The 72,089-nt window shown below is 42.8% G+C and overlaps 1 non-coding gene across 1 annotated transcript; it reads left to right on the plus strand.

Moving 5' to 3' along the window:
- The first annotated feature begins 21,069 nt into the window (after positions 1 to 21,069).
- Positions 21,070 to 21,161, plus strand: trnar-ucu (transfer RNA arginine (anticodon UCU)). The gene is given in 2 exon segments: positions 21,070 to 21,106; positions 21,126 to 21,161. It is a non-coding gene; the product is annotated as a tRNA-Arg (tRNA).
- Positions 21,162 to 72,089: the final 50,928 nt, after the last annotated feature.

The following is a 72,089-nucleotide window of genomic DNA, read 5'->3' on the forward strand; positions in this document are numbered from 1 at the left end:
TGATGCCAGGGATAGGGAACCTGCTCGAGAAGATACTTAGGGATAGGATCTACTCTCATTTGAATTAAAATGGTCTTATCAGTGATAGGCAACATGCTTTTTTTGCAGGGAAGGTCATGTCTTACCAACTCAATAGAATCCTTTGAGGGGGTGACAAAGTTGATTGATGAGAGCGAGACTGTAGATGCCATGGACATGGACTTCAGGAAGGCGTTTGGTATATTTCCCCATGGTCGAGATATAGCGAAAGTGAAGTCACATGGTGCACTAGATACCTGGATAAATAACTGGCTGGGCAACAGGAGGCAGAGAATAGTAGGGGGAGTGAGTTTCTCAAAATGGAGAACTGTGACCAGTGGTTTCATTCAAGATGTTTCTGGAAAGATACGTGAATGGGCAGAGAACAAAGGGACACAGATCCTTAGAAAACAGACGATAGGTTTAGATAGAGGATTTGGATTGGCGCAGGCTTGGACCACCGAATGGCCTGTTTCTGTGCTGGAATGTTCTTTGTTCTAACGTTATCAAAGACCCATTAGACCCCAGTAATGGTCTCGTCCAACCTCTACTATCAGGCTAAAAAGTACAGAAGCTTGAAAACACAGAGCAGCTGGTTCATGAACAGCTTCTTCCTGCCTGTTATTAGACTGATGAATGTACTCTCTCGTCTCAGTTTATGCTGAACTTTTTCATGTTGATCTCGCCTCGCACACACCCTGTGCAGCGTAACTTGCATGCCTCTCAGACATGTTTTACAGTCGTTCTTCTTTCGATCCTTGCTTACGATGATTTGCCTCTATATCTTGGCACAGGTGAAAATAAATCCTCACCTCCCTCCCCCAGCTCCCCCCAGTGCTCACTCCGAGCTCTCTCTGGACCTCACCTCCAGCATCACCTATTCTCCATCACCAGCTCACTGTGACCCCATCCCCAGCTCTCTGTGTGCTTTGTATCTCTGTATTTCTCTCACACTGTCTGTTTCCCTGTGTTTCCCTTTTCTCTGGCTTCTGTTCCTTTCCCTGAACTTACTATCTCCCCATCTCCCTGTCCATGTGACTGTTTCTTGTTTTGTTTCCTTTCTCTGTTTTACTGACTGTCCATCTATTTGCCTCGCTATGTTTTCTCTCTCTCTCCTTATACGTGTCTGTCTCTTTCTCCCTCGTTGTGATGGTGATGGCTTCTGTATTTTTTGAAGAATGTGATGGCACTTTGGTTGGATGTTGGCAATAAAATAAAGTCAATTGGTTAAACTTCAATTGTTGCCAAAACAGCAATCACAACTTGGATATCCATTTAACAGCCAATTGTTACATCTAAATATTTTGGAACTGCCTTCTCCCACTGCTCTGCATACTGGCAACTGAAAACATTCTATTCACGTGCATAATAGTGTGACGGTAACTGGTCTTCCCAGGACCATAAGAAACTACAGACGGTTGTGTGCACAGCCCAGACTATCATGGAAGACAACTTTCCGTCCGTTTATACTTCTCATTGTCAGCAAAAAGTTGGCAACATCAAATGTCTCTCCCAAACCGGTAATGATCTCCTACAACCTCCTCCAAAAGGGAGGGGATGCAGAGGCTTGAAAACATGGACCAGCATGCTCAGGAAGACCTTCTCCCCAACCGTAATTAAATGGCGAATTGACATCTCTAACTTTTTAAATAATCAATGTGCTTTAAACATGATCTTGGACATATACAGGTTTCCCTCGGTATCTGAAAATAGAGTGTTCCTACAAAGCCTTTCATAAGCTGATATGGCGTAAAGAGATGTAGCACTAATTTATCTGGGAAAAATTACCTTTCTTGGTAAAAGTGAAAATCTTCTTCGGATTTCTTTTGGTTCGTGAAAACAGGACTTAATGGAGGTTTTTCGGATAGGGAAGTGGCGAAAAGTGAATTTTTGAAAAGCGGGGGATACATGTACTGGCATGGGCATGATATTCAGGAAGATGGGAAAAGGTAAAAATAAATGAGGTGAATCTCACATTTTATTTCCATCCCAGTTGATCATCATTCCCTTTGTTTGCTCTTTTCCTTCTATCTCTTTATCTATCGATTTAACTCACTCCTCCTCCCCTTCAAAGCAGACTTCCCTATCACCAGCATTATTCACAATATTTTCCAACTGTTTTCAGTTCAGCACTTTCTGTTCTTTTATTTGCATTTTTAATGCATCTTTCTTTGTTTGGTTAACCTTCAAAGTTGTTATTCCATGGGAAGTCGGCATCTCTGCCAAGGGCAGCATTTGTTAATAATCACTAATTGTTTTGACTGTGAGGCCATTGTCCTAATCATGAAGTAACGTCCGAGACAAGAACAATTTTGTGATTGAAATACTTGTAACTGGAAAAGTGGCCAGAAGAGAGCTTGAAACATAAAGTCTGAATTTTACGAACGCGCAGAGCGATGGAGATTGGGGATATTATGAGCTGGTAGGGACAGGTTTGGTGACAGAGAGAACACGAGACATAAATCAGTTCAGGGCAAAAAGGGATACCGAGGTTGAGCACAGTTTTGTTCTCAGATATTTGTAAAGGGAGTGGTCTGCAATTCAGATGAATGGAAACTGAAATTAAAGATAAACGTTTATTTCATTGACAAATATAGATAACCGAAATTGCAATGAAGTTCAAAATTTTTCGTGGGATTAATGAATGGACAGAAGTAGAGAACACCAGCAATGTCGAGGATAGGTTATGATTTGGAGATGCCGGTGTTGGACTGGGGTGTACAAAGTTAAAAATCGCACAACACCAGGTTATAGTTCAACCGGCTTATTGGAGGCACACTAGCTTTGGAGCGTCGCTCCTCCACCATAGGTTAGTAACATACCATCCACACCGCCCAAAATAATAATCAGCACCACTAATATCCAATATGGTAGAAATTCCCAGTAGAGGGAAATGTTGAAGAGACCCAAGGAAAACCTCCTCTCCATTGGTGTAATTATCGAGTCCATTATTCTCAGATTCTGATGTGTCCTCTCCACATCTGTGCAGCTGCTGATCTCTGTTATTGTTGGAAATGATGCATCTGCTCCTACACTAGGATAGCGCACTGAGTGAAGCCCCTCACCAATAGGAGAGGGAAACCCTCTATTGACACAGTTACAATGCATGGAGACTGACATCAATGGCAGTCACTGAGCAAACAGTCCCAGCTTTCAATACAGCACATTCAGTTCACAATATAACTGGACTGGACTGGATGCTGACATCTCTGGCTATTGGTCACATCTCCCATCATCAATCCCTCCAGTGAAGTCAGTTGTGAGGGAGAATGATGGATGTTTTCTTGTCGCAGGCTAGATGACTCTGCTCTGTTGTACGTTTGCAATGCTGTAACCAACTCACCCCGAATCTCCGCCCCTCCACAAAAAAGAAACGATAAGGATGTTGTCACTGTGCTTATTTCTCCTTCACGGGAACAAACGCCAGCCAACAGAATGTCACTGGGCACATTTGCCCTGAACATGGATAGGAAGTGTGGACTTCTCTGAATGTTCCTCTCACTGCTCTAATATAGAAACGTTGGACCTTTCATACATAATGTGCTTCTGTAATTAATTTATACGAATTGCCAAACATCTTAATACAGTTTTATTTGCTGGTAAACATTATTTTTTACGCTTTTTCCCATCAGTCCAAATTCAAAAGTGAACTTATTCATTAAGACTTATGAATTAATGAGTCAGGTTTAGCTAGGGGATAGGCGTAATTGGGGCAGTGGCTATGAAGACTTCATGGGTAGGACAAGGATATTCCACAGTCATCATCACTCTTAACGTCAGATAGAATTAAATATAGTTCACATAAAGGAAAGGGCCAACGTTTGGGAGATGCAATGCTGAATGACAATGTGAACTGAACAGGATAATTTTAAATGTGATAAAGTGAACAATATTGTATATATACACACCATTTAATCATTGGGAATACAGATTGTGTCGAATCACCGCACCTGAAACATTAACTTTGGTTTCTCTTCACAGATACTGCCAGACCTGCTGAGCTTTCCCTCCAACGTCTGTTTTTGTTTGAGATTGATCATATTGTTCATATCTGGCAGAATGCTTACAATTAAAAGCAGTTGCTAAAAACAAAATGTGCAGGGCTACGGGGACAATGCAGGAGAATAATATTAGAAATATCGCTCATTCCAAACTGAAAGAGACAATGGGCTGAGTTGTCATGACCTTTTCTGTAATAATTCTATGTTATGCATTGAAACTTTAGGAGACTGGGAAGACAAGATTGTTCAATGAAGGACACAGAGTGTTCCATCATCACAAATCTGGCTCCTCCGAACCATAAATCCTCAACATAGTCTTTAAAAATTAACGTCGCCTTTCCAGTGCACCCTATGATTCTGGATGGCACACACTAGATTTGATTCGTTTTAATCCGAAGCTATCTATATACTCCCTGGAAAGTTTGGATGTGAAGTTTGACCCTTGATCTAATTGTATCTCTGATGGTAATCTTTCTCTAGTTTTTTTTAAAAATCATAATTCTTCCTCAATCCTTTTAGCTGTCATATTGCAAAATTGAACAGCATTTGGAAATCTCGTCAATACATCCATTTATGCTAATTAATACTTATTTCGATCTTTTATTGGATGTAGAGAACCTACGTAATGCATCAAGACAATTAAGACAAATTTCTTGAACTTTGCAATAGGAACAAAAGGTGCAGGCTTTATTATTTCCCATGGTTTTCCATTTAGTTGAAATGTATGACACGTCTGGCAAAATTCAACTATATTCATCTGCAATCCAGGCCAGTGAAAATGTCTTTGTATTTTAGTCTCCATTTTCCTCACACCTAATTCAATTTGTGGCACATGCGGCACTCGCAGCAGCACTTTTCTGCAGCCTACTGGGAATAAAAAACATTCTACTCTTTTCTCACGTGCTTTATTATATGTTGGGCATCATTTCCTCCTTAACATATCATTTGCTAAGTAATATCACACAAGGATGCATTCACTCTCCTTCCAAATATATGTCTTCTGATCCAACTGCTTTAATTTTTCATCTTTCTGCTGTAACTGAGTAGCTGAGCTGAATATACTTGCGTTTTTAACATTTGTCCCCTGCTGTGTCCCACTTATTTGACAATAAAAAATGGAATCTTGATGCATTGTGTAGGTTCCCTACATCCAATAATAGATGGGAATAAGTATTAATTAACACAAATGGATGTAATCATATTTCAGCCTCCTAATCCTTGCCTTTTGATTTGTCCTGCTTTCGATTGTGACTCTTGATTGCGTGAAGACACAATCTGGGAAAATTCCTTTATCAACGTCCTGCATTGCTACTCTTGCCTGCAGCTCGACTGGCTTTTGAACTAGAGTGTGCAGTCAGCTTACCGGTGATTGAGCTATATCATTTGCAAGCACAAATTATATTCTTGGAGCTGAGAGTTCGTGCAGAACTCCCACCATAAACTCCCCACACTTTTCTGCCCACTCTATCCTTACTGTACATAACTGAGCAATGTTTCATCCCACCATGTATTCCTGAGTACATAGGTCTTCAGGAGTACATATTTCCGCCTTCTTCTGCATCACAGACTGAGACGTTCCTGTGCCTCTTAATATTGTCACCTCTCTATCTACTACTCCTGTCCAAGGTAAATAAACTTTAACTTTGCAGGTATATTTTTCAAGCAGATCTGGCACTTCCCCCTTACCAACTTCTGATCGGTTTGTGCATTCTGATGCAGCTTCCCAGCCTCCACGGTGCATTCTATTATCATGCCAACAAAACATCCAGGCTTGTTTTGTTTTCCTGCATCCGACTTTGCAGTGCTTTCCCCAGTTCTCCAATACTGATTTCATGTGGCCGACTTTATTGCAACGGAAACCTCAGATCTTGTTCCCTTCAAGGTTTTCCTATTTACACTGTGATAAGTTATCCTCATGATCTTCACAGAGATTTAACTTTCCCTTTCAAAGTGAGGATTTCTCTGCCCAATTTCTATCCCTCAGATTAAAATGATTCTGGAAGCCCATCCTTGTTTTATGGACCAGTTCATTACAATCAGCCATTTAAGCTGCTCTCTTTGTCGTTTTAACAATATGCTCTTCCAGAGTAATCTTATCTTCAGCATTTATCTCCAGCGTTTTAATGTGAATTCCTTTAATAATTGCCGATTTCTGAAGTTCAAACTCTGTCTCCCTTTCTCCCGACTCTGCTGCTCTCTCTTCTTCGAATCGTACCTGAAACTGCTTGAAATCTGGTGTTTTTTCTTTATCTCTCGCGTCTAACTCAAGCTGCTTCATATTCAACTAACGTTTAAACATCTCTGCAGATTCTCATGAATTTTCCAGCTGGGTTAAATGCTGAGCTACTGCGGGGAATGACCTCTCCTTTCCTTCCAGAAAGAGGCAGATACAACCCCAGCAATTCTGCTTATTCCAGAAGCCTGACTTGAATTAGTTTTTTGTAAAACTGCCAACTTTACATCGTCCATAGCCAGACAACACTTTGTACCTAAATGAGACATTACTTTCCCAAGAACTGTCGACGACAATCCAAATCAACACCCCAAATAAAGACGCAAGAACATATCGGTTGCTCTTTTAATCCATCAACTATCTTGCAATTTGTTATGGGCAAGGCTAAACCATTCAAAAAGTTATTAAGCAGACAACCCAGATCGCAACATTATATTCTTTTTCGTTAAGTGTACAGTAATAATTACCCAATTAGCTAATTACAAAATATATTCACAAAATGACGGATAGATAAATAAAAAAGAAACAGAACGTAGAAAACCCACAGAACTTAGTCTATCCAAAGTCGACTGAATTATGCTGTTCTGAAAGTACATTACATTCCGAAAAAACAAGCACCTTAAACACAGTAACAATGGAACAGAAGCTTACGGGTAAAAATTAGAACGGCAGAAGCAGAAAAGTTATTAGTTAGTGCACCACTGCAGCAGGATCTAAAAACCGGAATTCAGCATTCCAGAATGACCATTCTTTTACCATTATACAGTTGATTTCAAAAGCATAAAGTCTTTGTCCTCAAGCCTCATCTGGTGATGGGGAAACGAAAGGCCTCACAGCGAATAATTACACTTTACACTGTTACACTTCATCTGATTCGGAGCCTGAACTGATTTACAATGACTTTGATAAAAAAAAAATCAAGACACATTATCCTTGAGAAAAAGTACAGCTCGTTTTTTTTAAAAAAGAGAACATCTTTGTGACAGCGCAGTCTATCCAAACCATCTTCATAACTGAAATTCTTCAAACAGACAATATCCTGGTAAATCTGGTCTGGAGAGTTTCCAGTGCTGTCACATCCCTGCTGTAATGATAATTGCAGAAAGACACTCAATACTCCATCTAGAGCCGATTGAGCAAATGAAATTAACAACTTAGAAAGACTCAGAAACTGCACTTTTCCAATAATGTGTCTTTTACAGAATACTGCACCGTGGAGAAAGTGAGAACTGCAGATGCCAGAATTCAGAGTGGACAGTGTGGCGGTGGAAAACACAATTGTTCAGACAGCATGCGAGGAGTGGGAGAATTGATGTTTCGGGCATTAACACCGCATCAGAAATGTGGTTTTTGGCCATAGGGACTGAGAGATAAATGGGCCGTTTGGGGATTTGGGGGCCTGATAGCTGAGAATGCGATGAGTAGATAAAGGTGGAAAATAAGATACGAGTTCTGACAGGAGATGCAACGTCTAGGTTGGAAAGGTGACGTGCAGGTCATGAGGGCAATGCTGAGTTGGAGTCATGAAACTAGAATAATGTGAGGGAAGGGCGAATGAGAAAACTGGTGACCCCATGTGGCATCAAAGTCCCAAGCGAAGATGAGGCCTTCTTCTTTCAGGCGTCAGGTGTTTAGGGAATGTCAACAAAGGAGGCGCAGGACCTGCATGTGCTTGGCAGTTTGGGAGGTAGAGAATGATTTACATCAGTGATGAGCTTCCAACTGCATATCCAAACTATCATTACGAACATGTTGTTACATCTCAGGAACAGTATCCGACACTACCCCGACCTAAGTAGAAGGCGAAAATTGCAGGTGCGAGAGATTGTAGTCAGGAAGGATCACGCTAGAAAGCACAGTGGTTAGGCAACATCTGAGGAACAGGAATGTCAATGTTTCGAACATACCTGGCGAAGAACTTATGCACGAAATATCGATTTCCTACTCCACGGATGCTGCCTTACCAGGTGTACTTTTCCAGATCCACGCTTTTAACTCGACATCACCTCCACTCAACTTCTTTAGAAAATTAAGATGCACCTGTCACCACTCATTTGGTTCTTCTGTCACATGCGAGACAAACTGCAACATTTTTTTTCCAATAAATATCAGGTCATTCAGATCACTAAAGAAAAGAACACTGCAGAGGCTGAAAATCTGAGGGGAAAAAATGCTACAGAATTCAGCATTCTGTCAGTGTAACTGAATGTTTGAATATAAAGTTGGTAAAGGAAAAGAGAAATCTGCAGTTTAATAACTGCTACATTCTGTTTCTCAAAGGAAAACGAGTTTCATCAACCGGAATGTTTTGATCAGGCATTGCATGCTCATTGTGTCAGGTTCTGATAGGAATGGTGGAACATATATTGGCTTCGCCACTGCTGAACAGACGAAAACTATCATTTTGACTTCCGAAACAGTTGATGTTTCTGCAGAAAAGTCAATGTGACTCATATCCCAGCACAGCCATTTAGGTGAGTATGTCATTGTCCTGTAACATAACATTTAATTTACAAGATCTTTATTGATTGTTCCTTACAAATATGGCATTCTCCATTTCATAGTGCATTGAACAATATTTTACCCACTCACTTACTCATCGGTACATCACTCAATTTTAGTACCCCTAATGTTCCATTCACTACTTATCTACCAAACTGCTTTCACTAAGAAAATGCTTCTTTTTAAAACCGAAGACTGATCTTAACCAATGCCTGTTGGTAATTAACCATCATTCTGTCACTCTCTATACGTTGTTTAGTGTGTCTCAGTGCCTGTCACCTAAAACCTGTGCCCTCTAGTTTTGAACTTCACCATCATGGGCAAACGATTTAGGCCAGTTGTCGATCCATGCCCCTCATGATTTTATAAACGGTGAGAACGTGACGCGCTGCCTGGAACATTCCAGCTAAAATGCCCCTGCTGATCCCATCTCCATGCTTATCTCAAGCCCTCGGCTCCCCGCAACATCCTTGTAAATCATCTGTGCACAATTTTAATTTTCAGAAAATGCTTTCTGTAGAAGTTGACCATAATTGTAAACAGTATTCTAAATGTGATCTCATTCATGCTCCATTTCGCCACAACATGACATTCCAACTTGGATAATCAACTTTCTGATGAATTACGAAAAGCGTGCCAAGTACTTTCTTCACCACATTGTCTCCTTGTGGCACCACTTTATCTGCTTTTATAAATTTTGCATTGACTGGTAAAGTTGTGATTGTCAATATGTTCTGCTGCCTTCACGGATATGTGGACCAACATGCAAAGTCTCTCTGTTCCTGTGGGTTTCCTCGTGTCCTGTTAATCATTGAGTAATATGTTTACGTTTTACTTCCAATGTGCACCACCTCATGTTTTTCATGGTTACTTACAACATCCCCTCTCTGAAGTTGACATTTGGTAAATCCATTTCTGTGCTCCTTCTTCCTAAAAGGATCTTCCTCACTATTAACCACTTTGCTAATATTCGTATCATTGACAACTCTGTTTATCATTTCCTCCTGACATGTTCTATATTCTTTCCACACATTCTCAAACGACATGGGACCCAGCATTCATCCTTGTGTTACACCATTGAATATCAGTTCCAGTCACACAAACAGCCTTCAAACACCATCCTGTATCTCTAACCACCACCAATTTAAGTTTGTATCCAACTGCAAGGGGACCTTAAATCCCTTTTCACTTATATCCTCTAACCAGTCTTCAGAGTGGTGTCGTGTTTAAGGCTCTGTTGGAATCCACACAAACAACATCAACTTCGCTACCATCGTAACAAAAACCTGATCACTTGCCAATAAAATGTAATTAATCCAATCTGTTAGTCATGACATCTGTCACAAAACCGTGATGACTCTCCCTGATGAAACCTTGCCTGGTGAAGTGGCAGTTACCTCTCTCCTTCAAGGTTTGCTCCAAAAGGCTCCCTTCCACTGATGTGAGACTCACTGCTGTGTGATTCTCTGGTTTATCTCTCCCAATCCTGCGTTAGTACAGTCGACCACAAACCCAAAATGAAAGTAAACCATTGCTCAGAACACCTGCAATTTCTTCCCTTGACACAGAGAGGAACATAAGATACAAGTCCGTTCTGAATTGGGAGTATGCCCACTTCAATCCGGAAGAACCACGAACACTTCCTCAGTCCCTATGTCAAACTGCTTAAGAACCTTTCCATCCCTCCTCCTGCATTCTGCCTCTATATCTCACCACAAGAGGACTGTTCACCCGGTGAACAATTAACGTGATTCAGTCAATCATTCCATTTGCTGACACGCCTGTACTGTCACTCTGGAGAAAGATCGTTCAGATATTTTAACTCGAAAACGCAGTATTAAGCATTAGTGGTTATGAAATATTCTGATTTGATAGCCACAGTCTATTGCAGGGAGAAATGGTTGAATTTTCTCCAACTGAAAAACATTTAGTTAATTCCAACTCTTCTGGAGATTCCTATCTATTCACATCTGACATGACGGAGATGTTGATCTCTGTTGCTTATCATATCCAGAACAGAGCTGTAGCACAAATCCTAAGCACATGATTTCTATTTTCATTGACCTACGAGGTCGATGCCAGTGGCTCACATTGTAATGGGATTCATCAACAAGAGAAACTTTCAGGATTAAAACCGTTCTGTCTTATGTGCAGGGGGTCATTACAGAAGCACGGTATCAAGCTTCCTCATGTGCAAGACCAAAAGATGCTGGAAAGAGAAATCAGAGTTAACATTTTCGGTCCAGTGACCCCGTCCTTGGCACTGATGGTTTCCAGGAAAACTTCAGTCTATATGCAGAAGATATGTGGAGTCGCAGTAATTAGGAGGAAACGAGATGTCGGGATAGAGCCGAAAGAGAGAGACGAGCAGCTGAACATACGAATTGATAATGATCTGTTTGGAGCATAAACAACTGTTCACAGAGACTGTTTATGACAAACCAAAGGTAGTGTGTGACGAGGCCTGGTGAGTGTGTCGGGGGCCAACACATGGGAAACTTCAGGCCTCTAAAATGACTGAAATTGATCTGGAGGGTCGTGGGGTCCTCAAGCAGAAAATGATCTGCTGCTTATTCAGCATGTGCTAAGCTATGGTGCAACACTGCAGTAAGACTGAGATAAAGACGTTCGCTAGGAAACATAGTTCTGTGCTAAAGGAGCAGTGAACTGAACGCTCAGGGACACTTTTGGCGATAGAACTTGGCATTCTGCAAAACACTTCGTTTCCCAAGGTAGTGGCGACCACAATATGAGCTGTAGACTAGATTGTGCGAAGTGTAGGGAAAGTATTGCTTCACCTGGAAGGTGTATTTGAGCACTTGTGTACTAAGTATGGAGGTCAGAAATGGACAAGTGAGGAGAAGCAAGAAGCAAGAAGGAAGGATACCGCAGAAGATATTATTATAGATGTTTTTAATCAATGTGTAAGAATGCGACCATAAAGGCACTATACCTGAATACTCGTACTTTTTGGAAGAAGGTTGGAGATATAACGGCATAAATCATCACAAATGAATACGATTTAATACACATTGCAGAGACATGGCGACAACATAGTCAAGATTGGGAGGTATATATTCACTGGTATGAGACAATTTGGAAGGACAGAAAGGATGGTAAGGAAGGTGGTGAAACTGAAACTTTGAAGGACAACCTCAGACCGATGCTGACAGATGATATAGGTTCTATGGAGAATGGGTTTGAATCCATTTGGGAGGAAATCAGAAGTTCTAAGAAGAAAATGTCACTGATTGTCGGAGTCAATCCGCCTCCAAATTTTAAGATCACATTGGGGAGGGCAGTAAACAAAGACATAAATAACAAATAAGAAAATGGTATGGCAATTATCATGCGGGAATTTAATCAACATGTCGATCGGATGAAGGAGCTCAGTCACGGTAGCCTTGAGTGTATCGGCAATAGATTCCTTAAATAATGTGTAATGGAACAGGCCAACAAGGGGAGAGGTTAAATTAGATTTAGTGCTGGGAAATGAACACGGCAAGATGTTAGATTTGGCGAAAGATGAGCACTTTGCTGATAGTTACCAACATTCAGTTATGTTTACTTTAGATTTTGAAAGTATAGGTATACACCGGACTGCAAGTGCTATTGCTGGGGGAAAGAAAATTGCAATTCGATTAGATAAGATTACCCATTCATAGGTTGGGCAAAGAAACGGCACGGAATGGGCAGAATAGAAATATGCAGCTTATTCAAGGAGCAGGTTCTGTGTGTCTTTGATAAGTATGTACCTGGCGGAGAGGGAGGAAATTGTCAAGCGCAGGAATCATGACTACTGAGGACGTTGAATCTCTTGTTGAGATGAAGAAGGCTTCTGTTCCCATGAGATGTGAATGCTCAGTTAAGGAGATTGAGAGTTACAAGTTAAACAGGAAAGACCGGAAGAGAGACTGAAGATGAGCCAGGAGGGAAATGAGAATTTGTTGACAGATAGTATAAGGGAAAATCCTAAAGCTTTCCATCGGTATGTGAGGGCTAAAAGAATGAACGGAATAAAATATGGCCAATGAAGGACGGTCGTGGTAAATAGTGCGTGGAGTCAGAAGCGATGGGGGAAGCGCGAAAGCAATGTCTTTAGTCAGGATTCGCACTGGGAAAACAAAATGTTGTCGAGGACAATACTGTGAACAGGCTACTATCCGAGATAGGGTTAAAGTTCCCAAAGACAAGGCGTTACAAGCTCTGAAAATGTGAACATATATAAATTCCCCTGGGCCGGATCGGATTTATCCTAGGATTCTCTGGGAAGCTAAGAATCCGATTTCCAAGCCCTCTACTTTGATCTTCATGTTGTCAATGTCCAAAGTGAGAGTACCAGAAACTACAGGATAATAAAAGTTGCTCTCTCATTAAAAAAAGGGAGTAGAGAAAACCCTGGAAATTATAGACAATTGACCCTTCCGTCGGTTGTGGGTAAAGTGTTGGAAAAGTTCCATGAGATAAGATTTGTAATCATCTCGATTGGAATAAATTTATGAGGGAAAGTCAAGCCGGTTTTGTGAATGGGTGGACGAGACTCAAACATTTTCGAGTTCTTTGAATAGGTCATTAAACTGGATGTCGGTTTGCTCACTGAATTGGAAAGTTCATTTCCAGGCGTTTCATCACCCTACTAGGTAACAATTTCAGTGGGTCTCCAGGCGAAGCACTGTTCATGATTCCTGCTTTCCAATGAAATGTTTGGGTTTCTTTGGGTTGGTGATGTCATTTCCGGTGGTGATGTCATTATCAGTTCTTTTTTCTCAGGGTGTAGTCGATGGCGTCGAATTCGAAATGTTTGTCGATAGAGTTCTGGTTGGAATGCCATGCTTCAATTAATTCTCCTGCATGTAGCTGTTTGGCTTGTCCTCGGATGGACGTGTTGTCTCAGGCGAATGTAGTGTTTATCTAATGCAACATTTGTTACAGTTCTTGCATGGTATTTTGTAAATTACATCAGTTTTTGCATATGGACACATAGGCAGAAAACGAGCCAGCAGGATACATGAACATCAACTAGCCACAATACAACGTGACCCTCTCTCACTGGTATCCTTACATACAGATCAGGAAAGGCACCACTTTGACTTGGACAACGCATCCAACCGATCACAAGTGAAACAGATACACACACGATAATTCCGAGAAGCATGGCATTCCAACTGGAAATCCATCAAAATCACATCGAGCTAGACTCCATTTACAGAATAGGAAATGATATCATTACAGGAAATGACATCACCAACCCAAAGAACCGCAAGCATATAAATAGAAAGCAGAAATCATGAGCAGTCGGTCACCCGAAGGCACACTGGAGATATTACCCAGGAGGGTAACGAAACGTCTGGAAATGAACCTTCCAGCTCAGTGAGGAAATCTTCATCTGGAAGCTAAAACTGAGCTATAACTCTTGTCAAAACCTGCCAGGTGACTATACAGATGTATGAGGTTAAAGCCGTTCATGTAATGCACGTTTGGATTTCAGTTATCCGTTTGAGAAATTTCGCCATGGCAGGTGACTGCGCAAAATACTGAGGCATGGGATGAGGAGGATGTCGTGCTTTGGATTAGAAATTAGCCAGCTGAAAGAAGACAGAGTGTGTTACGTGATGGCAAAACATCATCCTGGAATTCTGTTGATTGTGGTGTATTGCAACGATCTGTTTTGGGTTCACTGTTTTTTGTCATTTTTTGTAAACGACCTGGATGGGGTGGAGAAGGATGGGTTAGTAAACACGACGTTCGGTACAGTTGTGCATAGTGCTGAAGGATATTGCAGGTAACATTGGGACACAGGTATGCAGCAGAACTTTGCTCAGAGTAGGGAAATGGAATTTAATGCAGAAAAGTGTGAGAAAGAACATGTCATTAAAAATATCACAGAATATAAAGATCGATAGCAGAGGTTTCTATTAAAACATAAAATGAAAAAGAGAGGCAAAAGTAAACGTTGACCCTCTCGTGGATAAGAAGGGACATTTACTATGGGATATGCGGAAATAGCTATGGTATTGATCGGGCATTTGCATCGGTTTTCAGAGTGGCGGATATTAATAACTTTCCAGTAATTGACAAAGAGATGAAGTTTGTTGACGACCTGGCAACAGTCATTATAACAGAAGAACTAGTGTTGAAGCTAATATTGCAAAGGATGGTTACGTCTCCAGGATCTGATGGAATGCATCGCAGGGTACTAAACACAATGGTATGTTAGAAAAGAACTGTGTTTGCGGTATTTTTACAAAATTCGTTGATCTCTGGGGTAGTCCCAGCAGATTGGAAAACACAAATCTGACGTCACTCTTTTTAAAGTGAGGCAGACAAAATACGAGGAATTAGATCAGATTACTTTCAATATCAAAGCAGGCCCTTCGGCCCAACAAGTCCACACCGACCACCAAAGTGCAACCCACCCAGACCCATTCTCCAACATGATAGACCAATTTGTTTAACGTCTGTAGTGCAGAAATATCTTGAGTCTATTATCCAGGAAGAAATAGCGGGGCATCTCGGTAGAAATTTGACAGATGTCGCCTGGGTTAATGAAGAGCAGGTCATTCCAGCAAAATCTTTTCTAATTCTATGATGGCATTACGAGCATGGTGTACAACGGGACCCAATGAATTGATGTACTTAGATTTTCAAAATGGCCTCGACAAGGTGCTGTTCAAGGGCTGACAGCAAACGGATGCATGCTGTTAAGGGTAAAGTATGAGCATGAATTGAGGATTGTTTCTCAACAGGAAGCGCAGAGCATGGATAAATGAGTGCTATATTATTCAGCATCAACGATGTTCCTCAGGGATTGGTTCTGGGACCGCAATTACTTACAATTTATATGGATGATTTGGATTTTGGAGTCATGCACATCGTGTCAATGTCTGCAATTGACACAAAGGTGAGTAGCAGAGCAAAGTGTGTTGAGGACTGTGAAAATCTGTAGAGGAACATTGAAATATTGGGTTAATGGGAAATATTCTGGCAGATGGAATTCCGGATTTGAAGCTGTTCGCTGATGACAGGAGACTATGTGGAATAGGCTTCTTCCGAAAATTCAGAAGAATGAGGCCGGATCTTATGGAAACATATAAGATTATGAAGGTCATGTGTGAGATAGAAGTCGAGAGCATGCTTCTATTAGCAGATGAAACTAGGGCAAGAGGGCACAGCCTCCAGATTAGAACGAGATATAGGACTGAATTGAGAAGGAATTTCTTCAACAAGAGGTTTGTTCCTCGATGGAATGCTTGCCCAACAATGTAGTTGATGCTACATCAATCAATATTTTTTAAGCTAGGGCTGTTTTTTTTAATAATAAAGGAAGTAAAGATTACCTTCAGAGTTTTGTTAAGTGGATGTGTGTCCATGGAAAGATCAGGCATGAGCTGAATGAATGGCGAATCAGTCTTTAAGGTCTGTACAGCAAAGCCTTGCTCCTCGTTCTCATGTTCTATGAATGTATGTGTCACATATTCCGCGATTTCAGGGAAAGCTTCCATGGAGCTGTTGGGGGAGGTGTTGAGAGTGAAGCTGCAGTGCACCACGATGCCCCGGAGGGAATGGTTGCTGGGGAAGGCGGACAAGGGCGGGGAGGGGGATATATATTTGGTAATAGCATTTCGCTGGAGGTGGTGGAATGAGGAAAATATTTCGTTGATCGCTTGGAGTACCAGAGTGCTAAAGGCTCCAGACCAATTTCTGAAAAATAATGGGATGAAAATGGATCGTTACTTCATGATGGACGTTTGCAAGATGGGTCCAAAGTCCTTCATTGGTGCAGTGAAAGTCACAATGTCTTTGAGAAGCTAACTTTAGCAGCCATATATCATTGTGGCCACAAGAGCAGGTCATAGTCAGAGATTTTCTTGACTCCTAAAGCCTGTCTAACACATAGCCTGCAATTAAACGCCACCGATGATTTGTCACTGGCAGACTCCATTAACAGCTATTCACTCTCAGAGCGAGAGCGTTATTCACCTCATTGACCAAATGTTCTTCTTTCTTTTCTTCTTTCCCTACCAACTGTTTACTACTTTACAATACAGTATGAGACATGATGGGATAGTTCCTTTTCGCCTGGATGATTGCAGTGTGAAAGAAACAATGCACAGGAGAAGCACAACATATTAGACAGCATCTGAGTAGCAAGAGATATTTAAATCCCAACCTTCTTGAGGATTCCTTCCTGCAGTTGTAACAATATTGAAAAGCTTAACACTGTCCAGAACAGAGCAGCTGAATTGAGCAGCAACACGTAACTAATAAAACATCGACAAACATCCATTCACCATAACCAAATGCTCAGACATGCAATCTGCATCATACACTGGATGCACTGCAGATATTCATCAAGACTCCATCAAAAGTACATTACAAACTCACAACTGCATGCATCTAAAAGGAAAAGGGCACTAGACAGATAGGAAAGACCTACAACCCACTAACCATTATGATCTGGAAATATATTGCCATTACTCCAGAATCACTGGGTCAAAATTGTGGATTTCACTTACCTATAATTTGGATCTTCCGACAGCACACAGAAACGAGGGTTCAAGATGGAAGCGCATCATCACCTTATCCAGTCAAATCAGGAATGAACAATAAATGCTGACCTGTTCTGGAATACCCACATCCGACGAAGAATGAAAATCATATGCTTTGGTGTTCTGAGGATTCTCCCTTACTGAGATATTTCTGGATTTATTAGAGTGGATGAGGATTTGCTGTTGGGAAACTGAAACGAAGCATTACATCAGAATTTGAAGGAGCTGTTTTGTTCCATGTAGCCTGACCTTACCGGCCTTTGAAAGGGAGAGCAGAAAGCTAAATTCACAGTGGGGTGAAAGTATTCACTATCTGAATTATCGAGGCATAATTGGAGGGACGCTGGAGAGAAACTGTGAAAATGTGATGACGATTCAATTACTTGTCTGCCCTGAAGATTCATCAGAGCAACCACACCGGGGGAAAGCCATTCAACTGTTCTGAGTGTGGAAAGGGAGTTGCTCAGTTCTCTAAATTGCTGACTCGCCAGTGGGTTTACACGGACAAGAAACCATTTAATGGCCCAGCGTATGAAAAAGGCATTAAAAGGCCTCACGAACTGCTGTACGATCAACGTATGCACGCTGACGAGAAACCATTCAAGTGCTCTCTCAGAGGGAATGGGTTCTGGACGTCATTTGATCTTACTTTACATCTGCGAACTCAGTGGAGAGAGGCCGTTCGCCTGTTCTGAGAATGGGAAAGGATTCTTTCAGTCATTCAGTCTGCTGAGGCACCAGTGAGTTCACAAAGTGGAGAGACCATTCGTCTGCAGAGATTTGAAATAATTAATTGATTCTGGCAATCTGCTGAAATACAAGCGAGTTCATACTGGAAAGAGACCATTCACCTGAATGTGTACGATTTGCCTTTGAGTGGAAAAGTGAACCAGAATTGACTTTCTGGGTGTACTGGTACACTAAAGAAGGCAATTGCTAAATCCAAAGTAGACAACCATTTACTGTCCGGTGGAATTTGAGCTAATATAGTACAAGGATTAGGAACATTTGGGGCGGGCGGAACAACAGCATAATTGACTACGTGCAGGTCTTGAACAAACCTCCATTTCCCCGATTCACCTGGAATGTTTGCCTTTTTGACTGGAAAAATGGGGGCTCTCACCGGTGATTATTCACAGGGAATTATCACTTCACCCTTCAGGAGGGATTCAAAGACTGGAATAATTCCTTTTCCAACCTCAGGTTTGAACGAGTCTTATGTTCTGCAAGGACGATACTGAGACTTCGGGATTATTCTTTTGGTTTCACAGCTTCGTATGAACCTCACATCACGTTTGCCTTTTGCCTTGCACTCAGTAGGGAGCCTTCTTAATCTTGGGGGCAGGGATCTACCACAGCTCTACGCTAGGCTACCGTCTTGGCGGGGGTTTCCTGGACTGCCCTATCTGCCTCAGTTAGCCAATTTAGTTTCTCCATATATGTCCTTATATCTGCATTGAAGCAGATATGCACATCGTCCCTGAAGACACAAGCTTTCGTTTTTTTGTGCGAGTAGTACCCATGGTCCCAAATCCTGCCACCTGTCACTGGATCTGTTCGCCAATGGTATTTGAGGAAAGGAGCGTTCCACATCAAAAAGATACGGTCTACTTGCCGTCACAGATATTTTGGATAAGTTTACATTGACTGCACATCTGTGATCGTTCTAATAAAATTCGCACAATAGTAATTGACCAGGTTCAAACATTCTCCTAAACCAATCCTTCTCATATGATTTTTAAAGTCCATGAGGCGTATGCGTGCTGAGCAGTGCCTCATATCTCCAGCATGTAAATGGGTGTTTTTGGGATTAACATGGTTACTTGCTACCTGGGCGAGCGAATCGCTCACTGAACTTATGGCTCTCTGGGTAATCATCACACATAGCCATGCATCAGGGGTCGTGAGTTGGATTTTACAGCCTTCGCTGGTAAATCTTCTTTTTGTATTACCTGCAAGCCTGTCGGGGTACTGCGCTAATCCGATCCCAGCCTCACTATGAGATCGCCAGCCATCAGATTTAAAGACAGAATTCCGAGAAATGAAATGAGAATTGGAATGTTTCACCATTACTGGTTTCACACAAGAGGGGTGCAGTTAATCTCTCTCATGTCACGAATCCTGATGCATCCATTGCGTCGACTCTCTCAACTGCCTAGATTTAAGGACTGAATATGTTGCCCCTGTATCTAACAAAAAGGTAACTGGTGCACCTTCCACATATAATACATTTTCCCTTGATAATAGAATTCGCTTCTTCTTATCCACACCTCAGTGTCAGGGACCTGAAACATTCGAGTTCCTTTCCAGATACGGAGTTGTTTTTTTTCCCATTCCTTGTCTGGTGATATGGTACTTTACTGGCCTTGTAAGTCTGCTAATAGTTCGGTTTAACTTTACTTTTTTTTCTTTCTGTCTGCAATACTTGCCTCTGCAAAGTCAGGTTCTTACTTCTTTGTTTCCCTGTAGTTTTATTGGTTTCGAAATAAATGCTAATTTTCCATTACAATGGGCATCACATTATTTTTACAGGTCGCGGCTACAGCGAGGGCCAAAGTGCCTGCACTGCATTGTAACGCTCTATGTTGTAAGGTACATTTCCTGCTGGTTTCTGATATCTCTCCTCACTGTGGAAGCTTCCAGTCACATCCTCCAGAGATTTGTCTGCATTTCGTTCAATAGAGGCAACTGTATTTCCTGGTCAGAATGTGATCTCTCTGCAATGGAGAGAGGAAGACAGAGTCGGTGACAAAACAGACCACTTGCATTCTGTCCAGAATCAACAAAAACTATCCGGATCTTCCAGTCTCCTGTAACTTCACATTGCACTGTTTTCCCACCTTTCAGGCTCTTTGCCTGTATTCCTGAAGAAGGGCTGTTGCCCGAAACGTCGATTTTACTGCTCCTCGGATGGTGCCTGAATTACTGTACAATTCTAGCCCCACTCTAATCTAGACACTTTGTTCCCAGGCCACTATTCCGGTCTCTGGTTTGCTGCAATGCTCCTTCAAGGAATAACACAAGCTTGAAGACCTGCAACTCATTTTCTACAGACAGACCATGCAAATTTTAGGACCCAACATCGAGTTCAATCATTTTAGAACCCGCCGCCCTCTTCCACATTCTTCACCCACCCTTCCATCCCATCAGTTCCGAAGACAGATCATTGGACTCGAAATGTTAACTTTCCTTTCTCATGAGATATGGACACGAGCTGCTGATTTTGTTCAGACCTTTTGCCTTTACTTCAGGGAACTTTGCTTGTCCGTTGTAATCGCCAGTCTGCTGGAAGCTTCTGATTGCAGGATGAGATATTCAGAGGAGATGACAGGAATGGCAAGGGCTGGACCATTCCCATTGTGAAGGTAGACGTACTAGGTTGGAAGATGTTTATCGAAGGGCAGAGATAGCTCTTTGAGTAACCGATTAACTTTATGAAGAGGATATATATGTATGAGAGTGATCAGCCTGTATTTGGAAGGAATAGAGTGACATAAATGAAATACAGGAGACGAGATGTTTTGAGGAGAATTTGGGAGAATGCTTTCACCATTGGTTATCTGGAAATCATTATCTGAGCACGTGGTAAAGCTACGTGTCATGACAACGTTCTAGCAGTCTGTAGCCGAACCCTTTAAGAGCCAGAGCACACGTGGATAAGGAACAGATACTGGAACGTGTGACCAGGACTGACAGACGTGAGATGGGTGTCCTGAACGCAATGGGTCAAAGAGAAATTTGTGTGCTTAAAGGCACTGCCGGGCGCGGCTCTGTGGCGCAATGGATAGCGCGTTGGACTTCTATGTCACTGCTCAGGTTGCAATTCAAAGGTTGTGGGTTCGAGTCCCATCAGAGTCGAATTTTGTTCTATGGTTTGGAAGGCGGTCAGAGCAGACTCGGCTGCTCATCTGCAAAACCAACAATATTCGTGCAGAAAAACAAGTGTCTTGAAACGGAACATTTTCCTCTCACAAGTTTAAATTTTCGATGTCTATTTATGATAGAGACCAATAAACATCTGTTAGTCAGTACACAACACGATGATGTGTGTAGTCTGGAAAAAGACACAAAATTGTTGTGTCAGCCATGATGATATTGAATCATGGAGCGGGTCGAGATCAGTGTTAACAATGGGCTCCTTTGTGTCTGTGCCATTTCTGGTCCAGATTTTTAAACAACCACAATAAGGACAATATGAATTAAACGCCACGAAATATTTTGGTCTCACCTCCACATCCCTTCCCTTCCAGCTGGAATAGACAGCTCTTGTTTCAGCTTTAGATCAGACAGCGGAGGGTTCTGACACGTTCTCCTACAGGCTGAATGTTGCTTCACATGGGTTTCAAAGTGGATACATGGAGCAAGCAATTGCATGGATTCAGGGGATTCAGGGCAGATTTCCCCTTTGCTGGGCTGGAATTCTGGCCAAGGTAATGAACGTGAATTTCTGACATTTTGAATCTTACTCTGGATTCTTGTGACTTTACCAATTAAACTGAAATTCACTTGCCCTTGCATAATATTATTCAGTCTTCACTGTTAATAAAACCATGCCACGTGCTCGTGGGTGCAGTATGCTGAATATTGTTGTCGTTGTGTGCAGTGTGGGTCGATGTGTCATATGAATATGCCGATGGAAGTTGGTAAAATTTCAGTGAATCGAATTCCCTGACGAAGTGAAGCCGATCGAAGGAAAATCCCAGCCCAGTGGCGACATAACATTTCCGGTGATCAACGCAGGACACCACTGTAAACGTATGCAGCATACAATAAAGTCGATTTTCGCCACATTTTTCTATGGCACATTTTCATCACGTTTGCGGGACATTATTGTAATCTCTAAGCTCTCACATTCTACAGGAAGAACATTCAAATGGCCGACTATCCATTACTAATGTCCTGAATTCACACACACACGCGCATATATGCGCATATTTATATATCCACACAGATATAAATGTATGTGCGCATGCATGTATATGTCTGTGCATATATATTTAAAAGTTGCAAAACAACGTTGAGAAAAAAGCATTTATTCTAAAATAATATGATTTTTTGGAGTGCTCTGTCCTTGGGAAATGCCTCAGTTACTTAAGACCAGCCATAAATACTCCCTGAGTGAATATCCAACACTCAATAGAGATACAGAGGTGATTTTTGCAAAAAAAATGACGTGTTTCATACCGCTGATCCTGCGCTGTTAAATTTATCTCTTTGGACATTTTGACTGTTATGAGAAAAACTGGAATCGAAACGATAACGATGTTTATAAGTATTGCTGTGAAGATTACAGAATTGCAGCAGGAATATTTTTCGTGTCTTGTTACTGGATATTTTTGGGGGAGATGAGTGAGCAGCATATGGACTCACTCCCTTCTCTGTGATTGCAGCCAAATGTTCCAATGCAACACATGAAAGGATAAAGGTGCATTACATTGGCAGGTCAGTTCCCACTCACGATAGTATAGTTTCACTTTGATTATCGCCATCGTCCAAAGTATTAGCTGATTTGGGAGATCATGATCCTGAGGGTATGCTGAGACATTGCGAGAATTAATCCCACACTGTTGGCTTCACTTTATATCATAAACCAGTTATGCAGCGGTCTGAGCAAACCGGCTTCCCTTTCATGCTCAGTTTTTTTTTACAATTTATAGAAGTTCACGTGGACCAAGCTGCTGAACCTTTCCTCACAATCAGCACATTCTGTACTTAGTCGCAGTCAGTTGCAGGTGTTATGAAGTTTCTTTCCAATTAACTTTAACCAATTACAGAGTGTGAACGTAACGCGTACCCATCATGGCCGCCCAGACTCCCTGTCACGGTGAAATTCATTCCTTGCGTGCCTGCACGCATCTTCACAAATATATTGGGATCAGCTTCTCAATAATCTTTCCAGCGAAAAAGTAATCATTTTCGAATTCAACTGCTGTAGAAGGAAAAGGATAACTTTCCAAACTTCTCTTTATCATTCATCGCTGGTTTTGAAGTTCTAAAGTCTTGATATAGATCCATCCGAATGAAGAAATTTCCCTCCTGTTTACTCTCACCAAATTCTCATCGCCTGGAAACCTTCCATACGGACACAACTCAGTTTTACCTGGTGTCACGCCACATGATCTATTCGTTTTTTCCACCAACCCATGAAACCTCGCCTTGTCTTTTCAAATGGCATTACCCCTAACTACATCGATGGCTTCCTTTCCATTTTTTTGTTTCCAAGTAAACGCTGCCCATTCTTCCTGACGTCTTTTCATTCCAGTCATCGCCATCCATGTCTTTTATTGTCTCTTTATATCCCTGTATAGTCCATGTTGGGAAAGGATGCTGGGTCCAATGCAACACATTAAAACCCTGTCTAATGCTGTGTACTGCCATTACCAATGTAGGGAAAATAGGAGCTAGTTCAGGCAAAAGTGAATCCGTTGGTTGTCGCGTAATGGATCAATCTCTGACTGGGAAGTGACTGTTTTTCCACACTTTTCTCCAAGGTCTGAACATTTGCTAAAGCAACACACTAAGGGAACATAGAATGCCTACAGTTCAGAAACTGGCTATTCAATGCAACCAATGCACACCAATCCTCCAGGGATTAACTCTCACAGAACAATTTCTTACCCTTTTTCTCTTCATTTGCGCATGAAGTAGGCAACTTACTGACAGTCAACCCAGTTGTAGACAAATCATATCTCTGGCGCTGTGAGGCAGCAGTGATAACCAGTGAGCCACCTTATGGCGCTGTACAATATTGCAAGGCACATGCGGACGCATTTGTCATGTGATTCCAGTCAAAGATGCTCTACTTTGTTGTTGCCCTTACCAGGAACAATAAATTCTGATTCCCTGACCAAGAAATGAACCCAAACCACAGCGGTGAAAGTGCTGCATCGGAACCACTGGTCGACCAGGACAGACGGCATGTGCAATTGTGCCTTCTCTTAACAGCATAGCTTTCTTTTCCTGTGATGAGACATTTCTATCGAAAAAGAATGCTCGTGACACCGTGCTTTTACAGCACAGAATAATACATCATGTCAGTACCAGTCATCAAACATCCAACCATTCTCCTTTTCAGTTACCACTACTTGGCCCACAGTCACAGTAATGGGCGGCACGTTGGCACAGTGGTTAGCACTGTTGCCTCACAGCGCCTGAGACCCGGGTTCAATTTCTGACTCAGCCAACAGACTGCGTGGAGTTTGCACGTTCTCCCCGTGTCTGCGTGGGTTTCCTCTGGGTGCTTCGGTTTCCTCCCACAGTCCAAAGATGTGCGGGTCAGGTGAATTGACCATGCTAAATTGCCCGAAGTGTTAGGTAAAGGGATAAATGTAGGGGTATGGGTGGGTTGCACTTCGGCGGGTCGGTGTGGACTTGTTGGGCCGAAGGGCCTGTTTCCACACTGTAAGTAATCTAAACTAGCCTGACGTCTGAAGTGTTTGTCTCAATGAGACTTTCCATGCAAAGTTTTAATTTCAAATGAACCAGCGACAGAGACTGAAGTCAGATACCGTCACATTTGTTCATGACCTGAGAGAGAACTGAACCTCATTTTGACCCATAGATGGAACTAAACAGACACATCTTTTGAGAGTGACAAAGGCCTCAGGACATCCCAACTAACATAAAATGAGGAATTGAACCGTTTTCCCTCTTCTTTCTTCATTACTAGATTAAAAACCCGATTCTGTTGACATAAGCAGAGGGGTAAACTGTCAGGAGGCTGTCCTTCGAAGACTGGCCCAATCGTGAATATTTGGTATCTGCAAACCGTCGATGTCTCCACCTTTGAGGCAGACTGGCTAGCTGTGGTCTTCCAGCCTCTGACCGGTTTAATTTGGATTCCAGCGCATTCCTGTCTCTACATAAGGAACAGAAGCACACACCCCCATCCCTGTAGGTTTTCGTCCCCCACTGTTTCACCGTTAGTTTACTGCTTCTAATGAGTCACGTTTTTCTTCCTGCCAAACGAAGGCATTCTTCGCATCAGAAGCTTGTCATCCACATGGTCCTCAGAGGAAAAACACGGATGTGGACTTCCAAACTGAAACAGATGAGGCCTGGTCTGCTTAAAAAAATGACTTTCAGCTTTTCCTTCAAAAATAAGTCCTGACAATACATACAACGCACCTTCGGATGCTTGTTGCAAAGTTGTAAGGAAATTCAGCAAGGCTGCCGTGAGAATGGAGGTTAAAAACCTTGGTTTACAAAACCAGCCTCGAACCACTGAGTTATGGAAGAACTAAATTCTGAGTCGTTTTGAGTCTGACAAAAGATGATGACCTCGAGCAGAACAAATTCGTTCAAATCAGTTTGTGATACAAACTTCGTTTTATGTGACAAAATGCGCCTTGAAACCCACTTCTTTGATCGCTTGTTTGATGTCACACTTTGTCAGCTTCCCAAGTTCTCATAATGGAACAGGGATCAACATTTGTTTAACCTCCCGGCAGAGTAAAATCTTTGACGTTTCTATTATGATTTTGGTGTTAGCCAGTCACATCCTGAAAATGGCAACAGAAGTGTTTCAGATGGGAAAGAAAGCAAATGGAACTCTGGCCTTCATCGGTCACAACGTTGGGTATCGTGGTTTGCATCTGATGTTGTAATTGTATAAAACTTCTGTTTGGCGACATTTGGAGTACTGTGTGCAGTTCTCAACTCAAAATAGGAAGGATGTGGAGATTTTGGAGAGGGTACAAAAAGGGTTTATCAGCACGTTACCTGTATTGTGTTTTTAAAGGTGTGTTAGGTGTAAGAGGAAATTAAACAAAGATGGATTACTTTGTGAGAGTATCAGAGGCTGACAGGCGACCAGGTACAGGAATATAACGCTAGGACAGGATAGATAATGTGAATAGTCAGAATCTCTTTCCCATGTGTAAGTTTCAAATACTAGAGCGCAGAGGTTTAAGGTGAGAAAGAGAAAGTTTAAATGATGTGTGTGAGGCAAGACTTTTTATTCAGAGAGTGGAAGTTGCCAAGCGAGGTCTTGAAACAGAACTGTGAGTAAAGTTTTGAAGTGGCATTTCGACAGAAACATGAACAGGCAGGGAATAGAGGGATATGGACCATGTACATTCAGATGGGATGAGTTGAGAATAGCATTGTGGTGGGCCGAAGGGCCTATTGCTATGCTGCACTGTTCTATTTTCTAACTTCCCAGCATTTAACCGATCAAAGCACTTCAGAATCTTGCATGTTTCATTCAGTTTCTCTCTCATTTTTCTTAACTTTAATTGGTTCATTCTCAATCTACTCCACTTCTTATTATAAAATCCCTCCATTCCCAATATCATCCGAGTGAAAATTATCTGGCCTGCCTCTGATACAACAATACCTTTCCTTCGGGCACACATGCTGTTCATAATATTCTAAGTGAAGTATGACTTGTACCTTGCATCGTTTTAGTACGACCTCCCTATATTTAGCCTCATTCCCTCTGTAAAAATTGGCAGCATTTGATTTGCCTTCTCTATTATTTGAAGACCCTGTAAGCTAATTTTTTTTCTGATTGATAAACAAGAACTCGCACAAACCTTTATGTTTTCAGTCTAAAAACAAGTACTGTTAGCCTGACAGAAAGTCAGGAGCATGTTGCAATGAGTGAGAAACAACATATCAATAAAAAGTAACTGGACTCTTAGAAACAAATTTCATAAAAGAGAATTTGTTTCAGAGCCTGTTGGATTTTATTTGTTGGTGTGAATATAAATGGCAGAATAGATAAGGGTGTGGTGGGGGTGGGTGTTGGCACGGTGGATATGGTTTATTTCAGAAGCCCTTGTGTGAGTTTCAATAAGGGCTAGAATAGAGCCCCTTAAAGGTCAATAAGGTTACCGATGTGTGGAACTAGAGGAGATGAGTGAGATCATAAACAAAAAAAAAGTCTTGTCAGTATTTACTCTGGAGAAAGACATGGTAACTCGGGAACATTGGGAAATAAATTGCCATGTCTTGGAAAAAATCCTCAACAGAGAAGAGAAAGTGGTGGAATGTTAAAACAAGTAAAAATAGATCAATCCTCAGGAGCTCATTAGGTCGATCGGAGAATATTATGGGAAGCTCGGGAAGAGATTGCAGTGTCCCTTACAGAGATATTTATATTATCAACAGCCACAGTGAGGTGTTGGAAGACTGGAGGTTGGCGAATGCTGTTCCAGCACTTAAGGGTTGCAGGGAAAGCCAGGAAATTACAGCCCCTTGAGTCCATTGATGGGGAAGTTGTTGGAGGAGATTTTGAGGGAAAGGAGCTACGTATATTTGGAAAGGCAAGGACTGATTAGAGATGGTCAGCATGGCTTTATGAGTGGAAAACCGTGTTTCACAAACTGGATTGACTCTTCCTGGAGGTGGCCAAGAGATAGGTAAAGACAGAGCAGTCAGCGCTGTCCAAATGGACGTCAGCAAAGCATTTGACAAGGTTCCAAGGGTTATTGAACATCTAGTTAAGAGGAAAAACGACGTTTACATAAGGATCCTTAGACCTCTATAGGGTCATATGGGGGTGGCATGATGCCTCAGTGGTTAGCACGGCTGCCTTACAGCACTGGGGAACCGATTTCGATTCCAGTCCTGGGCGACAGTCTGTGTGGAGTTTACACGTTCTCCCCATGTCTGCGTGGGGTCCTCAGGTGCTCCAGTTTCCACCCACCGTGCAAAGATGTGCAAATTAGGTGAATGGTTTTTGGTGGGATGTCCTTCAGAGGGCCCGTATGGAGTTGCTGGGCCAAATGGCCTATTTCCACACTCTGGGGACTCACTGAAGGTAGCCAGGAAGGAACTGAAGAATGGAGTTAGAACAGCTAGAATGGGACATGAAAAACATTATTGGGAAGGATTATGGAAAACTATAAGGCAATCTCCACATATGTGAGGAACAAGAGGATTGTCAGCGTGAGGGTAGGGCCTGTCAGGGATAGTGGAGGGTACATGTGCGTGGAGTCACAGGAGGTAGAGGAGGTCCTCAATGAATACTATGCTTCAGTATTCACTACTGAGAAGGACCTTGTCATTTGTGAGGACAGCGTGAAAAGGACTGATATAAGTGAACAGGTTGGTGTTAAGAAGGACGATGTGCTGAGAATTGTGTAAAACATAAAGATAGATACGTCTGTTGGACCAGACGAGATATGCCCAAAGTTACTGCAGGAAGCGAGGGAAGGGATTGCTGCGCCTTTGGAAATGACCTTTGCACACTCACAGACCACCGGAGTCGCACCAGATGATTGGATGATGGCAAATGTCACTCCCTTTTTCAAGAAAGGGAATAGGGATAATCCTGGGAATTACAGACTTCACTTTCTTATGCCTGTGGTATGCAAATTATTGGAGAGGACTCTGAGAGCGCGGATTTATACCACCGTAGAAAACCATAGTTTGATTAGAGATAGTCAGCAGGACTTTATAAGGGACAGGTCAAGCCTCACAAATCTTATTGAATCCTTCGAGAATGTGACAAAACACCTTTATGGCTTATTCAGAAAAGAAACAGAGGCATGGGATACAGGAAACCTGTCTGTCTTGATATGGAATTCCTGGCTCATAGAATACAGAGGGTGATGATAGATGGGAAGCATTCAGTATGGAGACCAGTGACCAGTGGTGTTTCGCAGGGATCGATTGCAGGAACTCTGCTCTTTGTGATTTTTTTTTATAACTACTTGGATGTAGTTGTGGAAGAATGGGTTGGTAATTTTGCCAATGACATGGAGGTTGCTGGAGTGGTGGATAGTGTAGAGTTCTGTTGTTGGTTGCAGCAGGATATTGTCAGGATGCGGAGCTGGGCTGAGAAGTGGCAGATGGAGTTTAATCGGGAAAAGTGTGAAATGATTCATTTTGGAACGTCGAACTTGAATGCAGAATACATGGTTAAAGGCAGAATACTTGGTCGTGTTGTGGAACAGAGAGATCTTGGGTTCCACGTCCATCGATCCCTCAAAGTTGCCACCCAAGCTGATAGGTTTGTTTAGAAGGAATATGTTGTGTCGCCTTTCAATTGCTGGGGGATTGGGTTTTCAAGCCGTGAGGTTACGCTGCAGCTCTATAGAGCCATGGTTAGAACCCACTTGGAATATTGTGTTCAGTTCTGATCCCCTCATTACAGGGAGGCAGCTTTAGGTAGGGTAAATTGGAGATTTACTCGAATGCTGTCTGTGCTGGAGAGCATGTCTTATGATGAAAGGTTCAGGGAGGTAAGCCTTTTGTCATTGAAGTGAAGAAGGGTGATGGGCGACTTGGTAGAGGTGAACAAGATGATGTGAGACATAGATAGAGTGAATAGTGAGAGACTTCATTGTACCATGGCATAGATGGCTATTGTCAGTGGGCATAAATAATTTTAAGGTGATTGGTGGATGGGTAAGGAGAAATTTCAGAGATAGGTTCTTTACACAAAGAGTGTTGCGTCGTTGGAATGCACTGGCAGCGGTGGTAGGAGAGACAGATACATGAGGAATATTTAATGGACTTTGGATAGGCACATGGATGTCAGTAAAATTAAGGGTATGTAGGTTAATTTGATCTCACAGACAGATAAAAGGTTGGCATGGCATCATGGCCGAAGGGTCTTGTACTGCACTGTTCTGTGTTCTATGTTCCATGTGGTAAACTGGGTAATAAGCCTAGATAATTGTAAAAGGATATGGCATTCAGGAGGAGCGAGGGAACTGGATACAAAATTGGCTTGATGGTAGGAAACAGAGGGTGTTGGGAGACATGTTGTTTTTCTGTCTGGAGACATATGACCAGCGGTGTAGTGTGTCCCAATATTGGTTTCCTGGTAAGTAAGTTTTTTGGGTGACATAAAATTGGTGGTAAATTGGATAGTGAAGAAGGTTATCTATGAAACAACAGGATGGACAGTACTGCTGGGATAGTGGGCTGAAGAATGGCAGGTGGGGTTTAATTAGATAAATGTGAAGTGTTCCATTTTGGTGAAACAGACCAGGGTGGGACTTGTGCAGTTAATGTTCGGGCCCTGGGTAGTGTTGTCAGTCAGTGACCCAGTGATGCAGGTACACAATTCCTTGCGAGTGGCGACACTGGTAGACAGGCTGGTGAAGCAGCTGTTTGTGATGGTTACCTTCATAGGGCAAAGCATTGAGAGTAGGATTTGGGATGTCATGTTGTGGCTGTACAAGACATTGGTACGGCCTCCATAAAAGCATTGTTGATCAGTTGTTCACTTAGCTCCTTTAGGGAAGGACATCTGACATTCCCACCTGGTCTGGCCTACGTGTGAATCCAGATCCACAGCAATAAGGCTGACCCTGATCTGCCCTCTGGGTAATTAGCAGTGGGACAAAGAATGCTGTCACCCTCATTCCATGTATGAATAAATAAAGATGCATATGTCTCTTCCTACCTCTGCAAACCCCTCCAGCTGCAGCAATCTGTACTTGGCTTTGTAACACTGTTCAGGCCCGGATCACTCTCTGTAACACTCTCACCACCTCCAGCACCTTCACCTTTCCCTGTTCCTATTGTGTCATTAAACCCTGACAAAGATTCCTCTTCCCACTGTACTCCCCCCGCTTGCAGACGCTTTGCAATCCCTTTAACACTGACTGCTTAAACTCTCTCTCATTTCAGGATTTTAAGTACTTTGTGGTAATCGTCTAAGCCTCATAATATGATATGATCCATTTTGTCCTGAGTGAGGGATGGGTAGGAATTCCTTGTTGAGGTTTTGTCTGCTTCAATGGAATGTCCTTTTGTTGAGTGTTTTACACTGTTCATTCAAATGTTTTCCACTGTTCATTTACAAACACATGTTTAGCCTGTTACCTTGGTCCGTTCTCCTCTCAAACTCATGTAATTGACTGTTTTAGTTTCTAGATGTAGCTTATCCTTTCTGTGATTCACTTTAAAATTTTGTATTACTTTAAACTACACTTTACACATTTTCCCAGAAGATCTCCCCAGGTGACATTACTCACTAAGTTTCATGACACAACGGTGGCTCTGAGGTAGTTACGTCCCTTGCCAGTTGCACAATATGTTATTCAACAAAACACTGAAAAAAATTCTACAATCTCCTATTTGGATATCACTCTTGTCGGTGTGATTGTCAAGATTATATGAACATTGAAGTTTCACTAAATTATCACAGTCTTCATTAAAAATTTCGATGAGTTCCACTTTAATGCAATGATGAGCAATGAAATGTTATCAAGCGGCCTAAAACTGTTTTGGTGCTTGTGTCCTTGGCAAGTAGTAGCCAGAATTTACATTCAGACTGACTCGACTTCATGGTCTGAGACCAAATGCTTTCTCTGTAATGCCTTTGATACCCATTATTGTTAGCGTTACCCATTTTGCCTGAGTTTCTGCAAGTTTGTGAACCATTGAATATTTATGTCCATCTTTTGTTCACCCTGAAACCATGTCTCCCTGGTGTCTAAATCTCTTTTATGTCTGTGGCACAAATCAGCCCACCTTGCTGCAGAGAGTTTTTCCATTCCAAAAAAAAACATAATTTACTCTTTCCTACAATTTCCTGTCACAAATCGATTCGCTGATGTACAGTTTTCATTAAAATTTGTCCCTTCCTGTTCCTATCTTCTTGCCTTCAGACACATCCACATGCTGTTCACATGCGTCATCTTTTCTATTTGGATTTGGAAAGCTCCTTTCATCTGAACCCTCTGTCAGTTTCAAGCCCTGTCCATAAACCTACCGACATGATTGGCCAGGATACTGTTCCCAGCTCAGCTCCGGTGGGACCCCATCTTAATGGATTTTATTTTGAAATCAGGTATGGGATGTGGGTGTCTCTGGCTGACCAGCCTTTCTTGCCCAGCCCTAGCTGCCCTTACGCTGAGTAACTTGCTCGGCCATTTCAGAGGGTAATTGAGAGACAATCACTTTGCTGTGACTATGTCGTGCAGACCACGTGAGAATGGGCAGATGTCCTTCTCTGAATAACAAGTGATTGGATTTATTGTACATCAGTAATGGTATTTCTAGATTGTCAATTACTATTTTGAACATAATTTATTTCAAATTCCACCATTTCAGACGATGTGGTTCAAACCTGCCTCTCCAGAACATTAGCTGAGGTTTGGGATACATTCTCTAGCAACAATATCACTCGGACATTACTTTGTCTGCTCACAGGCTGTTTATCCCTGAACACTGATACCAATGTATCATGAAGCTAAACCTGTTTTTCCTTCATGATTGATACTGATTTCTTCCTGCACTCTGATGATATCACTCAGTCTCTCTCCATGTGGTATGCCTCACTGTGTGGGTCTAATTGCTGCTCCTGTCAGCGTCTCTCACTCTTGTAGCTACTCCAGATCCTGAGCCAACAGAATTCTCCATTCCAGACAGACGCACAGGCCAGGGATGGAGACTGGGATTTTCCAGATCTCTGTGGGACACGGTACTATTCTCCATGTGTGACCCTCATTTCATCAGTCTAAGTTCCCATTCTGTCTATTTCTCTGTCTCCTGTAGGAACTCAGGAATTTTCTGACTCAATAGATTTCCCAGCAGTTGGGTGTCTTATCCATCACCACATTGAAGATAGTTGGTCAGCCAGAGAGGCAAAGCGCAGAGAGATCTGGAGCCTTCAATAAATCCTGCAGTGAGGTAAGATCACTCACCATGCACAGAGCAGAGAGCAGCGAGAGGACTCCAAACATCAGCTAACAGTGCTGGAGGTGGAGCAGTGTACAAACACACCAGGTTCAATCACCACGTCTACTGTAAGTTTTGTTGTTCTGAGACAGTATCGGGAGTGTCACAGTTATCAATCCAGACCTGTGCTATCTTAGTGAGCACCAGCATAACAGAGGGGAAAGCAGACTTCCCATGAGTGAGTGGTAATGCTGCCTCGGATCTTTATGTTCTGTGTTCCCCCTCCAACACTGTACATATACCATGTCTCGTGGACCAGTGTCTTCAATAATTTGTAACTCCTATAACAGTTCCTGTCCCTGTAACCTCCATTTCCCTATGGTCCCTCCCCATATTTAAAATGTACTGTATTTCAAACTATTATCCCTACCTCTCTAACTTTCTTCAGTGTCTACATCATGCTTTATCTCTATAGTCTCCTCCTCCAATAACTAGAGACAGAGGCATGCAGCATGGAAACACTTCCTTCCATCCAACTAGTCCATGCTGATCACTGTTCATGAGCGAGTCGCATTTGCATGTGTTTGGTCCACATCCCGTCAAACCTTCTCTTCTCCATGTATCTGCCCAAATGTCTTTTCCATGTTGGAATTTTACTTTTCTCTACCCCTTCCCCAGACACTCATTCCATACGTGCACCATCCTTTGTGTGGAAATGTTCTCCACTGGTCGCTTTTATGTATTTCCCCTCTCACCTCATATTTCTGCCCTCTCGTTATGGCTTCCCCTAACCTGAAGTAGAGACCTTCACTATTCGCCCGACGTATACTCCTCATGGTTTTATAAACATTTATAAGGTCACCCCTCAGCCACCTCCGCCCAAGGGAAATACAAAGGATCGTGATACAAATATCTCTGCCACGGTCCCCGCTGTGACTTTGCCACATTGTTGTGGGATACACGTGTTCAGCACTTGGGCGTTCTCTACCTTTATGTTCTAAGATCTCCAGCACCACCTCTTCTGTAATGGGACTCTTTACAAGCCATCACTGTTTCTTTCCCTTTGTTTCCTAGTCTTTGTCCACAGTATGTTCTGACATGGAGTATTCATTTCAGGTCGTGCCCATCTCCTGTGGTTCTAAGTATGGATGACCTTCTTGATCTTTGATGGCCCCTCTTGTCTCTCTAGTTGCTTTTTTGTACTTGTATGCTGTAGAATCTCTTTGCATTCTACTTAACCTCATCTGCGAAAGCTAGCTCATCGCCCTGTTTTTCTTTCCAGTTTCTCCAACCTCTCTGTTTCTGTCAAACCCTCCAGTATCAGTAACATCTCTGTCAACCTTCGCTCCTTTTGCAGTTTTGGAAAATGCTTCCTGAAGCAGGAGGATCAGAATTCTACACAATACTCCAACTGGAGACACAGCAATGTCTTGTACAGCCGTATCATGATGTACCAACTCAGGTACTCAATGCTCTGACCCATGAGGGCAAGTGTGCCTAATCCCCGCCCTGTCCACCTGTGACGCCACTTCCACGGAACAATGTAGCTGCACCCCTTGGTCACTCTCCGTTCGACAACACTGCCTAGAGCACTGCCATTAACTGTGTTAGTCCTCCCTGGTTTATCTTAACAAAATCCAACACCTGAATTCAACTCCCATCTTTCATTTCTTGACCCACTGGCTCAGTTGATTAAGATCACCTTTGATAACTGTATTCACTGCCAACTATAACAAGTATTTTACTATCCACAAACTTGCAAACAATAATTCATATATTCTCGTTTATGTCAATAATGTACATGTGTGGGCCCTGCACCGATCCTTATGGCACACCGGTGCTCAGAGGCCCCCAGTCTGCACAACAACCCTCTCCCAAAATCCTCTGTCTCCTACTGTTAAGCCAATTTTGTGTCCGTTTGTCTCGCTTTCCCTGATCACATGTAATCTAAACTTACTAACCAGTGCACTACGATAAACTCTGTCAAAGGTCTTGCTGAAGTCAGTATAGACAACGTGCACTACTCTGCCTTCATCCATCTCCTTGGTCACCTCTTCAACAAACTCTATCAAGTTTGAGAGACAATTCTCTGTACGCACAAAGCGGTGCTGACTATCTCTAATCAATCATTGCCTTTCCAAATGCATGTAACTCCTGTACCGCGGAATCGCTTCCAACAACATTGGCACCACTGACATCAAGCTAATTGGTGTTTATGTCCGTGGCTTTCCCTCGCAGCCTTTCCTAAATACTGGCACAACATTAGCCACCCTCCCGCTCCCAGCTCACCACCCGTGGTTGTCAGTGATACAAATATCTTTGTAAGTTTCTTCCCTAACTTACACCAATGTCCTGGGATCTACTTGATTAGTTCCCAGGAAGTTGTCTAATTTTAATGCGTTTTAAAACCTTCAGCACCTCCTGTTCTCCAATGTGGACTCTTTGAATACATCACTGTTTATTTCCCTGCTTCCCCAGTGGTTTTTTTCCACAGTAAGTTCTGACTTGAAATTTTTGTTTCAGACCGCACCTATTTCCTGTGGGTTTACACATGGATGGCTTCATTGATCTTTCTGGATTCACGTCCTGTCTCGAGTTAATCTTCTGTTGTTAATATACTTGTAGAATCTCTTTGGATTTTCCTGAACCTTATTTACCAAAGCTCTGTCAGTTCCCCTTGGGCCCTCATGATTTCCCTCTGAAGAATATTACTACACCCACAATGTTCTTCAAGGGATTGACATAATCCAGCTGGCTGTATATGACATGTGCCCCTTTCTGTCTTGACCAGGACCTCAATATTCCCAGTCATCCAATTTTTCCCACTTGTGTCAGCATTGTCCTTCACACTAACAGGAATATGCTGTCCCTGAAATCTTAATTTATCTCTCTTTTGAAAGAATCCCACTTGCCCAACGTCCCTTTACTTCCAAATAGCCTCCATGAATCAACGTTTGGACGGTCTTGCCTAATACCTTCTGGACTGGGGCAAGGCCATTTTTGATCTTTAACTTGTGGACCAGGCCTGTCCTTTTCCATCGCTATTTTCAAACTAATAGAATTGTGGTGACCTTGCCAAAGTGCTCCCCACAAACACTTCATCCCCTTTCTCACCCTTGTTTCCCGAAGGGAGGTCAGGTTTCACCCCTTTCTCCAGTCGGACCAGTTACATACTGACTGAGACAGTTTTCTTGTGCACACTGAACAAATGCCTCCCATCCAAGCTGTGAATATTATGGCAGTCCCAGTCTATGTTTAGAAAGTTAAAATCACCGACCATTACAACGCTAGCTTTCTTACAGATATCTGAGATCTCCGACGTATTTGCTGCTCAATTTCCCGCTGACTACTGTGGGCCTGTAGTACAGTCATATCAAACTGATTATTAATTCTTATTTCTCAGTTTCACTAACATAGCTTCACTGGGTGATCCCCAGGAATATCCTCTCTCAGTGCTGCAGTGATGTTTTCACTGATCAAAAATCCACTCCCCCTACTCTCTTGCCTCCACTTCTATCCTTCCTGTTGAATCTGTCCTCTGGAACAATGATCTGCGACTCCTGTCCCTCCCTCAGCTTTGTTTCTGTAATTGCTGTGATTTCCCAGTCCCATGTTCCCATCCATGCCGTGTGTTCATCTGCCTTACCTGTGAGGCATTTCACATCAAAGTAAATGCAGTTTAATTGATGCGTATTACCTCATTGCCTGCTGTGCTCTTGCCTGTTTATCAATTGAAATTACTCTGTTGAAATGCTGTCCCAGCCTCAACCTTCAGATTATAGCCTGAGACCATCCCCCTCACTGTGGACAACACCCTTACCTTTCATGTCATCTGCAAACCTAATAATGATACCTTCTGCTTTCACATCAGAGTTATAAATGCCCATAATGAACAGCAATGGCTTCTGCACAGATCCCTTTGTTACACCAACTGGGCAAAGGCTTTCAATCACAAAACTAACCCTCCAACAATTTGCGATCAAATTTGCCAACTTGCCTTTGATGCCATAGTCTCTTCCCTTCTGGACTAGCCTTCCACGAGGGACCTTGTCAAATGCCTTTATGAATTCCATGTAAACCATAACATCTGTACGGCCCTCATCAATATCTTCAATCGAGATTTCACAGAAATCTCAGTTGATTTCATCAGACATTATCTTACTCTTACAAATTCATGCAGACTATCACTTATCGATCCCTGCCTTTCCAGCTATTGATCCATCCTGTCCCTCAGAATTGTTCCCAATTCCTCGCCCCCCCCCCCCCCAACTGCAGTCAGACTATCTGCTCTGCAATTACCTGTCCTATACCTACTGCCTTTCTTGAACAAAGGAACCACATTAGCTATCCTCCAGTCATTCGGAACTTCATCTGTGGCCAGCAAAGTATTAAATATATCCACCAGGGCCCCAGCAATCTCATCCCTTACCTCCCATAGCAGCCTGGGATACATTTCATTGAGCACTGGGGAGTTCTCCACCTTTATGCCTGTGAAAATATTTAATACCTCCTCCTTATTGATCTTAACATGTTCTGGAAACTTACCATCCCTACTAAAATCCCCGGCCACAATGCCTTTCTTCTGTGTGAATACCAAGGGGAAGTATTCATTTGAAGACGTCACCTACTTCCTCTGGCTCCATGCACAGATTGTCCCTTTGGTTTCTCGCAGGCCTCCCTCTTTCGCTGGGAATCCACTTACTCTCACGATGCTCATAAAATACCTGTGTTTTTTTCGGCAATCGTATCTGCCAAACATATTTCTTGACCATTGTTTGTCCCTCATTTTCGACAAACCCACTCGCACTCTCTATACTTGTGAAGGGCTTCACCTGATTTTATTGCACTGTATTTTCTTTATCAAAATCACGATATCACTTGATCAGTATTAGATGGACTTGATACCTTCACTATTCACTCTTCAAGGAGCACACTGGCTCTGCATTCTCACTGCATCACTTTATAATACTCCCCTTTCCTAATATGGACCCAACTGTAGATAGTTCTCTCAGTATATGTTTGCCAGATCCTCTCTAATGATCGCAACACTGATGGGAGACCCAGGTGTGTGGGGGACAGGCAGGAGGTTGTTTGGCTGCAGAAGCGACCCCAGGATGGTGTGCTGCCTCCTGGGTGCCAGGTCAAGGATGTCTCTGAGCGGTTACTGAACATTCTGAAGGGGAGGGTGAACAGCAAGAGGTCATTGTGCATATCAATCCACATGACAGGGGTAGACAAAGGGATGGGGTCCTGAGAAAGGAGTACAGGGGGTTAGGTGAGAAGTTAAAAAAGCCGGATATTGACATTAATGATCTCCAGATTATTCCCATTGCCACGTGCCAGTAACGATAGAAATAGAAAGAGAGGCCAGATGGATGTGTGGCTTGTGGAGCTGGTGTTGCGGGCAGGATTTTCAGTCTTGTATCATTGGAGTCTCTTCTGGGGTAGAGATGACCTGTACAAAGGGATGGTTTACACTTGAATCAGAGGGGCACCAGTATCCCAAGGAGGAGATTTCCTCGTGTTACCCAGGAGGATTTCAATTACTTTGGCAGGGAATTGTGACTCTAAGTAAGAGAGGGACCTTCGGAAAGTCAGAGGAAATTCATCAGCCATCAAGATCAAGTTACCTATTCAGGATATCCGGGGGCACAGATATTTGAGGGAAAAGAATTTTGGTTTAAAAGGCATTTATTTCAACACACGAGGCCTGACTGGTAAGGCAGACGAGCTCAGTTCATGGATTGGCTCTGGGAACTGGGATATTACAGCCATAACAGAAACATGGTTGAGAGAAGGGCAGGACTGGCAGCTCAGTGTTCCAAGATACAGAAGCTACAGGTATGACAGAAGGACAAGTAAGTGAGGAAGGGGAGTTGTCATTTTGATAATGAAGGACATAACAACAGTGCTTCGGGACAATACTGTTAAGCAGTCATCAAATGAGTCCATATATTTAAAAGTTAGAAACAAAAAGGGGGTGATCAGTCTGCTGGGATTGTGTTATAGACCCTCAAATAGCCAGCGGGTATGAGAGGGGCAAATGTGTAGTGAGATTGCAGGTACCTATAAAAATAATAAAGTAGTATTGGTTGGAGATGTTAACTTCCCTGGATTGACTGGGTCACCCAGAGTGTAAAAAGCCCGTAATGAGTGGAATTTGTCAAAAATGTCTTAGAAAGTTTCCTAAACCAAGACGTAGAGGGTTCTACTCTACTCAAGTGGATGCAACACTGGACGTCCCCTCAGGAAATGAGGTCAGGCAAGTGACTTAAGTATCATTCGGAGAGCACATTCCATCTAGTGACCACAACAGCCTTTGTTTTAACATACTAATGGAAAATATCTGACAGGTTGACAGATTTAGGTCTTAAACTGGAAGTGGGTCAAATTGGAGCCATCCAGCAGGATCGACCAGGGGTTGATTGAGTGATGGTAAAAATCATACAACACCAGGTTTTAGTTCAGATGGTTTACAGAGGAACATCGATTATCTGAACGTGATGGGCGGGCGATGTTTTGTTCGGATAATTGATTATCCGGTTAATTGATTAAATGCCTTTCCTTTTGGGGCTCAGAGTTTTCAGTCCAGTCTGCACCCTGTTCAGGTGACGAGGCAACAGCAAGCCATGAGCGAGGCCCCACGCCCTGCCAGACCCCCAAACACATCCAACACCGCCCTCACCTGCCCCTAAATGTCGCCAACCCAACTGCCCCAAACCCACCCAACAGTGACCCCTGCCCCCAAAATCTTCTGACACCACCCTCCACCCGCCGCCTGCCTCTACTTCCTAAACACCTTCGACATCATCCTCAGCCTGTCCACAAACCCGCCCAACACCGCACCCTGCCCACCACACCCACCGTCCAATCCATGTTCACGCCCGTCTCACCGGCCCCCTGCCCCCGTTCATCCCCTCCTCCTTCTGGGCAGCTGGAGTGGAAACCAGTAGTGAGATATCTACTGCCTTTGGTGGGGTACGTCTTCAAATAGCACACACACACATGCACACACACGCTCAGACAGCCACAAACAACTTTTTACTGCAACATTTCCGTCCTGTACAGGACACTGTTCTAGAGAATATATGGGAAAGGGGGGTTTAGGATTCACCCCTATATAGAACTCCAGGGGAATTGTGGCGAGAGGGAGAGAGGATGGGAGGTCATTCATTTGGAGATGGTGTCTGGGCTCGATGTCCAGGACTGTTCTCGGCACCATTTCAGTCAGCTGAGGTCGATTTTAATCAGTGTTAACAAAACAAAAAAAAATCAGGTTTGAAAGAGCTCTTTGATGTAATGTTTCTATCGGGACCTCGAAATCTCCTTTGGATAATCTGATATTAGGTTAATTGATATTTGGATAACCGAGGTCCCTCGGTATTTGAAAGTGCTAGATTTGGAAGCGATAATGGTCACTCTAAAAGATGAAAGACTTAATCTAAGCTTGTTTAATATTTCATTCCATTACACTGCCATCCTGTTGCTATAAATTCGGTGCCTTAGGATTGTGCTCCACATCCACGTGATGAAGAAGCAGTGCTTCGAAAGCTAGTGCTTGCAAATAAACCCGATGGCCTATAATCTGGTGTTGTGTGATTATTAACTTTGCCCACCCCAGTCCAACACCGGCATGTCCAAATCATAACTAAACACGATTGGGTCAGTCTGTTTGAATGGAAAGGAATGACTGGCAAATGGGAGTGTGATCTCAAGAATCCAGTATGTCCCTGTTAGGGTAAAGGGAAAAGCTGGCAGGTTTAGGAATCCCTAGCCGGTGAGAGGTGTCATCACTCTGTTCAGGAAAAAGAGGAAGGTACACATTGTCTTTAATTTTTCGGTATACATGAAGCCTCTTACAGTCCGAAAGACACAATCAATCTGGGGAGACCCAAAAGGCCTCTCAGATCCCTGCAGAACTCCCAACCTGCAGAACCAACCCGAAATCATTTGACTTTCAGTTCCTATAAGTCTCATTATCTGTGTAACATCCTCCCATCACTAGCACCCCAATATTAATGTCATCTCCTCAAGCCTCTCTATCAACTACTCATCTCCATAACCTTCTCCAGCACTTACACCTCTATCTGTGTAAACGTCACCCTCCCCAACAACCCTTCCCACTTTTACCATTCTGGAGGATGTTACTAATGCTCCCATTTCTGTGAATCTGTCTCCAACCAAAATTACTGCCCTCTGGAAAATCTGTCAGACTCCACACCCTCCGTATCTAACGAATCTGCAGAACCTAAACCTTCCTGTGTCCATAAACATCATCCATGACTACCATCTATATCTCTGTTTGGTCCTCCAGTCGACACAACCCACTTTCTCTCTAAACGTCTCCATTAACCTAAAACACTCCTGTCTGTGTAAACCACTCCATCCTACCAACATTCTTATCTGTGTATACTGTTCCATCCCTCCCAACCTCGCCATCTCCATGAACTCCTGTAGGCCCTACATCTCTCCACGTTTCTGGAACACACCGTGGCTCTATTGTCCTCCCTCCCTGTGAAACACCTCCAGTCCCCACCACCCTCCCAGTCTGCGTCATCTGCTCCATATCAGGTCATTGGTGTTTCTGTTACCTCTGGCACTCCGAGCAAACCTTCCCAGTTGTGTCTACCATTCAGATCTCATCCTCTCAAGCCTCCTGAAACACCTTCCTGCCATTGTGACCCTCCCTATTTAGAACATAGAACAGTACAGCACAGCTCAGGTCCTTCGGCCCTTGAGAATGTGCTGAAATTTTATCATCCTCTAATATCAAACCAACTTGCAGGCAATTCAAAGGAGAAAACAACAAAGAAAATCCCAGCACAAGAACAGGCCCTTTGGCCCTCCACACCTGTGCCGATCCAGATCCTCTGCCTAAACCTGCTGCCTATTTTCTAAGGATGTGTATCCTTTTGCTCCCTGCCTATTCATGAATCTTAAAGGACCTCATTGTTCCTGCCTCTACCACCTCCGCTGGCCACATGTTCCAGGCCCCTACCACCCTCAGCATAAAGACCGTTCCAAGGTTATCTGCCCTAAACCTTTCCCCTCTCACTTTGAGTTTGTGACCCCAGTAACTGCGTTCCACACTCTGGGAAAAAACGCTTCTTGCTATCCACCCTGTCTATACATCTCATGAATTTGTAGACATCAATCAGGTCCTCAGTCAACCTTTGTCTTTCTAATAAAATTAATCCGAATCTATTCAACCTCTCTTTATAGCTGGTCCCTTCCATACCAGACAACGTCTGGGTGAACTTCCTCTTCACCCTCTCCAAAGCATCTACATCCTTTTGGTAATGTGGTGATCAGAACTGTATGTATCATTCCAAATGTGGCCGAACCAAAATCAAATACAACTGTAACATGACCTGCCAACTCTTTTACTCTATAGCCCGTCCAATGAAGGAAAGCATACTGTATGCCACCTTAATCACTTTACTGACCTGCGATGCCCCCGTCAAGGAACAATGGACCTGAAAACCCAGATCTCTATGTACGTCAATTTTCCCCAGGACTTTTCCATTTAGCTTGCTATTGAATTGAATATTCTGAAATGCATCACCTCGCATTTGCCTGGAGTGAACTCCCCATCTGCCATTTCTCTGCCCATCTCTCCAATCGATCTATACACTGCTGTATTCTCTGACTGTCCCCATCACTATCTACTGCTCCACCAATCTTCGTGTCATCTGCAAACTTGCTAATCAGGCAATTGATACCTTCCTCCAAATCATTTATGTATATCACAAACAACAGGGGACCCAGCACGGAACCTCGTGGAACACCACAGGTCACAGGTCTCCATTTTGAGAAATTCATTTTACTATAATCCATCTGCGTTTCCAAAAATTAATTAAATGTCCCTAATGTAACTCTCTCTACCACCAACGCTGGTGGTGCATTCCACACACCCACCACTCTCCGTGTAACGTACCTACCTCTGACATCTCCCATAAACCTTCCTCCAAGTACCTTAAAATTATGCCCCACCATTATAGCCATTTTCACAAAAGGAACATTCTCGGGCCACCCACTCTATGTATGCCTCTCATCAGCTCGTACACATCTATCAAGTCAGGTCTCATCCTTTTCAATTCCATTGATAGAAGCCCTGGCTTCCCCAACATTTCTTCATTAGACCTGTCCTCAAATCCAGAAATCATCCTGATAAATCGTTTCTGCACCCGCTCCACATTTTTCCTATAACGAGGTGACCAGTACATAACACAATATTCCAAGAGTGGACTAACCAGGGCTGTGTGGAGCTGCAGCACAACCTCAACGGTCGTCAAGTCAATCCCCCTGCTAAGGAAAGCTAACACGTTACACGCCTTCTTCCAACCTTATCAACTTGGCTGACATCTTTGAAGGATCTATGAACGTGGACCGCAAGATTCTTGTGTTACTCCACACTATCAAGAATCCTGCCGTTAACTCAGTAGACGTTTTCAGCAGAATCCTTCAATCTTAAACCCTCCCTATTTTGGTACCTTCCCCCAGTCCCCACAAAATTCATAAACTGCGAAACGTCTTCCAGTCCCTACAATCCTCTTTAGCTCTGTAACCTCCTTTATTGGCGTTAGTACTGAAAATTACCGAAGCCAATTTTAGTCACTTCCATATTACTAATAAATGCAAAATCCTCCTGTCCTGATATCTCTCCCACCTCTGTAAACACCACCATACTCCAGTGCCCTTCTGCGGAATATTGCATAGGAAGGAAGAGTTGTCGAGTCTGGGCCATGTTACGGAGGTAGGAAGGGCTGCAGTAAATGGAGGATGGTACAAATGTAGGAGGGCATGAAGATCCATCAGGAGGTTAGACGTAGTGGGATTCGTATAACCTGCAGGATGGGATCGAGAATGGGTGTGGGACATGAAGGATGTTTTAGTTTGAGTGGTTGATTTGTTTTTGATTTGATGATTAGGCCGATCTTATTAAATAATTTTGGAGATGTTTACCAGACTATCCGTGCACAATTTCAGATTTCCAGGCTGGGAGATGTGAGTTCTGATGGGAATGTATTTGCCCATTCTGTCTGTGTGCCTGACAGTGTCCTGGTGCTGCTCTGGGAGAAAGCACTCACCGTGCAGGTGGTGATCTCCAGATCTACAGGACTGATCAAAGCTCACCACATCGAAGCCTTCGTTTAGAATGTTCTCTATTTTTTCATTATTTTCAAGAGACAGTTTTGTGAGATGCAGAAATTGGGGAGTTTGCATTTTGAGGGAATGAAATCTTTATCATTGGAAGATGGGAAGCCTGCAAAAATGAGATAACGGATTTTCAGAGACAGTATATAATATTCCAGTTAGGATGGAAGGAAATGCTGATGGGTGTTGGGAATTCTGGATGACTAGAGAACAAAGGTTTTGGTTAAGAAAGAGAAGGAAGCATTTGTCAGGTATAGACACGACAAGTCAAGTGAATTCTCAGACTATAAAGCAAGGAGGAGTATACTTAAAAAGAAATCAGGAGGATAAAAAGGGTACATGAGATAGCTTTGGCAAATAGGGTTAAGAAGAATCCAATGGGTTTTTATAAATACATAAAGGACAAGAGGGTAACTAGGGAGAAAATAGGGCCCCCCAAAGATTAGCAGGGCAGCCTTTGTGTGCAGCCGCAGGAGTAGGGGCAATACTAAACGACTGTTTTACATCAGTGTTTACAGTCCCGAAGGAAATGGAAGATATAGAATGTGGGGAAATAGACAGTGACATCTTGAAAAACGTCCATATTAAAGAGGAGGAGGTGCTGGAATTCTTGAAAAGCATAAAAGCAGATAAATCCCCAGGATCTGATCAGGTGTACATTGGAACTATGTGAGAAGATAGGGAACTGATCGATGGGGCTCTTGCTGAGAAATTTGTATCACTGATCATCACAGGCGAAGTGCTGGAAGTTTGGAGGTTGGCTAACCATTTAAGAAAGGTGGTCAGGGAAAGCTAGGGAACTATAGACCTGTGAGCCTGACATCAGTAGTGGGTAAATTGTTGAAGGAAATCCTGCGAGATAGGAATTACATGTATTTAGAAAGGCAATGAGTGACTAGGGATAGACAGCATGGCATTGTGTGTGGGAAATCATGCCTCAAGAAATTGATTGCGTTTTTTGAATAAGTAACAAAAAGGATTGATGAGGACAGATCATTAGATGTGATCTACATGGACTTCAGTGAGGTGTTGAAAAGGTTCCTCATGGAAGATCGGTTAGCAAGGTTAGATCTCATGGAATTCAGGGCGACCTAGTCGTTTGGATACAGAACTGGCTCAAAGGTAGAAGACACAAGTTGGTTGAGGAGGGTTATTTTTCACACTGGAGGCCGATGGTGTGCCACAAAGTTCGGTGCTGGGTCCACTACTTTTCATCATTATATAAATGAACGTAGGAGGTACCTTTAATAAGTTTGCAGATGACACCAAAATTTGAGATATAGTGGACAGTGAATAAGGTTACCTCAGAGTACAATGGGATATTGATCAGATGGGCGAATGGGCTGAGGAGTGACGAATGGAGCTTAATTCAGCTAAATGCGAGGTGCTGCATTTTGTGAAAGCACATCTTAGCAGGATTTATACACTTAATGGCAAAGTTAGAGGGAGTGTTGCTGAACAAAGAAACCTTGGAGTGTAGGTTCATTGCTCCTTGAATGTGGAGTCACAGGTAGATAGGAGAGTGAAGACGGTGTTAGGTATGCTTTCCTTTGTTGGTCAGATCATTGAGTATCAGAGTTTGGAGGTCATTTGCAGCTGTACAGGTCATTCGTTAGGTCACTGTTGGAATGTTGCGTGCAATTCTGTTCTCCCTCCTATCGGAAAGATGTTGTGAAACTTGAAAGTGTTCAGAAAAGATCTACAAGGATGTTGCCAGGGTTGGAGGATATGATCTATAGGGAGAGGCTGAAACGACTGGGACTGTTTTCCCTGGAGCGTCAGAGGCTAAGGTGTGACATTCTTGAGGTTTATAAAATCATACGCGGCATGGACAGGATAAACAGATAAGGTCTTTTCCCTGAGGTGGTGGAGACCAAAGCTAGAGGGCATAGGTTTAGGGTGAGAGATGAAAGATTTAAAAGGACCTAAGGGCAACGTTTTCACGCAGTGTGGTGTATGTATGGAATGCACTGCCAGAGGAAGTGGTGGAGGCTGGTACAATTGCAGCATTCAAAAGGCATCTGGATTGGTATATGAATAAAAAGGGTTTAGTGGGATTTGTGCCAAGTGCTGGCAGATGGGACAAGATTAGGAAAGGAGAGCTGGTCGGCGTGGACGAGTTGGACTGAAGGGTCTATTTCTGTGCTGTACGTCTCTAGGACACTCTGGCTCTAAATGTTTTCCACTGTTCATTTACAGCCTGGCATTTCAGTCTGTTTCCCCTGTTTACCTTGGTCAGTTCTCTCTCAAAATCATGTAATTGGCTTTGTTACTGATGTTCGGATGTGCTTTATGGTCACTTTAAATTGTCATAGTCTCTTTGAATTCCAGGATAATTTCCTGGAGAATCTCGATGTGACATTTTCCTTCACTCAATTTCATCAACCAACTGTTGATCTGAGATAGTTACATCCCTAGCCAGTTGCACAATGTGTTAGTCAAAGAAACTCTGACCAAAACATTCAAGGAGGATCTCGGATAATATCACTCTTGCCAATGTGTCTGTCCCAGATTATGCAAAGGTTGACGTCTCCCAAAATTATCCCACCACCTTTGTTACAAATTCAAATGAATTCCTGTTTAAATCAGGGATGAGCAATACTGTCGGGAGTGTAAAAACTGTTATCCTGCCTATTTTTTTGACACGTAGTAGCACCCAGAATTTGCATTCAGGATGATTCAGCTGCATAATCTGATGCCAAATGCTTTCTCTGTAATGCCTTTGTTGCCATTACTGTCAGGGTTCCCATCTTGCTTTTCCATTCTGCCTGAGATCCTGTAAGGTTGTTTACCGTTGAATATTTATGCTCCACCTTTGTTCACTCTGTAATTACGTTTCTCTGCTGACCAAATGTCATTTATCTCTATGTCACAAGTCTATTACCTTATTGCAGATATTTTGGCAATTCCAAATAAAAACATTATTATTTACTCTTTCCCATAATGTCCTGTCACAAACCGATTTGCTGATGTACAGTTTTAGTTAAACTCTGTCCCTTCCTGTTCCTTTCTGCTTGTCTTCAACCACGTTCCCATGCTGTTCCAAGGCTTCACATTTTCTCTTTGAATTTGGAAAGCTCATTTCACCTGAACCCTGTTCTTGCATCCTCTCTGCCAGTTTAAAGCCCTGTCCATAAACCTACCGACATGATTAACCAGGACACTGGTTTCAGCAGTGTTGTTTTTAATGCACTCATAGGATTTTGCTGTCTCTGGCTGGTCAGCATTTCATGCCCACTTCCAGTTGTCCGAGAGCTGAGTGGCTTGCCAGACCATTTCAGAGGGCAGTTGAGAGCCAATCCCATTGCTCTAGGTCTGGATTCATACGTAGGCCAGACCGTCTGCTTATGACAGATGTCCTTATTTATACGATATTAAGCAGTCAGATGGGTATCCCTGACACCACCATTAAATTCTGGATGAACAGGCTAGTGAGAGTAACACTAGGCCATCGCCTGGCCCACTGATAGCTCACTCATCCCTGAGTATTGATCCCATTGCAGCATGAATCAAACCCCTTCATCTTGACCGTGGTTTGATCCTGATACCTTCCTGCACTCTGGTGCTATCACTCAGTATCTCTCCATGTGGTATCTGTCACTGTGATGGTCTAATTGCTGCCGGTGACTGCACCTTTTGCAGCTACTCCAGATCCTGAGCAAAGAGAATTCTCCACTCCAGAGAGAAGCAGCAGCACAGGCCAGGGATGGAGACTGGGATATTCCAGATCTCTGTGGGACTCAGTGTCATTCTCCATGTGTTACCCTCACTACATCAGTCTGATTTACCATTCTGTCTATTTCTCTGCCTCATGTAGGTACTCAGGATATTCCTGACTCAGCAGAATTCCCAACTCCTGTCTCGTCCATCACTATTGAAGACGGTTGGTCAGCCAGAGCGATGGAGAGTGAGATCTGGAGCCTTCAATAAATCCTGCAGCGAGGTAGGATCACTCACAGTGAACAGAGCAGAGAACATTTAAGGGATGGAACTTTGGTTCAGATAAAATGACATAGGTACTGTGTTGAAGGGTGAACACAGAGCATGATGGTCCCAGGCTCAATTTCCACCCTCTTGTGAGAGGATGACTTTCAGATCGACTGTACTGAGCCTTCCTGAAACAGCATCGGGAGTTCACATTTATTCATCCATGCCTGTGCTGTCATAGTGAGCATCAGGACAACAGAGGGGAAGCAGGCCTCGCTCAAGGATATTGTATTGAAATTGAGATCTTTCTGTTCTCTCCTCTCTCACACTGTCTCTTGTCATGTGGTAGTGTCATACAGCAAGGAAACATACCTTTCGGCCCAACTCATCTACGCCAGAATTTTTAATGCTTGTAATTCCAGAAAATTTCATATTACTGTATCCTCCACTCCTCCCATAATCCTGCTGTATATTTGAAACCTACTCCAGTGTTGACATCTCTCCCTATTTGGAAATTGGTCCAGTCTCAACATGCCAAATCTCAATAATCTCATCGTGCACTCAGTACAATGATCCCTAATTCTGTAGTTTTGCACAATACTTACAGTCCACCCCATCTCTGTAAAATCCTCCAGGCTAGACCAAAATACCCACCTGTGTACCTTCCTAAAGTCCCAAGAGAACTTGATATGACTATAACCTTCTGCAGGCAGATCACATTCCTGCCACCTAGCCTATACCACCACACAACCTCAGTAACTATCTCCGATCCCTACCGACCTCCCTATCTATATAAACACCTCCAGACACTTTTCCAGCCGCAACAGCACTCCATATCTCTGTTTGCTCCTCCACTCCCGACATTTCTCCCAGCACCGCAAACATCCCCTCTTTGTGTAATTCTGCAATTTGGGGCAGCACAGTGGCTCAGTGTTGAGCAATGGTGCCTCACAGTGCCAGTGATCCAGGTTCGATTCCAGCGTTGTGTGACTGTCTGTGTGGAGTTTGCACATTCTCCCCATGTCTGCGTTGGTTTCCTCTGGAGGCTCCGGTTTCCTCCCACAGTCCAAAGATATGCAGGTCAGGTGAATTGGCCGTTCTAAATTGCCCGTAGTGTTAGTTGCATTAATCAGAGGGAGATGGGTCTGTGTGGGTTACTCTCCAGACGGTTGGTGTGGACTTGTTCGGCCGAAGTGCTTGTTTCCATGCTGTGGGGCCTCTAATCTAAACTCTCCCTCTGTGTTCCATAATATTGTCCCTAAAGATAATCGCTTTACCTATAAACAGACCCAAACCCTCCAAACATTCGATTCCCTGGGAATTCCCACTTCTCCAACATCCCTCCTTATCTGTGTAACTTCTTCCACTCCTGAAAGCCGATGATAATGTGAAGATCTTACAGTCATCCCTATCTGCGTAATCCTCTCAGGTCCCTGTAGCACTCCCTGCAGAACCCATTCCAATGCCCGTGACTCTCCCAATCCAGTTCCTACAAGACTCAATATCTCTGTAACATCCTACTGTTGCTATCACCCATTCTGTCAATGTAAGTTCCTCTAGTCTGTCCATCCATTTTATCATCTCCATAATATTCTCCAGCTCTTACACCCCTATCTGTGTAAATGTTACACTCCTCTACAACCATCCCTAAAGTGGAAACCCCTCCAGTGTGTGCAATACTCCCTTTCTGTGTTAGTGTCTCCGGCTCTATTGCTGTTCCTGTCTCTGTAAGCTCTTGCAGATTGTCCAGCTTTCCGGTCCACATAATTTCCAGAACCTCAGCATCCGACAGCAACAAATGTTTTCATTAACTACAGCCTTCCATATCTCTGTTCGTTCCTCAATTCTATACAGCACTCTTAATCTCTGTAAATAACACAATTCCAAAAAAGAATCTCCCTGTCTGTGAAAACTTCCCCCATCCGACACTGAGGAGCCTTACTATCCTTTATATCACGTGTAGTCCCTTCAGATCTCCCTGTATCTTCCCTGACTCCATTGAATACAGCACATCTCATGTTCTAACACATCTAGTACATATGCTACTCCTCATCTGTGATATTATTCAGTTCCTGCAATTCTCGTTCTTTATCTCCACAGCTTCCAATCATCCTAATCAATATAAGGTTATTGATCCCCTGCTGCATGTTTAACACCTGTAGCAGCCTCCAACTCCTCAATGCATCCTGATGCTGTAACCTCTTCAAATACTACAGCTTACTGTCTTTGTCATATCTTCCAGTATCTGCAACTCTCTCGATTTCTGTAATCAACTCCTGAACAGCACTCAACATCTCTGTGAAACTGATGGGAATGCTTCAAACCTACCTTCACAGCGCTCACTAGTTCTCTGAACTCCTGCAGCCCTATAACCATCATCATCTCTGGTCCCTCCAATCGCGACAATTCTCTCTTGCTGTGTGAACTGATCCAGCCCCTTCAGCCCTCCCTATCTCACTCACTCCTGCAGCTCCAACTATTGTCCATGTCAATGTAGTCCCCAGTACCAACAGTCCTGCCATCTCTATAAACTCCTGCAGCTCCAACTACCATCCCTACCCGTGTCCTCTCCAGTCCCTACAACTGTCCCCATTTCTGTAGTCCTACAGCTCCAACTACCATCCATATCTGTGTTATCTCCCGTCAGTCCAAGCTTCTTTTCACTGTAATATCCTGCAGCTCCAACTACAACTCCAATCTCTGTAATCTCCAATCCCTCCAATCCTCCCTTTCTCTATAAACTCCTGTAGCTCCAACTACCTCCCAAATCTGTGTAATCTCCAGTCCCTCCAATCCTCCCTTCTCTATAAACTCCTGTAGCTCCAACTACCACCCAAATCTGTGTAATCTCCAGTCCCTCCAATCCTCCCTTCTCTATAAACTCCTGTAGCTCCAACTACCACCCCAATCTGTGTAATCTCTAGTCCGTCTAATCCTCCCTTTCTCTATAAAATCCTGCAGATCCAACTACCACCCCAATCTATGTAATCTCAAGTCCCCACATCCCTCCCAGTTTCTGTATCTCCTTTAGCTCCAACTGCCGCCCTTATCTGTGTCATCTCTAGAACCTATATTCCTCCCGATCAATGTAACTCCTTCTGGACTGATTTTCCTGTACCTCTCAGTGACGTATTTCAGCCCGACAACCTATCTGATCTCTAGCCACCAACAGTGATTTCGAACCACCGAACTCTGTAACATCCTCCAGCCTCTACAACCCAGCTTTTTTCTTAAGGTTACCTCGTGCCTGCATTCCCCTTTATCTCCGGTTACAGATCCACGGTCAGGGGAACCAACATATCAGGAACCAAACTTGCAAGAGCAGAGGAATCTTCGTTTATCAATAAATTTGCCTCATTTTCTAAATGCTAATGAGATCACGTTCAACCTTCTCAATCTTTTCCCATCAATATCCCTCAATTCTGAGGATCAGTCTGTTAAATCTTATCAGGACTGCCTTCAATGCAAGAACATTTTCCCCCTAGATAGGGGACCAAACCTGTTCACAGTATTCTCAGTGTGGGTTTACTGGAGTCCTCTGTAGTTGTTACAAACCTTCCCTTTTTTTAATTCTCCATTCCCTTTGGAGTCAATCCCAGCATTCCATTTGCCTTCTCTATGTCCTGCTGGCCTTGTATGAGATTTATGCACAAGGATTCCCAAGTTACTCTGTGGTGTAGCTTTCTGCAGTCATTCTGAAACCAAGAGGTGACCGTAATGATCAGGAAAGTGCTTGAATGTATGGTAAACGATAAGCCAGAAATGATAACTGCACACTTAGAAACCCATGGAATGAGGACCGTCCATAACACCATCATATACAGGGTGGAATTAGGCCATTCGGTCCATCGAGTCTGTGACACCATTCGATTCTGTCTGAATTGTCTCTCAACCTCATTCTCTCGCCTACTCCCTGTAACCCTTGATCTCCTTACTCACCAAGAACCTATCTATCTCTGAGTTAAATGCACTGAATTACTCGCCTCCACATCCCCCCAAGGCAGTAAGTTCCACAGATCCATCACCCTCTGGCTGATTAAATTCCTCCACATTTCCATTCTAAAGGGTCATCCCTTCACTCTGAAGCTGGGCCCTTGGCCCCTAGTCTCTCCTGATCGTGGAAACATCTTGCCCACGTCCACAACATCCAGGCCCCTCAGTATTCTGTAAGTTTGAATGAGATTCTGCCACCGCCTCTGAAACTTCATCAAGTGCAGACCCAGAGACTTCACCTGCTCCTCATATGACACGAATTTCATCCCTGGGATCTTTCTTGGAAACCCATTTCTCGTACCCCTTCACATCCTTTGTCCAGACTCTTAATGTATAACATGTAGAGTGTCATCCCAATACTGACCCCTGCGGAGCTCCCCTCATCACCAGTTCCCATCGTGAAAAAGACCCCTTTCTTCACATTCTCTGTCTTGTGCCAATCAGACAAATCCTCTATCCATGTTCAGCATGTTGTTCTGAAATGGAAATTTCATTTCACACACACTGCTGGATTTATTTTTCTGTCTGGCTGTAAGCAGCAGAGTTTTTCCATTACCCTCCCATCTGTAATTCCCTGGGGAAGCTGCCTTCCTGACCCACTGCAGTCTTTTGCGTGTAGGGACAGACACAGTGCTGGGAGGATGGAGCGTGTCTTGGAGGGCATCTTGAAAATGCTGGTGTTCTCGTGCACCGGGAGCTCCTGTTCTTCCAGGGCATAGTGGTTCCGGGTTTGTGAAGGGCTGCTGAAAGTGCCTTCCTGAGTGACCTCAGTGCTACTTGTAGATCTTTTACACATTCATTCCTGAACATGAGCATTGATGGCTGAGCCAGCATTTATTGTTTATTTGGAGTTGTCCCTGAGAAGGTGGTAGTGAGCTGCCTTCCTGAGCCACTGCACCAGCCGTTGGAACTGTTGTTATGTGTGTCCTCTCCAGCAGGCGCTACAACACTCCTCATGTCTGTAACTGCACACAGACAATGCAGCTCTCCCTTTTGTATCTGACATCCTCCCCGACTTATAACTCTTATAGTTCCTCACAATATCTCACCTCCTCCATTCCCATCTGTGCTAGAGATCACTAAAATTTATTTAATCTTGCTTAAATTCTGATCACCTAAAATCACTCCCTTTTTAAATTTGTAGTCCCTTCAGCTTCTGTAACTCTCCATATAATTGTAATCAATGACAGCACAGGTTTCCTTCCTTAAATCTCTATAATTACAATGGTTGCGTGTGCTAAATTGGTACTTTTCTTCCTCCTTATCCATCTCAGGACTTCCAGTTCCTACAATCCCACTATTTGGAATGCTCCCATTCTCTGCACCTCCTCATGTCCTGAGGGTCCTAGAATACCACCGGCACTCCAAAAGTTTATATTCCCCCCAGTTACTGCAAGTCTTCGAACTCTGTAACATTCAACACTCTCCAGTACCATACAACACTTGCTGGCCTTCTATGCATCTCTGTAAGCAGCTCAGAAAAAGCCCTTTAGACTCTACAAAATTGCGTCATAAACAAGCCATTGTCTCTCTATTTCCTTTGCTGTCTTCAGCGCTTGCAACTCTCGCTGTATCTTCCAGTAACCTGCTTTAGGCACTGCAGGTCTGCATACCTCCCCAGATAACCTGTTCCATCCCATACAGCTCTCTCAGTTACTGTAACACCCTCTGCCCATTCTAATCCTCATCTTTTTCACTGTCTTCCAGGCACAACGGCGATCCTGTAAGAGAGCAGTGCGGAATGGAATGTTATAAATCTCAGCTGAGGCTTGAGGCCAATCATGACCTGGGAGTTACAAAGGGAGAGAATATGAAAGAGAGCAGCACAGACCGGGAGAATATACATCAGCAGCGAGGATCGAGGCCGACTGGGACTTGGAGTTGGAGAAGCAGCAGAGCATGAGGCTCGAAATCAGGACTGAGTCACAGAGGAAGTGAATATGTGAGCGAGCAACTTGGAGCAGGAGCTTGAGGCTGACACACACCTGGGAGAATATAAATCAGCACTGAGGATCGAGGCATAATCATGCCTGGGAGTCACAGAGACGGTGACCCTGTGAGGGAGCAGAGTGGAGTGGGTGCTGGAGGATTACACGTCCCTGGGAGTCACAGAGACGGTGACCCTGTGAGGGAGCAGAGTGGAGTGGGAGCTGGAGGATTACACGTACCTGGGAGTCACAGAGATTGTGACCCTGTGAGGGAGCAGAGTGGAGTGGGGCTGGAGGATTACACGTACCTGGGAGGTACAGAGACGGTGACCGTGTGAGGGAGCAGATTGGAGTGAGAGCTGGAGGATTACACGTACCTGGGAGTCACAGAGACGGTGACCGTATGAGGGAACAGAGTGCAGTGGGAGCTGGAGGATTACACGTCCCTGGGAGTCACAGAGATAACGTTCTGCTGCTGGGGCCTGCCTGCACTGAGCTTGAAAGAAATGCAAGAGCCATCACAGAAAAGTCTGTAAGTTCATTGGCTGATAATAAACCGTTATTAGTGACTATCAGTTAATTGCTCTATGTCAGCAAATTTATTTTTTCAACTTCTAAAGTAAGGATTGAACTCAGAAATATGAGGCCGATGTGAATTTATTATACTGAGCCAGTAGAATAAATTAAGCTCAATAAGCCACAGTGGAATAAGGGACTTAACCATATTGTTATTTCCCGGATGTTAACTTCATTCTAAGTAATAAATTAAGTTACTCGAGGCATGTTGCATTTTACGACAAGGCAAGACATGTTTGTCAGAAGGAAAATGTTTTCTGTTGAATTGGGAAGTCATAGCCCCTGCTCATGTCCTAGATGAACACTGGGTCATAGAGATCAGACACTGACTAGAGACTTTGTGATGCTGAGAGTTAGAGGGATAGCGCACACACACAGAACAAATCATCCTGACACATGACTGCTTGGAATAAGGAAGGGAATTGGCGCCCAAGCAATCGAAGTGAAACAGCCAGGGAATCCAGGAATATCCCGGTGTCTCCCTCGCAAATCAATTTCCCAGCTAGGAAGCTGATGAAGGTACTGACTGCTCAGGGGAGGGCAGTCAGAGCCATGTCTGTGGCACCACAAGCAGCCTTACTGTACAGGAGGGGAGGGAGAAGAAAGGAGGAGCAACAATCACAGGGATGTCAGGAAATTGAAGAAGGTGTCGGCGTGTCTGTAATTCCAGGATAGTGGGGTTAAGAATGTCACTGTGTCTGCAGGACATTCATCTGGGGTTCAGTGAGCAGTCAAAGGTCATGTCCGTTTTGGTAGTAATGACCTGGGTAGGAAGGGTGAAGTGGTCTGGGAATCAGAATTTAGGGAGCAAGGTGGATGGTTAGCAAGCAGGAACTCCAATGTAGCAATCCCTGGGTTACTGCCAGTGCTGTGCGCAAGTGAGAACAGGACTCGGAGTTTTAGGTAGATGAGAGTGTGACTGGAATGATGAAGCAGGAAAGGCTTCAGATTCCTGGGACATTGGGACTGGTTCTGGGGAAGGCAGTAACTGTATAAGCTGGATGGGCTAACGTGACAGAGCTGGGACTGAATTTCTTACGGGTGTTTGGGAGGGATTGAAAATAACTTGGCGTGTGCTTAGGATCCAAAAAGGAATAGTAGAGGAGAGTACCAAGATTCTCAAAATAATGGGAGCTGCAGTTGGTACTAATTTACAACAACATGTTTAACAGTGGAAGATGGAGTAAGAAAGAAAGCCTTAATCTGAGGTACTCTGCATGGACATGAAGACTCGGAGTGTGGGGAGTTCCAGATGCAGATTGGTGTGTGGTAATCTGATGTGTTGATCACCCAGAGCTGGCTCAAGGAATGGCAGGACTTGGTGTTAAATATTGCTGGGTATGAAGGATTCCAAAATGACAGAAGGGAAGGGAAAGGTTGAAGGTAGAAGTATGGGTTTAGATTAGCGTTAGTTAAGGAGTCCAAGAGAAAGAGGATCCGTCCAAGGACAGAATGAATTTGGCTGGAGCTACAGAACAAAAAGTATACAAGTAAACTGTGAGGTACAGTCTGTCGGTCAGAAACCATTGGAAAGGATGGAGAGAATAAATATGCAAGGGCATTTGAGAGCGATGACAATACTACAGACTACTAATATTGAGAAACTTAATATTTCCAGATATTGACTGGGTTACTGGTTGTGAAGAGTCATGAGGGGCGAGTGTTCCTGGATTACATGGAGGACCAGCTCACTTCAGGAGTATGTGTCCAGCCCAAGAGAGCATGTACTGTTGGACCTGGTCCTTGGGAAAGAGGTGGGATCCAGTGTCAGTAGGGGAACGTTTTGGGGTGCAGCGATCGTTTTATCGTAAAGTTCAGAAATGTGGTAGAGAATGATATGCAATAATTGAGAGTGAGAATCATTAGTTGACTGCGAGCAACCTTCAATGGGGCAAGAATGAGGCTGGGAAGGTTTGACTGGAACTCTAATTTGGTCAGAAAAGAGGTCAGTTTTAACTTTAATTGAAACTCAGAACCATATACAAACCATCCACAGCTACATGTGGTTTCCATTGTTTGCCTTTGATATTCGTTATTTCACTTTTCCTTCTCTGTTTTGAAAAGAAATCTGCTAAAGATTGTTTGATATGTCTTGCCAGCATAATTTCACACACACTGTTTGCTTCCTAATTTCGCTTTGGACCTCACCCCTCCACATTCCGCACTCCTCTCAGCTTTCTGGGGTATTGAGTTCCCACTGTCTTATGTAAGCTTTCCTGTTCTGTCTGTGTGTTCCTAGATTTCAAGAGAGCTCTGGATTTAGCAGTCTGACGCTATTTTACTCTGTGAGATCACATTTCCTGGGAACCACTTTAATCTCCCCTCAGAATACCTGCCACTGCTTTGTTTCTGATTTATCTTCTCATTATTGTTTCCTGTTCACTTGAAGAAATCCCTTCTCAGTTTAATAAAGTTAGACCGAGTTACACGAAAACTCCAACACTTAGTCTTGCTTTGTCCATTACAATACTTAAGTTAAAATCAAATGAATTATGATCACTGTTGCCCTTTTCCTTCCTGGTGGCAGTGGTAATGAGTGTGGATGGTACTGTCTAAGGAGGGCGATGGTACTCACACCTGTTGCTGAGTGTCGGTGGGGGAGGGAGGATGTCATTGTGGATGGGGACCAATCAAGTGGGCTGCTTATTCTTTAATCGTGTCAACCTGTCTGAGTACTGTTGGAGCTGCACTCATCAGACAAGTGGAGATTGTTCCATCAAATCCTGACTTGAACCTTGGAGATTTTGGACAGACTTTGGCAAGACAGGAGAAAAAGTTACTCGCTGCAGGCTTCCTAACTTCTGATCTGATGCTCTAACTATAGCAGCTGTATAGTCTTGGATAAACCTGAGAATGTTAGTGCCAATGGATTCAGCAATGGTACTACCTTTGAATGTTGAATAGCGATGGTGGGATGGTTTATGATGGTTATTGTCTGACATTTGTGTGGCTCGAATGTTATTTGCCACTTGTCAGCCCAAGCCTGGCTGTTGTCTAAGTCTTGCAGCATTCAGACTGATTTCGTGATCTGAGAAGTAAGGAATTATAAACTCATGAGCAAATATCATTACATCTGACCGTATGAAGGAGTGAGCTTGCAGTTAGCTGGTTTTCCAAAGAACCCGTTGCCTTAGTTCTTCTAGATTAAAGTAGGTTTCAAAGTTGCTCTCCAATAAAGCTTGGTGCAGTGAACCTTGTAAATGGTATACAACGCTACTATTGAGCATCAGTGATGGAGTGGATGAATGGTCATGGAAGTGATAGTAATTAAAAGGGTTGGTTTTGTCCTGTGTTATTCCTGGGATGTAATTCATCACAGCCTTTGAGGAATCAGCAGGTCAGTTGCTCACTGCAGATTTCCTCGCATCTGACTTGCTCTTAAAGGCAGTATTATTTATGGGGCCAGTCCAGGGCACATTCTGGGCAATGATAGCACCCAGGATTCTAATAAACATCGTGTTGGGGACTCAGTGATGGGAATGTTATGGAAGGTCAAAATGGTTTGAATCTTTATTGTTACTTATTGTCTAATATTTATGTGGCGTGATTATTAGTTGCCGTTTGTCATACTAAACCTGGATAATTTCCAGGTCTTGTTACATTTCAGCATGGCCTTTTTCAGGAATGGCATCATCAGTGAACATTGCCCGGTCTGACCTTATGATGGAGAGAGGGTCATTGCAGCAGCTGGAAATGGTTGAGCCTCGGACACTCTCTTTCGTGAGGAATTGCTGCAGAGCTCTCCTGGAGTTCCAGTTACTCACACTGGGAACAGGCATTATTGTTGCTGGGAATATTATTGTTGTTGGGGTTCATTACTCACACTAACAACAGGCATTATTTTTGTGGGTGAATTACTCACACTGAAAACAGGCATTATTGTTGCTAGTGATAATTACTCACACTGACAACAGATTTTATTGTTGCTGGTGATAATTACTCACACTGACAACCAGATTATTGTTGTGGGGGGAATTACTCACATTGACAACAGGCATCATTGTTGCAGATGATAATTACTCACACCGACAACAGGCATTATTGTTGTGGGGGGAATTACTCACACTGACAACAGGCATTATTGTTGCTGGGGATAATTCCAAACTGGAGAGTAATTCCCCCAGATTTTGAGTAAGTATAATTATACTCGGGCTCTTATTGTCACACCCTGTCACATGGTGCCTTGATGTGAACAGTAATTACACTCACTGCTCGTTTGGAATTCTCCTCTTTTAAACTGAGCGTGCAATGGGCTCGGATCTGAGTGAGCCTGATGGGACATTAACTGAATGACACAGGTTATTGCTGATGGATCCCACTATTGCTGACACCTTCCTTCACATTTCCATGGTAGACCCTGCACCGATGGGTCAGCAACTGGCTGGAATACAAGGGCCCTGCGTTTTATGTACAGGACATACTTGGGCAGTTTATCATATTTTAGGTAGGTCTCAGTGTTCTTGCTGGAATGAATCAGATTGGTTAAAGATGTGGCAATCTCTTGTGTTAAATCACAGTTTTCAGTGTCTCCAGCCATGTGTTGACATTGTGTGGGGTGAATTGAGTTGTCTGAAGATTGAGATATGTGATGCTGGAGACTACTGAAGGAGGCTGAAAAGGATCATCTGGTCAGCCCTTCTGGCTGAAGATTGTTCCAGTTACAGCAGCTTTATTTTTTCCCTGATGTGCTACTGTCTTGCATAACTGGGGATTTCATTGTTAGAGAGCAGCCCTCTCCTCCAATGGTCTCATTCATTGTCCACTGTCGTTTATAACTAAATGTGGCAGGACCTTATAGATACATCTATACCATTGATTCTGGTATCACTGAGCTCTGTCCATAACTGGCTGCTTATGCTTCTTAGCATGCAAGTTGGCCTGCTTTGTAGTTGAAGGCAATCAGATTTTCTCTAGGTTGTCCACTCATCTCTAAGTTTGGCTGGTGCTGCTCCCAGCATGTCCTTCTGCACTCTTCACGGACCCAGGAAGGGATCCCTGGCTTGATGATTACTATACAGTCGGAGGTATTTTTAGCCGTTATGGTTACTATACAGTGGGAAGTATGTCGGGCCGTGATGGTTAGTATACAGTGGGAAGTATGTCGGGCCGTGATGGTTAGTATACAGTGGGAAGTATGCCGGGCCGTGATGGTTAGTATACAGTGGGAAGTATGCCGGGCTGTGAGGTTGCAGACTGCATGAGTTGTGCTGCTGCTGATGGCCCACTGCTCCTCATGGACTCCTCGTTGTTAGTTGCTCGATCTTTTCAAATTCTGTCCCATTCAGCGCACAGATTGCTACATAAAATGGTGGAGGGTCTACAAAATTAAGATAGCCCCTCCTCCCTTTCAGGACTGTCGAGTGACCATTCTTACCAATATATGAAATGGAGAGGTGCATCTGCAGCAGGCAGATCGGTGACGATGTGGTCAATTATATGTTTCCCTTCTATTGATTCCCTCATAACTTGCCACAGAGCGTCTAGCCCCAACAGGATCCAGCATTAATGCTGAGCACTATATTGACTATATATACCAATATTGTATACATATTTCCTCCTCTGCCTGGCTGTTTCCTGTCAGTGGGACAGAGAGGATGGTGATGTTGCCGGAGACATTGACCTGTTCACAGAATCCTGCTCTACAGACAATATCTGAGTGTTGCTTGATTAGTCTGTTTGAAATATATGGCAGGTCACTTTTACATTTCGTGTCATAGAGAGTTACTGTCACTTTATGTCTTACATATTTGAAAATAAACCAAACATCATTGCTTTTCCGTTACAAATAATTGAAGTGAACAAAACTTAAATTACCAGCGTAAACACCTAATTATTGTACTACTCAGTGACTGTAGTAACCATTTTCAGATCAGCAAATTTCCTGCACATGGCATTTTTTAAAAGAAAGCCTGAATTCAGAAAGAGCGTTATCACACCTCACCACTGCAATCTGCAAAATACCGACCATCAGCCGAATTTGTCCAGGGAGCTTCCAAACTTGAGCTGGACTGTTATTCACACTATCCCTACAACAAAAACAGCCCGAACCAAGAAGGGAGTGCATGAGACAGCCTGTTCAAAGGTCTATCATAGGGCTTCATGCTGGTCCACATACATTTCAGCACTTGTATAAATGACCTGCCAACAACCATGTCGTGCAATTTTATCTCTGCTGATGACTTGGAATGTGTCACCAAAGCTCTATAATTCTGCACATTGAACCCAATCCCCCTGAAGATGTTATAAATGTGATGGACTCCTGCAGCACATGGCATCTTATATTGAACCCTCATAAACGATATTGAGTGTACGTCAGCTCCACAATGTCAGTATCCAAACAGTAACCAGACTGAGCATTTCAAAGTACCTCATTGTGATTCGTTCACACTTTTCATTATATTCTCACCGTAAAATTGAACAGAACAACTGGCTGGGTTTGGAAACAAATGGAAATTTCTATGTAAATGTTTTCGGCATTGCTTTAACCACTGACAGCAACATTTTATTACTGAAGGCCGTAAAGCCTTTGATTGCTCACTTCGTACAAACCCACCCATTTGTTTTGTTCAAATTTATAACTGGAATATCATCAAAACAATGCACAAATCACAATAAGGAACTTTCAAATCATGCGCCCAAGATCAAATGATTAAGCATAAGGACTTTAAAAATGTACAAGTATTTTTACATGTATGAGTATTTGTGCTAATATAAAAACACTAACATTTTTGTGACAATAATTTAACTGTGTCCAAATGTTCTACAGTCGGTACGAGTACATATTTGCTGCTTTTATCTCGCAAGTCAGTAATTTGGTTTGTGAATGTCAATGTCTGTGTGATGCTAGGTATGTAGGCCTTGACTCTGAAATACTGACGTATTGTTTCAAATAGCATACCCCGACCCCAGCATCAGCTGTTCACAGCAAGCAAGGTACTGACTGGACCCAACCAACCTGCGCGCACAAACTCTCATCTCCCTGGCCAATATTGGTCATGCTTGGACAATATGTTTAATTTTAGTTCATTCTGTTGCTGATTACGTCAGTATTCATTGCCCATTCTCTCGTTTCCCTTGAAAAGGTGTTGGTGAATTGCTTTCTTGAACTGTTGTCGTCTGTGTGTTTAGGGAGACATAATGAGGGAAGATCTCGAAACAATAACACAAAATAAACAGTAACGTATTGCTAAACTAGGAGTGGTTTGGACAGAACATGAGTGCGCTAGTATTCCCATTTATCTGCTACTCTTGTCCTTCTGATGTCCCTGATTTTGAAAGGTGTAGTGTACGAATCCTGCGTGAATTTCTTCACATCTTGTGTACAGTACACATTGCTGCTACCGAGTGTTAATGGATTAGAGATGAAGCTGCACTCATCTAGATAAATGGGACAGTAAACAAAACGGTTAGGTGTGAAATAACTCTCACACTGCACTGACACATCGTCACTCAAGGACAGAAATAGTATGGGTTTACACACAGAATAAATGTATACCTATGTTAGCCCTTTCGTATTCCTCAGCCGTATTCAGCATTGTGTTGGATATGCTTTAAGCCACCCGTGACATTGTCTCCATCAAGCAATGAAGGATCGGTACAGCATGGGGTTAGAAACAGGGCAATGTTCCCACTAAAACGACATGTTTCAAATTTCCAGGCCACGTCCAGCATGGAGTTAGATATTAATTAATCAGACTCCATATCGACCCCACACCAACAGTCCCAGGACAGGTACAGCACAGGATAAGATAAAAAGTAAAACACCACATAAACTGATGTACATCAGGAGCCACCAGAACAGCGTAATCACAACATCTAATACAGATTGATATTCACACTGTGCTAACCCAATCGAACACTGAAGGTTAGTTATAGACAGGAGTTAGCTAAATATTAAAGATCACCCTGCAGTATCCCCATCAGACACTTGCAGGAAATGGGCAACATGGGTGGCACAGTGGCTCAGTGGTTACCACTGCTGCCTCACAGCACCAGGGAACTGGGTTCGATTCCAGCTACAGGCGACTGTCTGTATGGACTTTGCACATTCTCTCCATGTTTGCGTGGGTTTCTTCACATAATCCAAAGATGTGCAGGTTAGGAAAATTGGCCATGCTAAATTTCCTATAGTTCTCAAGGATTTGTGGGTTAGTCGGGGTAAATGTAGAGGAATGAGTTTGGGTGGGATAGGCTTTGGAGAGTTGGTGTGGACTTATTGGGCCGAGGGCCTTTTTCCACTCTGCACTACCACTATCACACAGATTCAGGACAGGTAAAGGAAAGGTTTTGACACAAGTTAAAGCTCCATCTACACTGTTGTCTGTCAAACACTGTCAGGTCAGTGTAATAATGCTGCCACTTTCAGAAGGTTATGTTGTCCTTGGGTTTTTTTTTCGTAAATGAGAAGTTGTAACGGCAGAGGTGTCAAAATGTCTCAGAAAGAGCCCAGTTGAACAATGGTGAGGAGTGGCCAGTTCTCCCCGGTTCAGGCTTTTGTTCTGATTTGGTTTATTTGGAACAGAGAAGCTGCCGATAGCAGGCACAGAAACTGCTGCAGCTGAAACAGATTCCATACTTCAGTAGATGATCCCTGACTGAATTTTATCTCAGAAATCTCTCCTGCCTGCAAGATTCTGTGTTTACATTTACCTTTCACCAAATTGTGTGTTTATGGGATGTTACGGGAATTGGAACAGCTCATTGGTTAAGTTGCATTACTGAGGTGCTTGAGTTTTCAAATAATGAAGTTATTCTAAATTCTGTTTTCTTCGTGTTTTAGCTGTAGTATTTCGATAACATTGTGTTTTGCTTAAAGCTGAGTGGTTTGACCAGCTGCATACTCCTGGAATATCCACTCCACATCTTGGCGACCACGCTTGGAATATTGTGTCCTGTTCTGGTCGCCCTACTAAAGAAAAGCTACAGATGCTTTGGAGAGGATGCAAAGAAGGTTTACCAGGATGCTGCCTGGACTGGAGGGTTTGCCTTATGAAGAAAAGTTGAATAAGCTCGGACTTTTCTCTCTGGAGAGAAGGAGGAAGAGAGGAGATCTGAATCGAGGTATACCAGGTAATGAGAGTCATGGATAGAATCAATAACCTGAGACATTTCCCCAGAGCAGGATTGACTGGCATGAGGGTTCATTGTTTTAAGATATTAGGAGAAGAGTATCGAGGGGTCATCAGTGGTAGGTTCTTTACACAGAGAGTTCTGAATGCATGGAATGTGTTGTCAGCAGTGATGGTGGAAGAAGAACCATTAGGGACATTTAAGTGAATACTGGACATGCACATGGACAGCAGTGAATTGAGGGGTGCGTAGTTAAGGTTATTTTATTTTACATTAGGATTAATCGCTGCATAACATTGTGGGCCCAAGACCCTGCTTGGTGCTGTACTTTTCTATATTCTATGTTATGTGTTCTATTTTATAGAAGACCTTCCCTTTTTAAAAACAGTCTATCCTTCCATTCTTCCTACCAAAGATGCTGCCTCACAAGTTCCGACATTTTATTCTACCTGCCATTTTTTACCCATTCTCCTCATCTGTCCAAGTACTTTCGCAGCTACCTGCCTATTTGACATTTGCAAACTTAGCAACAATCCCATCAGTTCCTTTGTCCAGAATGTTAATGTATAACGTGAATAGTTGTGGTCTCAACTCTGATTCCTGCAGAACTCACCTAATCACCGACTACCTTCCATGAAAAAGACCTCTTCATCCTTACTCCCTGCCTACTGCCAGTCAGCCAATCTTTTACCCACTCTGAAAACTTGCCCCTGACATCTTGAGTTTTTTTCCTATTCTTCAGCCTGCTGTGAAACACCTAGTCAAAGGATAAGTTAGTATTCGTATATTTGAAAAATAGCCAAATTGATGCTGAAAGTTTGGATGACATGCCCTTGCATTGCACAAGGAAGAAGCTGATACACAAGAGAACAAACTATGTTAAGAACATAATGAAGATGAGACATGATGTACAGATTCAGTAAGTGAGCAAAAGTTGTAAAACAATGTGAGCGCATTCACACCAAAAATCAAAAAGCTAACATATTTTAAATAGAGAATCAAAAAACAAGTCACGGGACGATCTGTTTGTTGCTGTCTATGAAAAACAGAAGATTGACTCCCGGGCATAGCAAATGACTAGGTTTCTTCACTCGACTGATTTTTGGTATGAAGGTTTTGGCTTAGCATAAACTGCTTAACATGTTAGGCCTGCATTCCTGGTTGTTTAGGTCCACAGATCCCTGGAAATACATGGTCAATTGTTGTCTTCTTCCATCATTCCATTGACTCTGGAGCAGTTCCTGCAGATTGGATGGTGGGAAATGTACTTTTACTGTTTAACATGACAGAGAGAGGAAAGTAAATCAGTGATGGACAGAACAGTCAGCCTAACGTCAGTGCAGGAAACTGTTAAGTTTTACTATCAAAGTTATATTAGCACGTGGAAAATATTTTGGGAAATTGATAATATTTTACAGCAATAATCAGAGATTAAATAACTGAAGATTCATGCAATGAAGTTTACTGGGTGGAGCTAAGAAATAAGAAGGGAATGGTAACGTTATTGAGGTTGTACTATTGGCCCTAAATAGTCAATGGGAATTAGTGGAACAACTGTGCAGGGAGACTGGGCAGATTTGCAGGAACAATAGAAGAGCAATCATAGGAGATTGAAATGTTTCTAACATAGAATGGGACTGCCAGAGCGTTGAGGATTAGATAGAGTGGAATTTGCTAATGCATTCAGGAATGTTTCCTCAAGCATTTAATAAGGGGTCCTGCACACAAAGGGAAAAACATGAACTATGTTTGTGAAATAGGGCAGGATAGGTGACTGAGGTGACAGTGGGGAGCACTTTTGAACCAGTGAACATGGTTGTGTTAATTTCACAACAGTTTAGGAGAGTGATAATACTGGTCCATAGATTCACTTATAAAGTGGGCTAAGACAAATTTTAATGGAACTAGGCGCGATCTTGCGGGGTTGATGGGAGTAGTTTGTTTACAGGTAAACTGATCTCCGACAAGTGGGAGGTCTTTTATAAGTGTGATAGTTAGCGTTCAAGGTCTATATGTTCCTGTGAGGATAAACGGCAACGTTGGCAGGAAAAAATAACCCAGGATGACAAGCGATATTGAGACCTTGACCACAAAAAGGAGGGATGCATCATTCAGGTATAGGCAGCTGGGAATAAAGGAAACCCTGAAGGTATACAAGGGATGCAGGAGTTTACTGAAAAAAAAAAATCAGGAGGGCGAATGGGGGAACAAGATAGTCTTGGCTGAGAAGGTTAGGGTGAATCCAAAGAGGTTCTTTAAGTATATTAAAGAAAAAAAGAATAACTAGAGTGAGAATTGGGTTACCTTAAGGACCAAAGAGGAAATGTCAGTGCAGAACCAGGGTAAGGTTGTCAGTGAATATTTCTCCTTTGTGTTTACTGTGGAGAAACATTTGAATACCTTGGAACTTGGGGAAGGTATTGGTGATAACTTGGGGACATTCTATATTAGCTGAAAATGTGTTAATGGAAAAGTGCAGCAGGTCAGGCAGTATCCAAGGAGCAGGAGAATCGATGTTTCGGGCATGAACCCTTCTTCAGGAAGAAGCGCTCATGCCCGAAACGTCGATTCTCCTGCTCCTTGGATGCTGCCTGACCTGCTGCGCTTTTCCAGCAACACATTTTCAGCTCTGACCTCCAGCATCTGCAGTCCTCACTTTCTCCTAGACATTCTACATTACATTAGAATAGATGTGGGATGTATTAGAGTGCATGAATTTGGATACATGTCTTAGTCCTGACGAGATATATCCAAGAACACTGCAAGGGGCTCGAATAGAAATTGCAGAACTTTGGCTAGATATATTTGCAACACTGTTAGCTACAGGTGAGATCCCGAAAGACTGGAGAGTAGCGAACGTTGTGACAATATTCAAGAAAGACTACAGAGAAAAGCCTGGGAACTACAGACCAATAAGCTTGAAGTTTGTGGTGGGTTCGTTTTCTGAGAAGATTCTGAGAGATAAGGCATAAATGCATTTGGAGAGACAGGGTTTGTTTCAGAGTAATCAGCATGGCTTTGTATGTGGGTGATCAGCCTTACAAATTTGTAAGATTTCTTTGATGAAGTAACCAAGAATGTTGATGAGGGCAAAGTGGTAGACGTAGTCTGGATAGATTTCAGAAAGGCCTTTGATAAGGTTCGCCTTGAAGGTTAAATCTCATGGAATCCAGGGCAATATGGCAAATTGGATACCCAATTAGCTTGATGGTGATGAGCAGAATTTAACAGTAGAAGGATGCATTTATACTGGAGGACTGTGACTAGTGGAGTGCCTCAGGGTCGGTGCTGGGCCCATTGCTGTTTGTTACCTATATCAATGATTTGGATGAGAGTGCACAACACATGGTTGGTAAGTTTGCAGATGACATTAAAATAGTTGGTAACATGCACAGTGAGGAAGGTTATGAGAAATTGCAGTAGGAAATTGATCAGCTGGAGAAGTGGGCCAAGAAACGGCAAGTGGAGTTTAATCCAGATAAGTGTGAGTTCTTGCATATTGGAAAGTCAAATCAAGATGGCAATTTCATGTTGAATGATAGGACGTTAAGGACTGTAGTGGAGTTCAGGTGCACTCTTCTCTGAAAGTGGAGTAACAATTAGACAGGGTAGTGAAGAAGGCTTTTGACACACTGGCCTTCATGATTCAGGGCAGTAAGTACAGAAGTTGGGAAATTATGTTGCAGATGTGTAGTACGTTAATTAGACTGCACTTTGAGTATTGTATTCAGTTTTGGTCACCTAACTATAGGAAGGATGTTATTAAACTGGAAAGCGTGCAGAAGAAATTTACAAGAATGTTGCCAATGTCCCAACGGTCTGAGCTACAGGGAAAGGTTGGACAAGCGAATACTTTTCTCTTTACTGCCGAGGAGACTAAGAGGGGATCTTATAGAAGTTTTTACGTTCACAAGAGGCATGGATAGAGTGAATGCACTCAGTCTTTTCCCACTCTAGGGGAAACGAGGACTCGAGGGCATCAGTTTAATGTTCGAGGGGAAAGAATAAGAGGGAACCTGCAGGGCAACTCTTTACTCATACGATGGTACGATTTTGGATTGAGTTGCCAGTGGTCGTGGTTGGGGCAGGGATATTAACAGCTATTGAAAGGTATTTGAATTAATACTTGAATAAGAAAGGTTGAGGAGGATATGTTCCATGTGCAGGGAAATGGGGTTAGCGTAGATGGATGGTTTGGTCGGCTTAGACCAGTTTGCACAAAAGGGTCTGTCTTTGTGCTGATGGGATTCTATAATCATTTGAATCTATGACTGTAGAGATTACGTGCAAACGGGATGTTTTTAATGTTTGGGGAGTCTAAAACATGTGTTAATGTTGGGTCAGATGGGAAAAGTATTTATGAGTGAGATGAGAAAAGCCAATACACTGTACACATTAAAGCATGAAGCAGTTTGTTTTTAAATAGATCTTCATGGTAATCAATTAAAAAGGAAAGAACGTGGGAATATGCTTTTGGTATTGATAATATAATCGTATTGGATAGGGGAGCACTTTTAAACTGATTAATGCTGGATTTTTCCACCCAGTCTTGATGATTCCATGTTTGAATTCAGAGGGATCCCCGTTTCACTTTTTGTCACATATCTCCACCAATCACTACAATTTAAAATATAACTGCGTTGGTAACATTAAAAATAAATACAGGTCTCAGACTTTATCTAGTTCAGCGTTAACAAGTTTGCCAAGTTTACATATTAAGTAAAAACATTGTCGTTATTTTCAAGCTAAAACTCCCCAAACAAAGCTACAATGAGGAAATGTAAAGCTCTTCAGAGTGTTATCTTTGAAACACTTTGGAGGAATAAGTGAGGACTGCAGATGCTGGAGATCAGAGTCAAAAAGTGTGGCGCTGGAAAAACACAGCAGGTCAGGCAGCATCCCAGGATCAGGAGGATCAACGCTTCAGGCATAAGCTCCTCATCATGAATGCCTGATGAAGGGCTTCTGACCGAAATTTCGACTCTGCTGCTCCTCGAATACTGCCTGACTTGCTGTGCTCTTCCAGTGCCACATTGTTTTTTACTTTGAAACACTTCGAACAAATGATAGTTAAACTCATGACCAAGAAGAAATAACAGATAATACTAGATAGTGTTGCGATGCGGTTCTGCTCACACAGGCTGCTGGTGCTGGACTCCAGTCCTTGACCAGTTGTATTTGGCTGAATGACCTTTGCTTCAGCTGCCGGGTTTTTTTTTACAACGCATACCCCACAGAAATTCACCACAAGTGGGAAAGATGACGTTGGGTTTCTCAGCTTCTCCATGCTGCTGTATAGAGAGACAGAGGGCTGTGAGCTCATGCTTCACAGGCAGCATAAATTCTCTCCTTCTCTGAGTTCCAACATGCAATAGTTTTACCCCAACCCCAGACTGAATGTCATGAACTCTCTCTGAATGTTTCCAGACTGAAACATCTGCCATCTTTAGCAGTGCTACTTATTATTATGTCGGTCAAGAGATTTTATTTTTATGATTCATATTTTTATAATATGTTAAAATGAAAAGATCTTATTCAATGACTATTTCCCCAACATTGAGTTTCCTTCACAAGCAGAAGTATCCATTGGATATACACACAAAACACACTGCTGAAGGTCTTATATGATTCAATAAAATCACCACTCATTCTCAGATCTCACCAACTAAACTTTGATATCATAAACTCTTCATTCCAGGAATGAGTGAAGGTCGATATCCCTGGGAATTACTACAGTTACGGAGATCAAACTACAATGCACGAAGAAAACGACTGTTTGAAAGTTCAAAGCTTTTGCAGAAACAAAGCATCGTTTCATTATCTTCTGGCACTTCCTCTATCTGCATGATAACGTCTTTTGAGATTCATGAACGAGGACAGACAAATCTCTCTGGATCACCAAGTTCTGGGATGTTTCTCCATTTCAATCTTTTCCTGTTGTTTTATCCTTTGTGCCATAATATGCTAGTTCCCATAACATATGCAGTGCTACTGTTTCTGACGAATGCTTGTTCACTCACTTCCCCTGCCTATGTCCCACTGGAGAGTCTCATACTCCACTTGACAACTTATTGAATGACCATCTTGATGCATGAGTTAATTGAACACCTATAAATTCACTACCATCATCCAAATCATTCAGATACACTGATATCTTTGGCTCTCCAACAATTAAAGCTTTTCAAACCTTACATTTACACATTTATCCCGACTTTTTACTACCTTAGTATTGAAGCTTTAAAGGGCTCATTCTGTGCTCAATTACGTAATCCTGACTCTGCTTTGCATTTTAGAGAAGATGAATCTTCTATTCGAGGGTAACAATTCTGGGTGGTTGAATCGTCTTCCTCGGGCACAATAGCAGCCTCGAAGGACTGGCTAAGAAAGCTACACACGTTAAGAGCAGCAATTGGCTATTGTGTCCCTCGAACCTGCTGTACTATTGAGAGATCATTGCTGATCTGATTGTGGTTGAACATCCCACTGTTCTAAATAACATTGGCTCCTTTGTCCATCCTGTGAAGCTCAAACTCAAATACTTTCCATAAGCCAGGCAGTCCTGCTTCCTGGAATGAGAATTTTACAGTCAGCACTGTCCTCAGGAGAAAAGAATATCCTTTTGTCAATCTGAAAAAGGAGAGTCCTTATTTAGTAATTGTTTTCCTTCACACAAATTTAAGAGCTATGTGATACAAGTGCAAATATAGGAACATATGCAGGTCATTCAGTTGATCAACCCTATTCCACACAACCTTTAATTCAGTATTCAATCAGGAATCAAAAGTCTCTATTGCTCCCTGGAAAGATCTGTTTAAAGTAGAAATTACATTTGTGATGATGCTTTACTTTAACAAGGTGAGTTTGTCCTTTTTTTAAGGAGAGTTTCTAAAGACAGAGGTGCTGAGCGGTCTAAGAAGAGCTTAATTTAATCTCTTGAGCTTAGTTTAACAATGGCTGGAGAATGGCCAGTTCTCCCAGTTCAGTTTTTCTCTCGTTTGCTCTCCCTCGGGCAGTCACAAGATACTGGAGACCAGGAAGGTTGTAAGCTTTAGCAAATGATTCCTGATTGTCTTTCTTTGGATTTGCATTTGTCTGTGAGAAAAGGAGAGGTAATTACAGCAATAGCTCGGCACTAAATTTGGTGCAAATGCCAATGGAGTGTTTGGAAATGGCTAGAATACAATGGCAGGTGATTAAAGTTCAGAAATTGGCACTTACTAAAGTCGCTGTAAGAGGATGGAGGTGAAAGTAGGAGGTCAGCTTAATGAGGAGCGGATGAACAACCTCATCGTTGCCAAAGTCCTGTTGAGGATCTCTTCAAATATACACACGCATTGCTAAATTTGATGATAAGAATGTAGAAACGTTTTCAACTTAATTGAGTAAGTGACTAAACAATTAAGTGGCCAGTGACCATATTGGTTTTGTTGATCAAAGTAAAGCTGGAAGGTAGAGTTCGTGAGGTACTCACATCACTGTCAGAGGAGATATCTGAGGCATAAGAGGAGATGAAGAAATCCATCTTAAATGCATAAGAGCTTGTGCCAGCATCCTACAGATAGCAATGCAGAAGTCGAAGGAGGGACTGTAGTCAAATGCACATTGAGTTTGGAAGAATCAAAGTAAGGAATTGTGATTGGTGAATAAGGGAATTAAAAAAAAAAACATGTGACATTCTTAGAGGGACAATTATTTCGAAGGAGTTCAAAAATTCCTGAGATAATGAGAACTCAAGTGGAAGATCAGAGAGTTAAATTAGCAAGATGAGTACTGAAATGTCTGATGATTATGACTTGGTTCGTAAACCAAAATTGAGCTTCCAAAGTCAATATCAATCCATGGGGGGTAGAATTTGGGGAATAGAGAAAGCCTCTCTCAGTGAGGGAAAGATCGATAACGGTGAAGATAATAAAGATAACTTACCACAGGGTAAAATGGAAACCAATGAAGTGGAAAGAAAAGTTAAAAGCTCCGGTGTTTTCACTGCAATAAAGTAGGCCATATGAAGTCACAGTGTTGGTGTTGCTGGGAGAACATAAATGACGAGCAGGTGGTCATATAGAGGCTATGAAACTCAAGCTAAAAAAGACAAAAACATTTTTACTGGCTTGGACTGCGTAACAATGTAATTGAATTTTATCAGATATATCATTCATGTCAAGTAATTGGAAAACCACAGGCAGTAATAAAATCCGCACCACTCCTGCATTTGGGAAACCTTTAAAAAGAATCTTAATTGATTGTGTAGGACCCCTGCCTCAATCAATATGTAGGAATCAGTATTTGTTAACAATCATAGATGTGTCTACAAGAGTTGCAGAGGCCATTTCTTTAAGCAATAATACAGGTTAAAGTATTGTAGGAGAGCTGCTCAAATTTTTGACTAGATAGGGACTACCTACAGAGTTAAAACCAGATCAAGCGTCAAAATTTATATCAAAGTTATTCAGGAAACGTATGAATAGTTCAGGAATAAAACAAATCAAATAAACTGCCGATCATCCAGAATCGCAAGGAGCACGAGAAAGTTGGAATCAGACATTAACGACCA

The sequence above is a fragment of the Hemiscyllium ocellatum genome, unplaced genomic scaffold (genome assembly GCF_020745735.1).
Source record: "Hemiscyllium ocellatum isolate sHemOce1 unplaced genomic scaffold, sHemOce1.pat.X.cur. scaffold_199_pat_ctg1, whole genome shotgun sequence".
Taxonomy (NCBI): domain Eukaryota; kingdom Metazoa; phylum Chordata; class Chondrichthyes; order Orectolobiformes; family Hemiscylliidae; genus Hemiscyllium; species Hemiscyllium ocellatum.